The sequence below is a fragment of the Dreissena polymorpha genome, chromosome 13 (genome assembly GCF_020536995.1).
Source record: "Dreissena polymorpha isolate Duluth1 chromosome 13, UMN_Dpol_1.0, whole genome shotgun sequence".
In the NCBI taxonomy this organism is placed as follows: domain Eukaryota; kingdom Metazoa; phylum Mollusca; class Bivalvia; order Myida; family Dreissenidae; genus Dreissena; species Dreissena polymorpha.
In genome coordinates this window covers 29,704,612-29,776,700 of record NC_068367.1, presented here as the reverse complement: position 1 = coordinate 29,776,700, position 72,089 = coordinate 29,704,612, and the positions used below count along the sequence as shown (strand labels likewise).

Below are 72,089 nucleotides of genomic sequence, written 5' to 3'. Positions count from 1 at the left end.
TTTTCTGAAGAATGACAAAAATAATAATAATTAAATCAGAAAGATTTTGCCTTTAAAACAATGTTGTTAATAACGTTAACAATTCAAGTTGTTTTGTCTAGTTTGTATAGACCAATATGCATTACGCATTTGATACATTTGTAGCTTTGGAATGTGGTCAAATTTTAGTTATTTCTTGCAGCAACTCAACTAAGCATGAAGCAGGTTATTTTTAGATATGATGAAATCTCTGTATTATTCTCGTTTAAAGTGGTGTATCCATCGTTCAAAGCGTCCATGTTTGTTTTACTAGCGGTTTATTTTTGCACGATGTCATTTTGAGCGTTGATGAACATGTTTATGGTCTATTGACGTCACGATGACCAACTTTTGGGCCATCGACCATTTATATTTGGTCATCGACCATTTATTTTGTTAATGACTTCAGTCAGGTCATACCATCAAGGGCGTTAACACCGATTAAAAAAATATTAAGAAAACTTGTAAGAAATATTAAATATACTGAATTCACATAGATAGTACAACCATATAAAAGTCTTAATAACAAACTGATAACGTGATCGGCTTCGTAAAATATTTAAATATTTTATCATTCTTGAAACGTATAATATTGTGTTGAATGAGTGTGGGGCAGCTGCGAGAGAGTTTCATTGTGATAGCAGGACTTGTTCTGAGAGTTATTACGTTATTAATTAAAGCCAGACATCTTATTTGGCATAGTAAATTTAAGTATAAATAAGAGGCCAATTAGAATATATTTGGTGGACTGGTTACAAGGTAGAAATCCGTCTTTTTTTGCGCTTAATTCTAATTTCGGTTTTAAAAGTTGTACCGTTTGAAAAAAAAATACATAATTGCTAACTAGGCGATCGATTTATCTATGCAAATTAGAATATATCTGATCTTTACAATGAAGAAATCCGTCTTTTTCGCTTCAAAACTTAAAAATAATCGCGTTTGTCGAAATGGACTTATTCGTATAGAAATCCTACTTTCGGTTTTAACAGCGGTACCGTTTAAAAGATAATAAATAAATTACTTGCTAACTAGGCTATAGATAGATTTAATGACAATTTTGCACACTTTCAAATTGCATCTATATGTATTGATTAGCGTGTATTTCATTTCAAGGTGTGTGGCTTTAATTTTTTAAGACAATTGCACTGCTAATGTTGTTACATTATACCTATTACGAGTTTATGTTACAGAATAAAGCGTTAAATGACTTGTTTGAGTATTTTTGCAATCCTGACAAGAAGACAGAGTAGACTGCGCGCAACAAGTTATGGTGTCAGAAGAGGGATCCTTTCAATCAACAACTTAATGACCCAGTGATCGGACTCATGTCTGGGCGTATGTTGATATATGCAACTTAGAGTCTACTAGTTGACGCGAGAACTATCTGATATTCTAAATATAAACATTTAAATTGCTAAGACAATGGCAACAAAGAAAGTACACATTTCATTTCGTGAACAATCTCTTCAAGTGTACAACAAACTATATAAAGAATAATCATATAAAATCAAGAACAACAGTGTAGGCAACTCTTACGGTGTTTAGTATACAGTAAACACAGTGCTGTCCCTTTAACTAATACTTGACAATCTGTAACACAAATCATTTATAACAACCCAACTAGATACTTACTTTCCACGAATACTGCGGCGATTAAATTAGTTATCATGAGTGATCTTAACGACAGTGACCCGGAGGTAACTATCAGAGCGGGGTTCTCGAGGGGAACACGATTTCCGCACACATCGGGCGCTCAAAAGGACAATGCGCAACCGGAAGTCGCTCCGGAGATATCGAGCGTGCAAGGGGACGGGACGCGAATGGAAGTCGATGCAGAAGGAAGTAGCGACCACGAAGGCGGCGGTGGCATGGCCGCTACACATGGGTTAATGCGCGAGGTAGCCGGAGCGCTTAAGGAAGCCGTATCCGAGTTGCGCTTTCTCAAGGGCGAAAATCACTACAACAACAGGGAAGCAGTCAACGGCGATATACCCATCGGCGTTCAATATGTAAATGAGCGGGATATCGAGCAATGGTCGTAAAAGGGTACAGCACGTTTTTGAAGGCCAACGAGAGGGAAGGAACGTCTATAGGCAGCCACGTGATGACGGATATACCGGTAGGCGTGATTCAGTATCCCCGTTATTGAAATCGAAGTTTGACAGCATCGGCCAGCCATCGTTTGTTGATCGCAACAACTGTCATGAAGATCAGGACTGCAACGGTGAGGGCGACAACGAAATCGAAAGTGATATGGGGCATGCCTACAATTATAGGTTGCGATTGCCTGCACGTCACGCACCAAGGGATGATGGTGTCTAAAGAAGGCCCGCAGTTAGGCGTAATACTCGTTCGGTGCCAAAAATACCACCATTCACGGGTAAAATATATTGGACAGTATGGTCAGCGAAATTCGAGGCAATTGCTAGAATGTACGGTTGGGACGAGGACGATAAGCTGGACATTTTGCTGCCGATGATAGAAGGTCAGGCGAGCGAATTTGTGTTTGAACAGCTGCCTACGGAAGCGTTGTCCGACTATCATGAGCTGATCACAGAGTTGACAAGAAGGTACCGCGTAATCGAGATTAGCAGATCTTTCGTAGCTAAGCTTAGTAGGCGCAATCAGAAGCATGGAGAAAATGCAGAAGACTATGCCGCCGAACGATGATGCGCATACGCAACGGGATCGAAACACAAGAGATGAGGACCTAGGCTGGATATGTTGACTGGAGAGAAGGACGGACAGGCTGACATCTTCCTCAGCAAGAGTATCATCAATTTCAAAGGAAAAGAAATCCCATTGATAGCCGCTATCATGAGGCTGCAGAAGGTAAGTGTTGCAGAAGACATTGATGAAGGTCTTCTACTCTCAAAAGTAGTGGTTAAGGTTTATGTTGAACGCAATGAGGCGGATGATAAAGGCAAAGAAGAAAATGTTAGGATAAAACCAACATAGGAATTTGTACAGTGCTACCCATTGATAATGGCTGCAACGTAAGTGAACGTTAACAGAGCCGTCATCTGTAAGGTAAGTGTGAGTATTGAAACCTTTCGCAACGGGCATAGTGTTACGACAAGATGCAGATATACGAAAAGCAGAGAGGATAGATTCTTGAATGCGGGTTATAGCTACTGAATAGAACGAAAGCGAACGGGATAACATAACAACGGTAAGAAGAGTACATCTGAAAACAGCTGAAACCGACAGCAGTATTACGGACGTACCGGTTGCCAATGCAAAAGACGTGCCCCCACACCTGAAATCATTGTTGGAATAATCAGTCGTCGGCAAAACGGAAGAGAAACAATATTTTATAGCTGGGTTGTTGGTTTAATACGCAGATACATGTACGTTCTCTAAAGACGAGTGGGACCTAGAACTTATACATCTTTCTGAGGCGGGTTACATTAGCGAACGCTGAAGAAAAAAAGAAAGCACTCGAAGATTTGCTTAAGAAAGGATTCATTAAGAAAAGTACGTTCGCTTGGGCCAGTCCAATCGTCTTGGTAAAGAAGAAATCGGGCGCTATACGACCTTGCGTCGATTATAGAAAGGTCAACGCGTTGGTGAAGCCAGATGGTTTTCCGCTACCACGAATCCAATATTGTTTAGACGCTGTGGCCGGGGCAAGCTACTTTAGCAGTTTTGACCTTACGTCAGAGTACTTTCAAATACCGTCAAATAAAGATGACGTTCCAAAAAGCGCTTTTTGCTGTAAGTATAGTCAATACGTGATGTAAACGATGCGTTTCGGTTTACACAATGCCGCAAGTTTTTTCAAGCGTAACATGGAGCTTGCATTGCAAGGTTTAACTTGGCTTACCTGTTTGGTTAACATTGATGACATCGTGATGTTCGGATCCACTTGACGGGAAAATCTTTTTAGAGCAGATGAGGTTTTACGTCGTATTCTAACAGCAGGTTTGAAGCTTAAGCCAGATAAGTGCCGCCTTCTCCAGTCCAAAGTCTTTTTTCTGGGTCGCGTGGTCTTAAAGGAGGGTGTAAGCCCAGATCCCATGAACGTTGAAAAAAATTGTCAACTGGCCAAAACCTGGAAACGCAAATCAGGTTGAACAGTTCGTGGCATCTGTTTTATATTTATAATCGCTAAATCGCACTACATTGGCTGATTTTTTAAATATTGCGAATGTATTGAAAAACATATTAAACCTAATCACCATGTACAATTATCCGTTAAATTTTAAAACATCCGGGCCTGAGCGCCACCTCGGAAGATGCATTTGCTCATTAATAATGCATCTCAAACAAGAAACATCTTTAAAAAAGATATACGGCGTTGATTGTGGTTGTGGTTGATGAAAGATAAAGAGTTATATCAATGAGACAGCAAATGCCATTTTCTGCACAGTTCTAAGCAGCATCACATGCACATTAATAACGTTGCGCCAGATTTCGTGTCTTATTTCGGTTTATTAGATATTATTCACAATATAATCTATAGATATAGAACAGAAATACAAAAAGAATGGAAATTTAATGAAAATATACGAGTCAATGGCAACACACGAATCAACCGTACATATAACAGAAATACACAAGAAGAATGGTAATTAAATGAAAATAAACGAGTCAATGGCCACACACGAATCAACCGTACATATTTGAAATATTTATACGCGCGTTTTTCGATCAGACATGTAGTTGATTTTCGAACATAGTTATTTGATTCGATTTTTCATAGTATCGTGAATCATCGTGCGCATGCTTAATAAATAGGTCGCTATAATGGTGGAGTAATTCTAAATAATTAAAACAAGTACTTATCATGGAATTATTGAAAAGAAGAAATATCTTTAAAAAATATATACGGCGTTGACTCTGGTTGATGAAAGATAACGAGTTATATCAATGAGATAGCACATGCCTTTTTTCTGCGCAGTTCTTAGCAGCATCACATGCAAATCAATTACGTTGCGCCAGATTTCGTGGCTTATTTCGCATTATTAGATATTATTAACCAGGTATCTATTGATATAGAACAGAAATACACAAGAATAATGGAAATAAAATGATAATATACGAGTCAATCGCCACACCCGAATCAACTGTACATATTTGAAATATTAATACGCGCGTTCTTTGAACAGACATGTTGTAGTTGTTTTTCGGATATACTTATTTGATTCGATTGTTTATAGCATCGTGAATCATCGCGATCATGCTTAATAAATTGGTCGCTTAGTGTGGTGGAATAATTCTTAATAATCAAAACTAGTGGTCATTATGGAATTATTGAAAAAAATATTTTATTGACATACCATAATTATATCGCCGAATATCTGGAATAAAGATATTTCTGATAATGTTCACCGGGTTAACGCGATAGAGTTTATATAATGAGTCTTGTACTGACCGCGAACTGAACTTTATACTTTGCGAGATGGAACGCAATGCATTTGAGTGAGGTCACGATTCCACTGCTTGAACGACGGTTTTTTTTAAAGCTTTATACTTGAACTTTTTTTCCGGTGTTTCGAAAAGAATTTAGCATATTTTGGTCAAAACGAATATCAGGATAGGGAACAACAATAGTTATATGATCTAAAAAATACGTGATTAGATAATGCAATACGGTAGTAATAACTAAACATGAGAACTTAGCCTTTAAGTACATACGCTATGGCGCTGACAATTTTCCAATGTAAAGGTGCAAATACAAACTGCACTGATGTCGTGAATTGAGTGTGAAACAGTTGTATCCCTCAAGCCTTTTTATAAGAGATAAAGTAGAATCATGCTGAACATACATTTAACATCGTTACAAAGACGTGGTCGTGTTGCCGATGTTCTGGGTGAATTATGCTCAAATCAGCCAATGGAGTAAATGAAGTGTAATCATTCTTATCTAGCCGCGGGAAATGTTATATGAATTTTATTGGACACTTACAAGTTTGTTAAAAGGTCAAATGTGACGTTAAACAGCTACGCCGAAAAAGAGATGGCGCGCGTGATTAACGGCCGTGCACTTTAACCTGCTTCATTGATTCATTCAAGAAATAATGTGACCACAATCCAACGCGACAAAAATGGCTGCGACTAGATCAGAAAGAACGCCATCACTATTTTCAGAAACTGCTAACACACCATAGAATGATATGAAACGCATGTGCGATTACAAAACAGGTATACGAGCTTCCCTCCTAGCTTATCAGGCATTGATTAAATTAACATACTTAACATAACATTTCCTTTTCTGTTTTCATTGCTTCAGGGGTCTGCCTTGTACGCGGTTCGTACTATATAGTACGCCAGGCGCAAACCAAAACAATATTGGACGTGATGGCCTTCTTACAGTCAATCATTGGAACCAAAATGTTATTCTATTCACAAATCACAAGGCCATTTCAAACCAATTTATGTTAAAATGGATATGCACGATTTTGTCAAATATTTATGAATTTATATAAAATGTGTAAAAAAAACGCTTAATACATATATTTCAATATAAATTAAAATAAAAGTTAAGAAGAACATGTGTCGAAAAATGCGAAATAAGCCAGATATTGTATTCTAAAATCGAAAATGTCTGTACAGTCGAATTCGCCAGTACGTATATCATGCATGTACGATGTGAATCTAAATTTAGTTTTACGGGTCATTATAATTTCCTGCAACGATATCTATTCATACGACACACGAACACTTACTCCGATCCTAATAAAAAGACGAATGCTTCGGTTATTGTAGGAAAATTTGTACGAAATATCTTCGTCTCAATCGGCTCAGGGCGTTAATTTGTATTAGCTGCATTGTGTGAAATTCGTCTTTAATGTATAATTTTTCTTGCCTATTTTGTGTTATTGTAACATATTTTTATCAATATTTTACAATTTAACACATACCAAAATCGTGCATACCCATTTTAAATATGGTATAAAGAAGCTTTTATGAATTGAGCGAACTGATTATTCTAAGCTTGAGAACATCGCAAGTGTTTTTTATTTCGAACCATATTAAGCTAGTGGGATATCAGATAGTTAACTTTTTTCCTGTTGTCTCTGTAACGGCAGTACAGTGTGTCAAAATACCGCGTCATTAGCAACAATAAATATCTTTAAAAAAGATGTACGGCGTTGATTGTGGTTGGAGTTGGGAAAGGTAAAGAGTTCAATGAATTAGTTCAAAGATAGCGAATGTCTTTTTCTGTGCAGTTCTTAGCTGCATCACACGCAGTACGGGATGTTACGCGGAGTTTTCGCGGCTTATTTTACATTATTACATATTTCTGGTCATGAACCTATAGATACAAAACAGAAAACCAAAAGAAGAATGGAAGTGAAATTAAAACATACGAGTCAACCGGCCACACGCGAAGTATCCGTACATATTTTAAATATTTATACGCGCATTCTTCGAACAAACCCGTTTAAGTGGTTTGTCGGGCATTGCTATTTTATTCGATTATTAACAGTATCGAGAATCATCGCGCTCATGCGTAATACATAAGTCAATATGGTGGAATAGTTCTTGTTATTATTAATAAAAAAATCAAAAATAATATTTATCATGGTATTGTTGAAAACACATTAAGAATCTATTATTGACATACCATAATTATATCGCTGAATATCTTCATTTAACATATTTCTGGTCTAAAGAAAATTCCAGTCGACATAGTTCACGCGATAGCGTCTATATTATATAACGATTATTTTACTGGCCGCGTACTGACCCTGAGGCCACGCTTCCACTGCTGGAACGACGGCTTGTTTAAAACTTTATACTTTTACATGTTTAATGTTCAATTTCGAAAACAATTTAAAATGGTTTGGCCAAAACGAATATCAGGATAGGGAAAAACGATACTTGTATGAACTTAAATATACTAGTACACAGACAGGAATATGAAAGTAATTACTAAAAATGAGAACATAGCCTTTAAGTACAAACGCTCTGGCGCTGGCGATCCTCTGAAAATAAAAAGGTGCACGCACAAACTGTATTGATTTCAAGAATTGAATGTAAAACTGTTCTATCTATCAAGCCTTTTCATTAGAGATAAAATTGTTTCATGCTGATCACGCAGTAAACCAGTGTTACAAAGACGCGGCCATGTTTCCAATGTTCTTCACACAAGTCTTGTGGTATGCTCAAATCAGCCAATGGAATAAATGAAATGTATCCATTCGTGTCTAGCCGCGGGAAATTTTATTTGAATTTGATTGGACACTTACAAAGGTCAGGTAAGGTCAAAAGTGACGTTTAACAGCTATGTCGAAAAATGAAAAATTCAGTTTGTATAGAACAATGATATTTATACACGGTGAAAAAATGTGCAGGACACGTACAAAGCGCGACCCCTAAAAGTCAGGGCTGGAAGCATTTTGTCTGAGCTAAGCGATCCGCACAAAACCGCTTCGACTAGGACATTTGATTTGGTGTAGCAGACTGCATTAAAATGTCCACTCCATAATATAAAAAAAACATGAATAATTATAGTTTTTATACAAGACACAACGCCTGCAAATATGTTAGTTCGACCGAGAGACATAACATTCTGATGAAATATGCTATTTTTGCATTATCTGTAAATGCTATTTGTTTTAGTCGTTTTCTCGTAGTTTGATATTAAGTGGCCTGGAATTCAAATTTGCATACATTTTGAGATCAGAAATTACGTATTTTGATTCAGATCCTCTTATTAAATTTATTGCACATATTGCATGGTAGGCATTGATGGAATTATTCACACTATAGTGGGCATTATGCTATTTCTTGTATGTTAAAATATACATGTTCTTAATGATAAGTTATTGTGTTTTCCAGATCCAGTATAACATAATACGCTCGACATTTCGGATACGGAATGGCCTGGTTAATCGCGGGGTAAGATTGCAGAATCGATTTGGAGCTGAAATAAGTATATACAATGGATAATTTTCTACACCCATTTGGGAGTTTGTTTTATAGTTTGTGCGGTGCCAATCTTTCCATTTGATGAGATTTTATTATCTCTTCATAATTGTTTAATCTCTGAAAAAGAGCTCAAGAGAAATTAAGAATGTTGTTAGCAATGTGTGGTATGACGGTAAATGTCGATATTTACGTCAGAAAATATTTTGAATTTGGTATGAAAAATCTTAGCAAGAGACTATATTGATAGCCATATACGTCAATTGTATCGTTTTTTCCCATTATCATTCAACGCCAAATACTTTGTTTTCTTTACGCCTGTATATTTTAAATGCATGATTATTTAATAAACATAATGTGAAATTGGTCCTTGTCATTGCAAGCTATGAAAGGGCTTTGTTAAACAGGCTTTGTCATCGTAAATGGTCTTTAGACAACTATTTCAGATATTAAAAGCTATTGTGTCATATAATTCAAAGGGGTAAGCACGTGAAAGTCAAGATGGCGACGTCAATGCCGAGACTGGTATTTTTCACCTATTATTACTTTTGTTTAATTTTTATATGACGCTCACTTTCTAGCCATATAAGTAAGTAAGTGATTAGCGTTTATTTCGTATCAACATTCGCTTTATATCTCGACTGTGCTCCCCGCAAATATTCTTTTTGTAGCTGTAATTAGGTCATCCCGCAAAGAAATTTCGTATGCGAGTAAAGTCGTGATATATATCGAATATCAACACGAAATAAACGCTAGTAACTTTCTGGCTGATATGTTTGGAAAAATGAGCGGCATTAAAAAAAGAAAGCAAGTAATAAAGGATAGAAAACGGCGAACAATACCCTTCTCGACATGGGCGTCGCTATCTTGACTATCACGTGATTACCCCCACTGTAATTTTAAATAAACAATAACAATGAACATGGTGAACTTTTAAGATCGCCTTTCGTTCGCCATGTTTAGGTCGATGTGCGCCATGCGTCTTCCGCAAACGTTCATGCAAAAGATATGCAATTGACAAAGTAAAACTTCATATGCACCCTTATTATACAGTGCGGTCCTCTATTTTTGCAAGCAACCACGTGTCAAACGGTAAGACACAAAACCAATGAATCAGACCAGACACACACGTATATAACTAACGAAAACAGTAACAAGTCTGGGTTTTACCGCCTTACAACGGTCGGTTCAAAAGCACTGGTGGGGTGGGGGCTCCAAACCGCATATTAGTTCCGGTATTAAACATGTAAATATACCTTTCATTTAACCTCATATCATCACATTTTGAAATAGTGCACAGACCCATGACGTCATAATTTTTAAAACATTATGCACTTAAAAGCTACATCTTCAACATACCCAACAATCTAAACAATCATGAAGAAATTCAAAATTATAAGAATATGCTCGCCCTATGATTATTTCTGAATGTATGAAATTAGCAAACTGTATAACTTTGAACATAATAGTAGCTGTTTAATAATATTGTTAGTAATATAACTTACTTAAGGTCATGGAAACCATATAATTGTATTGTTCGAATACAACTCTCCAGACATTTTTCAAAAATTCGCCAACATGATCTACCTACGACGACAGGCATAGAGAATAGGTTACTGCCTGATCATTGTGTAAATGTCATCATGCGAAGCTTAAAATTAAATAACTAATTAAATATAATAGCTACTACGCTGCACTTTTACAGGGAATTAAAATGATTTTTTTATACTTGTGTCGTCAAGAGCACTTTCACTTAATATTTGTGTAATATATTTTGCTGTTTTCGTTGCTTTTTGTATTTGAAATATATAACACCTTGGTATACAATTGTTTAATTGGTAAAATCTGACACGTTTTAACCAAAAATATGACGTATTAGTTGATTCCGGGCAATATGACCTTCCTTCAAATATTGACTTTTACATCAACATTCTGTTAACGGATTTTTTTCCAGGCAACGTAATAAATGATGCACACATAGTATTTCACATTTTAAAGAAATATCAATGACATAACCACTAAATTTCAATGTTCAGGTTATTACAAAACAAAAATTTAGAGCTAATGAATTCGTCAAACTAGATTTTAACGTAATGTTTGTTGTTTTATAATTGCTTCTTACCCCACATTCTATGTTATTATTAAAAATGTCATTTCGACAGACACCCGCCTGTCTGTGGTAATCTCAATTAATACCTACCGGTACATAAGTGTATGCATTATAATGATATGTATGTATAATCTCTTATGTTTGTGGGGGAACATTCCGGGTTAATACATGTTATAACAGGGAGGTCATGAACCGGTATTGAGATCAACATATGGACGACCCAGGATGACGCTTAGCGCTATATTTAGCTACGTTTAAAGGCAGGGAAATGATATAAAAAAAATTGTACAAAATAATTATAGCAATTAATGTCGTTCATTTAACGGTTCTCACTGCATTTCATTTAAATTATTTCCCACAGGGTCGTGTTTATGTAATATTTCTAATTACGCACGACATGCTAGGGGTCTTCCGAATGAGTTTCAATGCATACGCTTAAATGTACTTGAAGTTTTACAGGGGCTTTTCAGGTTTTGGTAAATTGACAAAATTAAAAAAAGTTGTTTCAGACGCGCAAATTTTCGTCTTAGTTCTGATGTTTGTGAGGAAACAGTTAAACTGAATATTTACCATGCTACAGAATATCCTTCAAAAACCTGAAAATACTAAAGCGTTGCAACGCGAAATGATTGAATAATTTGGAGACTTCAGTTGTTGTCGTTATATTGTGTGATGCTACGATGATTGCTTTTATAAAGTATAAAATACATCTCTTGGTAGACTTTTACTACAGGACTCCAGGGTCAGTGCTTCGAGCCAAATTGAGGGGTTTTCCCCATTTTAAAATTGTATTATTTTTTTTTAATGCAGCTTTTTAGATCCAATGTTTACATTCATCAATAGAAAGCATTTAATTACAAACTTCAATATATGCCGAAATCTGTGAAAAGGCACTTTTAAGTTAATTGACAATATTAACGCAATCATATTTTCCTAGCAAAATATGCAAATAAAAATCTCTCCGAACCATGATTGATTACACATTCTTTACTAACTATGTCATTGGAAAACCTTTACAGTGAATGTTTGTATCGAAAAAGAATTTTACCATAGTTCAGGACGGATTTTAGCACAAGAAATGTGTGGGTCGTATTTGAAAACATAATGTACCGTGTAAAGGTAATGTGAAATTGTTGACGCGGTACAATTGCAGTATTACATTAAATACAATCGTTGTATTTACTTCTTTTTGAACATATTTACATTTGAAGTTCAAATTTGTATATAATGATTATAACATAATTTACAGGATATTATCATTCAAATGAACGTGGTAAGGTAAGCTCTTTCGCGCTGTGTATAGAAAACTGTTCTTATTAACATTGTTACAACATAATCAATGGTTATCAATTATAATATCGTTACAGTGACTTACCTTTTTAAGAGAGTTTAACAACCTTTCATGTCTATTTCAGGGCGGTCGCTTCCGCTTTAGGATTGGCAAGTATATGTAGAGACTACTTTATGCGACACGTGACATAAAAATAAGTCATCGTCTATCATTTTAGCATATATTCATGATATTTGAAATGTTGCTCGATTTAATAACGCTGATTGCATCACTGAAAAATCAACAATATTTCTAATAACTAAAACTTTTTTATGATCTATAAGCATATAACAACTCCTGCTTCGTATATATTGATACTACTAATTTAATTACTATTTAACTATATAAAGTTTAATAATAAGTTTTTTAATTTTATCATTATCATTATTATTAGTAAACCATATCATTTAAAATCCATCCGCTTAAGCAAAACTTGAAAAAAGAGCGAATTTAGAAACCAAGAGAAATGTTTGTGATCCGACGGGTTCAGTCAACTCGTGTATATTGCGTAATATTCATTTTTTTCTTGTGGCAAAAAGTTACTGACAAATCATAAAAAACACCTCACACTTCTATTATTTATGCCATATGTGAATGCTAAATATCAATTCATCACTAGTATAACCAGATACCACAGGGTGATGAATTAAAGGTTTAAACATTTATCCATGTAAATTATAAAAATCATATAAGTGTACTTTGAAGTCCACAACATGTACAATAATTCCATTTATCATAAGGAACATTTCAGTTGTTGAATTTGTATGGGCATATAGTTGTAGAGGCGTATTATTAATTTATAACGCGACATCAAAGTATTTGGCCTACATTCTTCAATGAAGATGTTTATTGATTTGTACTTAAAGAGGCTGGCAAGTGACATACATGTATATAGACGTGAGGAAGCCATTGAACAACAGGTACGATGCTTTCATCAATAGTGGCTTTTCTGATATTGATAAGAATTGTATACGTATTTGAAATAGTCTGAATATAAAGTAGGTGACCTGCATACCCGCATACTTCAATAATACTTCTATTGATTTTGATTGTAAAAAAAATGTTTAAATGGAAAATAAAATAACTAAAAGTATAACAGAAAACTTGCTTTATGATACTCTGTAATGGTATAGACAAGTAATCAAGATTATTTGTTTGATGAGGGACTTGATGATGTACCTCTTTCGACGTCTGTTGACCAATCTGCACAAATACAAGAGTTGAAAAGAGACATTTGTATGCTTAAGAAAGTCACTATTATCATGAACAAATATACGCATGTAATCTACATAAGAATAGACAAGTATTTAAATGTAGCATTAAAACACACATGTTCGGTGAGGAAGTAAAAGTACCCATTTTTTTCTAAACACAGACAAGCGCATGTTAGTTTTCTGGAATTTAATTCGGAAATGTCAATACCAGCTCTTACTTCTACACCTTCTGTAAATCGTTATCATTAATTTGACTTATTATTTTTAAATGCACTCCAGAAACAAGAACTTGACACGACGGAAAAAGATAATAAAGAAAAAGTCACGAAACAAAAGGATGATTTATCGGCAGCTCTCACACGGTATATTTAAATTCTTCACGTATACGATAATATGTATGCGTTAAATAAGGTGTGTATGTCAAACAGAATCTATACTACAGGGACCTTATTCTATCATTATTGTTTATAGATTAAGCACTATTTAGCTTGCTTTCAAAAAGTAGATGGTAATTGTATGCTTTATTTTATATTTGAATTTTATCTTGTAAAGGAGCTAATATGACGCGTATTGTAATACAATCTGGTACATATTTAATGATTTAAAAACACTATGTCAATATCACTATCAAATAATAATGATCAATCATATAAGTACACAAAGAGTCCATAAGAAACTCGATCATTCACATAAGTAATGCATAATTGAACAAATTCGAGGAAGTGTGTGGACGAAATAATAATGAGACGAAAAGACGCGATAAAAATTACAATCGCGTGCAGTCTGTAAAATTAATCTACATATCGAAATAAGAATGGAAAGTAAGAGATGGGTTATGTTAAAAAAAACACTAGTTTTTTTCTATAAAGGTTATCAAATCACTCTTGATTCAATTCTATATAGCGAGATCCAATTCGTATGGATCCATAAAACGGTAGGAAGTGCAACACGGAACTGACAATGTGCAGGAATTAAGTGGTGATAAAAGCGAAATATTGGAAAACACAATGAATATGTATTTAAAGTTGAAGACAAAAAGACTGTATGCCATGTGTATGTGTCTCTTTTTCTTTAGTGTCAGTACAAGAACAACCACACTTACGTGGTCATCATTGTGACATATCTGTAGACAGTCCAAGATAACGGATATTAATAAGATTTTTATTAGTTTGTTTATTTGTTTTGAATCGTTTAAGATATCGTCGTACCTGTAGCGCCGTACTCTTCATCTGTCATCTATGATAAATAACTATTTAGGCTCACGTTTGGCTATCAGGATCCTGCGCTCCATGAGATGTATGATCGTACTGATCTATTGCTCACCTCGCGGAATCCGAAGACTAAATACATCATAGATATAACAAAATCGAACACATTTCCGAAACTAAATAACATGAATATATAACGAAATCGTGTTTAAAGTCCTTATGACTATACCGTAAGGGAATTTTATAGATATTAAACATGTTTTTGTATTAGATGGAAATCTTGCACACACAAATGTATCAATAAATATTGTCAGGCGCAGAATTTTGGGTGTCATGTTTTTGATGTGAACTTGTTGAAATTGTACCCGTTCAATATTACATTTTAAAACATCGGCTTATATAAGTTATTTGGAACATTTTTGAAGTGAAACTTTTTATATAATAAGCATTATATAGTTGACAGGATAATGTTCTTATATAGATTGTTATAACATGATAATGGATATTACTTAAAATGTGTTACATTGATTTACTTCCACACCACATTACCGACCCTTTGCTTTTTCAAGAAAGTTTAACATCATTCCGTTTCTATTTTTAGGAATGTGTTACCTACTGAAAGATGGGTATGTATATGTGGAGACTACGTTATGCAACCCTTGACATGCAATACGTATGCACCTATCATTTTGAGCATTTGTATATGTTGTTTGAAATGAGTTACGATGTAACGACAAGCATTGCTTCACTGCAACAACAACACGGTTTTGAAGTATTACAACGTTATTATAACATATTTACATACAATAAGAACAACAACAACAACTTCTACGTCAATTAACACAAGGAACACAATTACCATAACTTCGAATAATATAAGTAATAATACTTACTAATGTATTAAAATATGATTAACAACACTAATTAATAAATAAGTATTCACTTCCAAATTCTCTCCGCCCGAGTACAAAAGACAAAAAAAGCCAAATAGAAAGCAGAAAAAGGTTTTGTAAACAAATGGGTTCAGTGAATTCGTCGTTATTGTGTACTTTTCATTAAAAGTCAAGTGGAAATAAAACACTGGTAAATCTTCAAATTAAAAATAACACTACGCTAATTTACGCCCTTTGCGAATTCGTAATTTCAAGTTCTCATTATTAATAATTTAAACAAGATATCAAGTGGTGATGCATTAAAAGAATAAAACGTTTATCCATGTTAACAAAAACAATCGAAAACATTAATGTGCAGTCCACAACATAAACAATAGTTCCATGAATTATAAGACACTTTGCATGTTTGCATGTGTATAGGCCATATGGGTGTCTAAGTGGTGTTTGCCCCGAAGACAAAGTTGGTAACCTACATACTTTAATGAAGTTGTTTGTCCATTTGTATTTGAAACAACAGTTACAATCGAATGAACTTAACCAACTATAAGTTTAAATTAGGCTTCCTTTTATGACACTTTACTGTTATAGAGACGTACACGTGATTCTTTGGCTAATGAAGAACTCGATGCACCTCCAGCGACGTCTGAAGACCAATCGACGCAAATAAACGATCTGGAAATAGACTATGCAAACTACAGGAAGCCGCAGACCAACAGGTACAATACTGTAAATAATATTAGTTCTTCAGATATCGATTGGTATTTTATGAGTATTTGGAACAGTCTGAAAATGAGAAACGGGATTTACTGTAAAGCTGAACAAATGAACACATGTAAATTCCATGATGTTTATTTCCACTTCAAAATAAACACACATTTTCGGTAAGAATTGAGAAGTTACATGAGAAAACCGCTGAACAACAGTTTCGATTCTGTTATTAATAGTCATTAATATTGGCTGTACTGCTATTGATAGGAATTTTATAAGTATTTAATATAGTATGAAAATAAAGTAGGTGACCTGCATACCTGCATGCTGTTTATTGATTTGTATTAAAAACAATTGTTTATATGGATTGAACTTAAATAACTTTAAGTATAACAGAAAGCTTTTTTTATGACACTCTAAAACCGCATGCAGTCATTTTTATTTATTAACAATTCATGTACAGATCGAAATAAGAATGGAAGGTTAGAGATGGGTTATGTTAAAAACGTAAGTTTTTTCTATAAAATTTATCAAATCACTCTTTATTCAATTCTATAACGCGAGGTCCGATTCGTATGGATCCATTAAACGATTGGAAAACACAATGAATATTTATTTAAAGTTGGAGGACAAGAAGACTGTATGCCATGTATAATTTAGAAACCTAAATGTTACGTTATAATAAGAAAAAGTCAAATTTGTCTCTTTTTCGTTAGTGTCAGTACAAGAACAACTTCACTTATGTAGGCATCATTGTGACTTAGCTGTAGACAGTCCAAGATAACGGATATTAATTAGGTTTTAATTTGCTTGTTTGTTTGTTTTGAATAGTTTACGATATTGGCGTTCCTGTAGCGGCGTCCCCTTTCATCTATGATCAATAACTTTTTATGCTCACTTTAGGCTATCAGGAGCCTGCGCTCCGTGAAATGTATGATCGTTCTGACCTATCGCTCACCTCGCGGAATTCCGAAGACCAAATACATCCTAGATATAAAAAATATCAAACACATTTCCGAAAAAAAATAACATGAATATATAACGAAATCGTGTTTAAAATCCGTATGACTATACTGTAATGGAACCTTTTCGATATGGAACATGTTTTTGTATAAGTTGCAAATCTCACACAAACAAATGTTTCAATAAATATCGTCAGGAGCAGAATTTTGGGCTTAACGCTTTTGATGTGAACTTGTTGCAATTGTACCCGTTCAATATTACATTATACAACATCGGCTTATTGAATTTATTTGGAACATTTTTGAAGTGCAAAGTTTTTATAAAATAATCATAATATAGTTGACAGGATACTGTTTTTATTTAGATTGTTATAACATGATAATGGATATTACTTAAAATGTGTTATATTAATTTACTTCCTTAACACAATACCAACCATATGCTTTTTTCAAGAAAAGTTTTACATCATTCCGTTTTTATTTTTAGGAATGTGTTACCTACTGAAAGATGGGTATGTATATGTGGAGACTTCTTTATGCAACCATTGACATGAAATACGTATGCACCTATCATTTTGAGCATTTGTATATGTTGTTTGAAATGAGTTACAATGTAAAAAAATAATTGCTTCACTACAATGAAACAACAACAAGGTTTTTAAGTATTACAACGTTATTATAACATATTTACATACAACGAGAACAACAACTACTACGTCGATTGACACAACAAACACAATAATCACTTCTTCTTTTAATATAAGTAATAATACTGACTAAGTATTAAAAAATGTTCAATAACAATAATTATTAAATAACTCTGCCCGAGTAGAAAAGACAAACAAAAAGCCAAATAATAAAGCAGAACAAGTTTTTGAACAAATGGGTGCAATGAATTCGTCGTTATTGTGTACATTTTATTACAAATCAAGTGGAAATTAAACACTAGTAAATCTTCAAATTAAAAATAACACTACGCTATTTTACGCCCTTTGCGAATTCGTAATTTCAAGTTCTCATTATTAATAATTTAAACAATAAAGCAAGAGGTGATATATTAAAAGGATAAAACGTTTACCTATGTAAACAAAAACAATCGAATAAATTAATTTGCAGTCCACAACCTTAACAATAGTTCCATGGATTATAAAACACTTTGCATATTTGCATGTGTATAGGCCGTAAGGGGCTTCTAAGTGGTGTTTGCCCAGAAAACAAAGTAGGTGACCTACACACGTAAATGAAGATGTTTATTCATTTGTATTTGAAACCACTGTTACAATCGAATGGACGTATGACACTTTACTGTTATAGAGACGTACACTTGATTCTTCGGCTAATGCAAAACTCGATGCACCTCCAGCGACGTCTGAAGACCAATCGACGCAAATAAAAGATCTGAAAAGAGACTATGCAAACTACAGGAAGCCGCAGAAAAACAGGTACAATACTGTAAATAATAGTGGTTCTTCAGATATCGATTTGTATTTTATAAGTATTTGGAAGAGTCTGACAAAATAAGAAACGGGATTTACTGTAAAGCTGACAAAATGAACACATGTAAATTCCATGATGAGTATTTCCATTTCAAAATAAAACATACATTTTCGGTCAGAATTAACGAGTTACGTGAGAAACTCGTGGAACAACAGTTTCGATGCTTTTATTAATAGTCATTAATATTGGCTGTTCTTATATTTTTAGAAATTTTATAAGTATTTAAAATTGTCTGAAAATAAAGTAGGTTACCTGCATAGTTGCATGCTGTTTAATTAATTTTTATTAAAAACAATTGTTTAAATGAAATGAACTTAAATAACTATAAGTATAACAGAAAGCTTGCTTAATGTCACTCTAAAATCGCCTGCAGTCACTATTAGTTATTATAAATTCAAATCGAAATAAGAATGGAATGTAAGAGATGGGTTATGCTAAAAAAAACTTTTTTCTTTAAAGGTTATCAAATCACTCTTGATTCAATTCAATAATGCGAGATCCGATTCGAATGGATCCATAAAATGTAAGTAAGCGGAACACGAAACAGACAATGTGAAGGAGAAAGACACGGATTAAGTGGTGATGAAAGCGATAGATTGGAAAACACAATGAATATTTATTTAAAGTTGAAGGCAAGAAGACTGTATGCCATGTATTATTTAGAAACCTTCGTTATTAAAATGATCAATTTAATGAATTGGTCAATTTAAAATGTTAGGTTATAATACTAAAAAGTCAGATTTGCCTCATTTGTCTCTTTTTCGTGTGTGTCAGTACAAGAACAACTACACTTACGTTGACATCATTGTGACATCGCTTTAGACGGTCCAAGATAACGGATATTAATTAGAATTTAATTAGTGTGTTTGTTTGTTTTAAATCGTTTACGATATCGTCGTTCCTGTAGCGGCGTCCTCTTCATATTTCATCTATGATAAATAACTATTTAGGCGCACTTTAGGCTATCAGGATCCTGCGCTCCATGATATGTATGATCGTACTGACCTGTCGCTTTCCTCTCAGAATTCCGTAGACTGTATGCATTCTTGATATAAATCAAAGTACTGAAAGTACTGGTTTGACGATGCTTTTGAAGAGGGTGGATAACTGTTTAAAACAGTGAAATACCAGTTTATTTCACTGATATTTCCGTATAAATCACCGGAAAGCATAAAATAAATAAGCATCCATTTAAGTTAATGTACATCACCAATTGTGTAATCTTTATTGCTTGTCATTTATCGGCAGGTCAATAGTTAATGGTTGTGGTGCTCTAGTTTTCGATCTTGGACACTGCACTCCCTTCAATGAGATTTATTTACCTAAATATCTCATATTTGAACTTACAATTCTTTTGGGAGTAATGGTCCAGACAACTGGATAAAACAGCAACAATATGCTAACCCATTGTTTTACGAGGAGCATAATTGAGAATTCCTGTGCTAGCCCCCAATCACAGTATGTTGGGGTATAATTATAGTTAAATTTTGTTTTTCTTCTCAAAAGATTTTCGTAGATCATAAGTTGAGGAATATATCATCCAAGACTACAACTTTTAGAAAGCCATTGTTTTCATTTATTTTTATTGATAAACAAGGTTTTGTAACAATCTATACTATACATAGATAGCTTTAACAGCACAATGTGGCTCACCTGAAACTGATTGTTTCCTAGTGGTGTTAACTAATTTTTCATGAAGATCTAGAAAAAAAGGCATTGTTAGTATGAACAAACAATTTGCGTCTATCCGATCTAGTTGAGTCTTGTTACCGAGTTCCTACTTTTATTTATTTGAACATTCTGATCAACTGCCATGAAGATCAGGTAAAAAATGTAAGTGTTAGCATAGATTTTAATGATTTTAGTTATTGATCAAATGCTTGGAGGCACATCACCCGCTTTGGAACGTGACCTGTTAATCACTAAGACTAGACCTTGTGACCTAAATGTTGAATATGCTACTTTCAAGCGTGACTTTGAAATCATTTAAAATAATGTTCTAAACAATTTACAAGTGGATCAGAGAGAGAATGTGACCACTAAAGTATTAACATACCTTTTTTATATTTGACCTAGTGCCCAAATTTTTGAAAGAATATGAAACCCAAAATGACATTGAGGTGACAAGTGTCATAAGAATCTGGCAAAGAGGTGACACCCAAATTTAAACAAAGTAAAATGATGTCTTATGTGTTCACAATAAACTTTGGATTAAATACAACAGACAAAGAGTGATAACAAAAGCTCAACTTGTCACATCATAACAAGTGAGCAAAATAACCAAAACTATGACATCATATAATTGCTCAGTTACTTCCAATAACAATAACATGTTACTTTTGAAACAAATACAATACCTTCCCTTTCTTACTACAGGCTGTTCTAAAACAAGATAGCCCTGTATCGCTAACCCAAAACTCCTTCTATAGTGCCAAAAACTTGTGTATGATTTGACTAAGTTGTAACCTAGCTTTAGCCCGCACATGACCAACTTACAAATTCAGCTTTTGATTTGATTAAGATGGACATTGAAAGCAATTTTCATAAAAATCAGGAAGATAGTGTGAACTGTAGAAAGGTAAAGGAAGTTTTCTATATTTTTACCTAATGACCTATTTTTTGACAAACTACCAACTTTCAAACTGAAACTTTATTTCATCGAGATAACATTCTATCCAATTTTCATGAAGATCTGGAAGAAAATGTGACCTCTGGAGTGTTCTCTAACCTTTTCTGTGATTTGGTATGTTGACCTAGTTTGGACCACATATGACCTACTTTCAAACTTAACCTAGAATTGACCGAGATGAACATTTACCAACATAAGACAAACAAGGGCTGTTTGTAAAACATGCATGCCCCCCCATATGGGCTGTCAGTTGTAGTGGTAGCCATTGTGTGAATACATTTTTTGTCACTGTGACCTTGACCTTTGACCTAGTGACCTGAAAATCAATAGGGATCATCTGCCAGTCATGATCAATTAACCTATGAAGTTTCATGATCCTAGGCCTTTCTATTCTTGAGTTATCATCAGGAAACTTTTTTACTGTTATGAGTCACTGTGACCTTGACCTTTGACCAAGTGACCTGAAAATCAATAAGGGTTATATACCAGTCATGATCAATGTACCTATGAAGTTTAATGGTCCTACGCGTAAGCATTTTTGAGTTATCATCCGGATACTATTTTACTGTTTTGAGTCACTTTGACCTTGACCTTTGACCTAGTGACCTAAACATCAATAGGGGTAATCTGCAAGTCATGATCAATGTACCTATGAAATTTCATGATCCTAGACGTAAGCATTCTTGAGTTATTATCCGGAAATTATTAAACTGTTTTGACTCACTGTGACCTTGACCTTAGACCTAAGAACCTGAACATCAATAGGGGTCATATGCCAGTCATTATCAATGTACCTATGTAGTTTCATGATCCAAAGCCTAAGCATTCTAGTCACTGTGACCTTACCCTTTTATCTAGTGACCTGAAAATCAATAGGGTTCATCTGCCAGTCATGATAAATGTACGTATGAAGTTTCATGATCCTAGGCCTAAGCGTTCTTGAGTTATCATCCGGAAACCATCTGGTGAATGGACCCACTGACGGACTGACCGACATGTGCTAAACAATATACCCCGAACAAGCCACATAACAAATGCAGCATAACACATTCTAAAAGTAAAAGACATCTGTGCAATGATATTTTTTTTTTCAAATGTTAAGATGAACAAACAAAAGGGCCTGAAAGGCCCAAAGTCGTTCACCTGAGATAACAAGATATTATTGGGACAAATATTGTGACCAAAATTCATGAAGATCGGAAAATAAATGTGACCTCTCGAGTGTTAACAATGTTTTACTATAGCAATATAAGGAAAATGCCCCACCCCCTGGCAGTCATGTTTTTCAACCAATTATAACCATTTTTGAACTGATCCAAGATATCATTGAGACTTATATTCTGGCCAAATTTTATGAAGCTTGGAATATAAACGTGGCATCCACAGATTTAACAAGGCAAATGTTGACCGCTCACGACGGCCATAAAGCGATCACAAAAGCTCACCATGAGCACGTTGTGTGATTACACTCAATGCGTTCAAATTTGTATCACAGGCTTTGCCATTGACCTTTATAGTATTGATGGCTATGTTATTATTTATTGCTATCATAGACCTGCAATATTGTGTGTATGTTTACAATACACAAAGCATATGACATAAATAGACTATTTGAGCTTATAATATTCTGATTAATATAGCCAGGTCAATTAAGGACTTAAAAAACATTTCTGTTGTCCTGATTTCATGAAGACTTGACATATTTATGCACATAGAGTTTCAATATATGGGATTATCCACAAATAAAAAGTATTGTTTAACTGTGTTGTGCAGGCTCTTTTTCCATGACTGTCAAAGTGAAATTTCCATGTAAAAAGGATGTCAATTTTTTCATTCAACCATTGTGTATAAAGAACGGTTCTGCATATAATTTGCCATTTTGATAGGAGATGATCAGGGTGACAGAGTAAAGGGATATGCATTTGAGATCTGGTCAGGACTCGATATAAAAGGGGTTATATTTAAAAATGTTTAATTACAACATGACCACGGACTCTTAATCTCCGTGACATGACTAAGGTTCTTAATTAATCTAGTATGAATTTGAACTATAGCTTTTTAAAACAATTAAAAATAATATTTGATGTACAAATTTAATCTACCAATGTGTACAGATACTACTTAACATATATTTGACTGTATTGAATGTAGGAACTAGTTAAAATATCCATTAGAAAAAGAAATCAGGATATGAAATATTCATTGCCTATAGAAAAAACCCTGGAGCTATGTATATATATCTTTAAACGCACTGATTTAAGAAGTAAAACAATACATTGATACAACAGAGGTAACATCATCCCCTCTGAACAATATAATTATGTTTCATATATTTTATCTGGATCTGGATAGGTACACAGCAGGATGTTAAGGTGTGCGCGCTGCGGGAGAGATATAGGAGTAACTTATTTTTTGGATTTAATTTAATTCACTGAAATTCATCACTGAAGTTACAGTATGATCTCATTTGATATAGATGTACATGATTGTATCAAGCAAAATATATTACATAATTATCAGTATTAATTCACTGTCATGATTTCAGTATCATTACAATGATTTCAGTAAAGTATATCATTAATATGCATCAATTTTGGAAATATCAATATAAGTATGCTACATGAAAACATTTTTTTGAAACAAGGGCAGTTTGTAAAACATGCATGCCACCTATATTGGCTGTCAGTTGTAGTGGCAGCCATTGTGTGAATACGTTTTTGGCACTGAGACCTTGACCTTTGACCTAGTGAACTGAAAATCAATAGGGGTCATCTGCGAGTCATGATCAATGTACCTATGAAGTTTCATGATCCTAGGCGTAAGCTTTCTTGTGTTATCATCCGGAAACCATTTTACTGTGTCAAGTCACCGTGACTTTGACCTTTGACCCAGTGACCTGAAAGTCAATAGGGGTCATCTGCGAGTCATGATCAAAGTACCTAAGAAGTTTCATGATCATAGGCGTAAGCATTCTTGAGTTATCATCCAGAAACCATTTTTTCAAAGATGAGTCACTGTGACCTTGACCTTTGACCTAGCGACCTGAAAACCATTAGGGGTCATCTGCGAGTCATGATCAATGTATCTATGAAGTTTCATGATCCTAGGTATAAACGTTGTTGAGTTATCATCCGGAAACCATTTTACTATTTCGGGTCACCGTGACCTTGACCTTTGCTTTGATCTAGTGACCTGAAATTCAATAGGAATCATCTGCGAGTCATGATCAATGTATCTATGAAGTTTCATGATCCTAAGCATAAGCGTTCTTGAGTTATCATCCGGACACCATTTAACTATTTCGAGTCACCGTGACCTTGACCTTTGACCTTGTGACCTCAAAAGGGGTCATCTGCGAGTCATGATCAATGTATCTATGAAGTTTCATGATCCTAGGCATAAGCGTTCTTGAGTTATCATCCGGAAAGCATTTTACTGTTTCGGGTCACCGTGACCATGACCTGTGACCTAGTGACCTGAAAATCAATAGGGTTCATTTGCGAGTCATAATCAATGAACCTATGAAGTTTCATGATCCCGGGCAAAAGCGTTCTTGAGTTATCATCCGGAAACCGTTTAACTTTTTCGGGTCACCGTGACCTTGACCTTTGCCCTAGTGACCTCAAAATCAATAGTGGTCATCTGAGAGTCATGATCAATGTACAAATGAAGTTGCATGATCCTAGGCATAAGCGTTCTTGAGTTATCATCAGGAGACCATTTAACTATTTCGAGTCACCGTTACCTTGCTATTTGACCTAGTGACTTCAAAATCAATATGGGTCATCTGCGAGTCATGATCAATGTACCTATGAAGTTTCATGATCCTAGGCATAAGCATTCTTGAGTAATCATCCGAAAACCATCTGGTGGACGGACATACGGACATACGGACCGACATGTGCAAAACAATATACCCTCTCTTCTTCGAAGGGGGGCATAATAATACATTATACTGTTTGATAAACTGTAAATAATGTAACTACACATCCAAGTAGTGAGTCCATCAAACTATTGCAACCGAAACACCTGATGTGCCAAGGCACCAGCCGAAGTCGAATGCCTTCTGATTTATATTTGTATGCATTTGTATCTGTTTGAAAAATGTTTAATCTTAAATGACATCTTCTGACCATACATGTCTTAGATTTCAAAATCCAGGCCCTGGTCTGACACATTGGTAACATTAAAATTAAACTGTTACCAGACTTCTGAATTTAATTAGCCAGGTCACAGGAAAGGGGCAGTCAAATCAGTATCCAATTAAACTATTTGTCATTGTCAGACAACCGCTCTTAAGCAAACAGCTTTTAAACAACTGCAGGCTGAACAGGATCTAAACTGGCCACAATCGCCTTAATGTCTCTTTTACTGGGATACAGTTCATTTAAAGTGATATTATGGGCATCTAACAGTTAATAGATGTCTATCGCAACCGTTGTTTATTTTTGGTGTTTTCACTTCATATTCACTTATATGTTAAAACAGCATCAACATACTAAAACAATATCCCGGAAAGAGAAAAATAATGCATTTGAATATCGACCGTACTTTCATTTGACAACTGATCATGCATGTACGTTTTGAACCTAAATTTAGTTTTAGTGCAGATTCGTTCATACGACACAAAGACACAATTTTGTTTATACGGATCACTTGGGCTTACAGGACTGGGTGGGTCACGTAAGAATATCGAATATAAAATATATTTTTATAAACAACTGGTAGCAAGATGAGTTTCAGAAAATTGATCAGTAACCACAATTTAACTAACTCTTTTGATCTGTTAATTCTTTTCAGCTCAATTCAACAGTGCAAAATGCCCATACTATCACTTTAACTTTAAAAGGGATCTTCTGTTCAGCCTGCAGTTGCTTGAAAGCTGTTTGCTTAAGAGCGGTTTTCTGACAATGACAAATAGTTTAATTGGATACTGATTTGACTGCCCTTTTCCTGTGACCTGGATAATTAAATTCAGAAGTCTGGTAACAGTTTTATGTTAATGTTACCAATGTGTCAGACCAGGGCCTGGATTTTGAAATCTAGGACTTTGAGTAATTTGAGTAAAGAGTTTGTAATCAATGTTGTATTTCAGGACAGCTTGGTGTTATGCAAATCCCATATGACATGTTGATATCGGGTATCATAGCCAATCAATAAGTCGCAAAATGCTCGAACAAAATTTATAAAGCAAAATGTGACTTAAATTGATAACTAAAAATACCAGTGTCATCAGTATGCCAGTTTTGCCTTGTCAAGCTGTCGAGATCCAGAAAGTGCTTCATTCACATTGAATATATCCTTCGAATTCCATTTATTGTTGCATTACTAAATAGCGAAACAAGCCGATTTAAGCTGTAAGATAGTTTTGACACAAGTGTTATCAAGTCTCTCATGGGCGAAGCAATTGTTGTAGAAAGTGATCCATTCACATCGAATATATCCTTCGAATTCCATCCATTGTTGTCATTAGCGGAGATTAAGTGAATAAATAATTCATATATCATAAATGACAGCTTCTAAATAGCGAAACAAGCCAATTTATGCAGTAAGAAAGTTTTGACTCGAGACTCTCATGGGGGCGGCCATTGTTGAATGTTGAAACACGAACGACAACTCTGCTAGGAGAATGTTATCAATGGAAATCAGCGAGGTCGAGGTATTTCGATTAGAAAAATCGAGTTATCACAATCGGACTGGCTCGGTCTTTTACATAGGTCGCCATTGTGAATAATTTTTTGATGGTTATCATACCTTAGACGATGCTGTTCCAGCTTCGTCAAAAATATCAAACACATTTCCGAAAAAATAACATGAATATATAACGAAATCGTGTTTCAAATCCGTATGACTATAATGTAATGGAACTTTATCGATATGGAACATGTTTTTGTATTAGATGCAAATCTCACACAAACAAATGTTTCAATAAATATCATCAGGAGCAGAATTTTGGGCTTCATGCTTTTGACGTGAACTTGTTGCAAGTGTACCCTTTCAATATTACAATTTAAAACATCGGCTTATCTAAGTTATTTGGAACATTAATTTTTGAAGTGCAAACCTTTTTATATAATTATCACAATAAAGTTCACATGATAATGTTTTTATATAGATTGTTATAACATGATAATGGATATTACTTAAAATGTTTTAAATTGATTTACTTCCACAACACAGTACCGACCCTATGTTATTTCAAGAAAAGTTTAACATTATTCCGTTTCTATTTTTAGGAATGTGTTACCTACTGAAAGATGGGTATGTATATGTGGAGACAAAGTTATGCAACCCTTGACATGACATACGTATGCACCTATCATTTTGAGCATTTGTTTATGTTGTTTGAAATGAGTTACGATGTAAAAACAATCATTACTTCACTGCAATGAAAAAACAACTAGGTTTTTAAGTATTTCAACGTTATTATAACATATTTACATACAACACGAACAACAACTACTACGTCGATCGACACAACAAACACAATCATCACTTCTTCTTTTAATATAAGTAATAATACTGACTAAGTATTAAAGTTTAATAACAATAATTAGTAAATAAGTATTAACTTCAATATTCTCTCCGCCCGAGTAGAAAAGACAAACAAAAATCCAAATAATAAAGCAGATCAAGTTTTAGAACAAATGGGTGCAATGAATTCGTCGTTATTGTGTACTTTTTATCAAGTGGGAATTAAACAATGGTAAATCTTCAAATTAAAAATAACACTACGCTAATTTAGGCCGTTTGCGAATTCGTAATTTCAAGTTCTCATCATTAATAATTTAAACAATAAAGCAAGAGGTGATATATTAAAAGAATAAAACGTTTACCCATGTAAACATAAACAATCGAATAAATTAATTTGCAGTCCACAACCTGAACAATAGTTCCATGAATTATAAAACACTTTGCATATTTACATGTGTATAGGCCATAGGGGCTTCTAAGTGGTGTTTGCCCCGAAAACAAAGTAGGTGACCTACACACTTAAATGAAGATGTTTATTCATTTGTATTTGAAACCACTGTTACAATCGAATGAACTTAAAAAACTATACGTTTAACAAAGCTTCATTTTATGACACTTCACTGTTATAGAGACATACACTTGATTCTTTGGCTAATGAAGAACTCGATGCACCTCCAGCGACGTCTGAAGACCAATCGACGCACATAAAAGATCTGAAAAGAGACTATGCAAACTACAGGAAGCCGCAGACCTACAGGTACAATACTGTAAATAATAGTGGTTCTTCAGATATCGATTTGTATTTTATAAGTATTTGGAACAGTCTAACAAAAAGAGAAACGGGATTAACTGTAAAGCTGACAAAATGAACACATGTAAATTCCATGATGATTATTTCCATTTCAAAATAAAACTTTTTTTTTCGGTCAGAATGAGCGAGTTACGTGAGAAAATCGTGGAACAACAGTTTCGATGCTGTTGTTAATAGTCTTTAATATTTGCTCTTTTGATATTGATAGGAATTTTATTAGTATTAAAAATTGTCTGAAAATAAAGTAGGTTACCTGCATACCTGCATGCTGTTTATTGATTTTTATTAAAAACAATTGTTTAAATGGAATGAACTTAAATAACTATAAGTATAACAGAAAGCTTGCTTTATGACACTCTAAAATCGCCTGCAGTCACTATTAGTTATTATAAATTCAAATCGAAATAAGAATGGAATGTAAGAGATGGGTTATGCTAAAAAAACTTAAGTTTTTTTTAAAGGTTATCAAATCACTCTTGATTCAATTCAATAATGCGAGATCCGATTCGTATGGATCCATAAAATGTTAGTAAGCGGAACACGGAGCAGACAATGTGGAGGAGAAAGACACGTATTAAGTGGTGATGAAAGCGATAGATTGGAAAACACAATGAATATTTATTTAACGTTGAAGGCAAGAAGACTGTATACCATGTATAATTTAGAAACCTTCGTTATTAAAATGATCAATTTAACGAATTAGTCAATTTAAAATGTAAGGTTTTTATACGAAAAAGTCAATGTCGTCTCTTTTTTGTTAGTGTCAGTACGAGAACAATTACACTTACATAGTCATCATTGTGACATAACTGTAGACGGTCCAAGATAAAGGATATTAATACGAGTTTAGTTTGTTTTTTTGTTTTTAATAGTTTACGGTATCGTCGTTCCTGTAGCGGCGTCCTCTTCATCTTTCATCTATGATAAATAACTATTTAGGCTCACTTTAGGCTATCAGGATCCTGCGCTCCATGAGGTGTATGATCGTACTGACCTATCGCTTTCCTCTCGGAATTCCGAAGACTAAATACATCCTAGATATAAAAAATATCAAACACATTTCCAAAGACTAAATACATCCTAGATATATCAAACACATTTCCGAAACAAAACATGAATACATGTATAACGAAATCGTGTTTAAAATCATGACTATACTGTAATGGAACCTTATCGATATGGAACATAATTTTGTATTAGATACAAATCTCACACAAAAAAAATGTTTCAATAAATATCGTCAGGAGCAGAATTTTGGGCTTCATGCGTTTGATGTGAACTTGTTGCAAGTGTACCCTTTCAATATTACATTTTAAAACATCGGCTTATCTAAGTTAAATGGAACATTTTTTAAGTGCAAACCTTTTTATATAATAATAATAATATAGTTGACAGTCATAATAATGTTCTTATATATATTGTCATAACATGATGTATTACATTGATTTACTTCCATAATACATTACCGACCCTATGCTTTTTCAAAAAAAGTTAAACATCATTCCGCTTCTTTTTTTAGGAATGTTTTACCTACTGAAAGATGGGTATGTATATGTGGAGACTAAGTTATGAAACCCTTGACATGAAATACTTATGCACCTATTATTTTGAGCATTTGTATGTTGTTTGAAATGAGTTACGATTTAATAAAACTTATAGTTTAAAACATACATTTTCGGTCAGAATGGATGAGTTACGTGAGAAAACCGTTGAACAACAGTTTCGATGCTGTTATTAATAGTCATTAATATGGGCTGTTTTGATACTGATACGAATTTTATAAGTATTTAAAATAGTCTGAAAATAAAGTAGGTGACCTGCATACCTGCATGCTGTGTATTGATTTTTATTAAAAAGATTTATTCAAATGGAATTAACTAGAATAATTATAAGTATCACAAAATTTACTTTATGACACTCTGTAATGGTAAAGACATGTTAGCAATATTATCTGTCTGGTGAGGGACTTGATGATGTACCTCTTTCGATGTCTGGATATTATTTGTCTGATGAGGGCATTGATGATTTACCTCTATCGACGTCTGGAGAGTATTTGTTTGATGAGGGCCTTGATGATGTACCTCTATCGACGTCTGGAGATCAATCTGCACAAATACAAGAGTTGAAAAATGAAATATGTAGGCTTAACAAAGTCGTTAAACAACAGGTACGATGCAGAAAATAATAATGGCTTTTCTGATATTTTATAAGTATTTGCGATAGTCTGAAAATGGGCAATGTGAATCAATCACTGTTATCATGAACAGATGTACACATGTATTTTACATAAGGATATGCATACGGAGTATTACGCTAGTCAATTGTTCCATGTGTTTGTATCAGTCGAGTAACTTGTGTAATGACGTATTTTACGAGAGTCGGAGCCTCGAGTGTGATGCGAAACAACGCAAGCCACGAGACTGATACAAACATTTGTAACAATTGACTTGCGTAATATTACTTTTATTATATACAATCATTTAAGTTAAAACAAAATGAGTTTAAGCGTTCATAATTAACCAAGAATGCACTTATAATGTTATGCATTTAAAGTGACGTCATTAAAAGTAGTCCGGCTAGAATGGTAATACGGAATTGTAAAACTAGCGAGTAGCATAATATGGGAATTATTTCTGTACAGTTGTATTTTATCGATTGATACAACTTGTATTTTTTGGGAACATAAAGCAGGTATATAATAAAAGTTTTTAAATAATAACTAAAACATACATATTCGGTGAGGAAGCAGGAGTATTCATTTTTTCTTAACACAGAGAAGCGCATGTTACTATTCTGGAAATTGATTCGGGAATGTCAATACCATCGTAACCTCTTACTTCTACACCTTCTGTAAATCGTTATCATTTATTTGACTTATTTTTTTCAAATGCACTCCAGAAACAAGTTCTTGACACGACGGAAAATAATTATAGAATTATGGTCAGGAAACTACAGGATGATTTGTCGGCAGCTCTCAAACGGTATTTCTACACTTATGATTCTCACTTATAAGGTAATATGTGTGCGATAAAATATGGTGTGTATGTAAAAAATAATCTATACTACAGGGACCTTATTTTATCATTCTTGTTTAAAAGATTAAACACTATTTAGCTTGCTTTAAAAAAAGTCGATGGTAATTGCATGCTGAATTTTTATTGTTGATTTTTATCTTGTAAAAGAGCTAATTTGACACATTTTGTAAAACAATCTGGCACATATTAAAGGATTTTAAAACACAATATTAATTTCTCAATATCACTATCAAATAATAATAATCAATCATATGTTCAAGTACACAAAGAGTCCATAAGCAACTCGATCATTCGCATTAGTAATGGACAATAAATGAATCCGACGGAGTGTGTTAATGTGTTGACGTCATAGTTATGACGCGAAAAGGCGCGAACACAATTACAATCGCGTGCAGTCACTACCTTTAATTATTATAAAATAACGTACACATCGAAATAAGAATGGAAGGTAAGAAATGGGTTATGTTTAAACCATGTTTAGTTTTTTCTATGCAGGTTATAAAATCACTCTTGATTCAATTCTATGACCCATTAAACGTTAGTAGCGGTTAACGGAACGGAAAATGTGGAGGAGGAAGACACGGATTAAGTGGTGGTTAAAGTGATAGATCGGAAAATATAAGGAATATTTCTTTACAATTGAAGGCAAGAAGACTGTATGCCATTTATTATTTAGAAACATTCGCTATTTAAATGATCAATTTAACGTAATGGTCAATTTTAACTGTTACATTATAATACGAAAGTCACATTTGCCTCATTTGTCTCTTTTTCGTGTGTGTCAGTACAAGAACATCTACACTTACGTTGACATCATTGTGACATCGCTTTAGACGGTCCAAGATAACTGATATTAATTAGATTTTAATTAGTGTGTTTGTTTGTTTTGAATCGTTTACGATATCGTCGTTCCTGATGCGCCGTCCTCTTCATCTTTCATCTTTGATAAATAACTACTTAGGCTCACTTTAGGCTGCGCTCCGTGAGATGTATGATTGTACTGACCTATCACTCACCTCGCGGAATTCCGAAGACTTAATACATCCTAGTTATAAAAATATCAAACACATTTTCTAAAAAAAACATGAATTTATAACGAAATCGTGTTTAAAATCATTGTGACTATACTGTAATGGCACCTTATCGATATGGAACATGTTTTTGTATAAGATGCAAGTCTCACACACACAAATGTTTCAATAAATATCGTCAGGCGCAGAATTTTGGGCTTTATGCTTTTAATGTGAACTTGTTGCACTTGTACACTTTCAATATTACATTTTAAAAAATCGGCTTATCTAAGTCATTTTGGAACATTTTTGAAGTGCAAACTTTTTATATAATAATCATAATATAGTTGACAGGATAATGTTTTTATATATATATTTATAACATGATAATGGATAGTATTTAAAATGTATTACATTGATTTACTTCCACAACACATTACCGACCCTATGTTTTTTTCAAAAAAAAGTTAAACATCTTTCTGTTTCTAATTTTAGGATTGAGTTACCTACTGAAAGGCGGGTATGTATATGTAGAGACAACGTTATGCAACCCGTGACATGAACTATGTATAAACCTATCATTTTGAGCATTCATATATGTTATTTGAAATGAGTTTCGATGTAATAACAATCATTGCTTCACTGCAAAAAACAACAACAAGTTTTGAAGTATTACAACTTTATTATAACATATTTACATACAACAAGAACAACAACTACTACGTCGATTGACACAACAAACATAATCACCACTTCTTCTCATAATATAAGTAATAATACTGACTAATGTATTAAAATAGTATTAATAACAATAATTAATGAATAAGTATTTACTTCAAAATTCTCTTCGCCTGAGTACAAAAGACAAACAAAAGTCAAATAAGAAAGCAGAAATTGTTTTTGTAAACAAATGGGTTTAGTGAATTCGTCGTTATTGAGTAATTTTCATTAATAATCAAGTGGAAATAAAACACTTAATCTCCAAATTAAAAATAACAATACGCTTATTGACGCCATGTGCGAATTCGTAATTTCAAGTTCTTATTATTAATGTTTTAAACAATATATCAAGAGGTGATGTATTGAAGTAATAATTATCCATGTAAACAAAAACAATCGAATATATTAATGTGCAGTCCACAACATGAACAATAGTTTTATGAATTATAAGACACTTTGCATATTGCATATATATAGGCCATAGGGTTGTCTAAGAGGTGTTTGCCCCGAAAACAAAGTAGGTTACCTACATACAGTCCAACCTGTCCCAGCGACCACCTTTTAATAGAGACCACCTGTCCATAAAGACCACAAGAATAGAGGACCTTGATGACCTGTTGACTTGCTTATATACTTTACTAAAGCTCTAACGGGACAAATAACTTGAGGTTGTTGCCTGCACAGGGGAATTGTTGCCGCACGTCCTGCGGAATGTGTAAAGGCCCTTTTTTTGATTGTTACAGAAGATACTTTACCCCCATCATGGTTTAACTGTGAACCCTCTTTATGTAAGACGTTGTTCAAACCAGTGTTAGACAGCGAAAATGCTCCTGCGCGAAACAAACCAAAAAATGAAACTAAAATCATAGCAGAGTAAAAGACTATATAGTAGCGGCTTTCGCAGATTTCGGGTAAAGAGGAAATCACCAGCTGAAGTTCATTTAGATTAAACGGACAGCGTTTATTTTCACAAGGCCATATAGTAGCTTTTTAATTAGGAAAGAGTCAGCTGGGTTAGGGAGGTTGCGTATTTTGTGGACATAGGCTATACCCGACACAATAGATGTGATAGATGAAGCTTTAAGATTCCTAAGAATCAAGGATGAAATAAATTGGGCCAGCCTTTCGGTTGGGACTGGCAGCAGGACATGTCTGTTATAATGAAGCTGGTGGAATGACTGATAGTGCCTCCACGCATCCTTATAGGAAGTAAAAGTTGATGGTGCTAAGGACTTATTTAGTAATGAGATCACACTACAATTTAGTGGATTGAAATCAGATCTTCCGGTATGAGTGTTGACTCTCTGTCCATTTCGGGTGCTAACTGGAGAAACTTGGCTACCTGTAGACGAGAAAGCAAGTCCGGTAAAACATTATTTACCCCTGGGGCGTGTTCAGATTTAAACAAAATATAATTCTTCATACAAGAAAGTACTTATCTTCTAACAAGAGACATCACTGTTGGGACACGCGATGTTTGTTTATTGATTATATGTTTGACAGCTGAATTGTTTGTATGAAGTATGATGCACTTGTTTCGAAGGATGGGACCCCATATTTCTAAGGCCAGGACAATTGGAAATAACTCTTTAAAAGTAATTCCCTCTGATTGCAAGTTAAATGGCCATGAGCCGTTAAACCAATGCTGTGCATAAATTGCTCCAAAACCCAAAGAAGCTGCTGCATCAGTATGGACATGTAACGCAGGTGAATCGATCTAGCGTTTTTCCGAAAGTAACGTTTTACTATTGAAGTAATCAGCAAATAATTTCCATGCTGCAATATCACGCCTATTTTCCTTCGATAGAGTGATAAAGTGGTTTGGGTTAGTAGTTTTCTTTGTCAGATCAGTGAGTCTGCGCAGGAAACTACGACCTGGAAGTACGACTTGACAACAGAAGTTAAAATAACCAAGCAAAGATTGCAGTTTTTTCAAAGTTATAGTACGTTTGACCGAATGAAGGAGGATTCTAAGTTTATCTAATTTTTCTTGGGGAAGTCTAGCTTCCATTAAGTTACTATCCAATTCCAAACCCATGAATGTAATCACAGTTCGAGCAGACTCGGTTTTCTCTAATTTAATAGGCATGCCTATTTCAGCACAAAAAGACAAGAATTTAGATAAGTTTTGTTGGCAAATGTGTGAAACTGGGGGGCCTAGAATTAGGAAATCATCTAATATGTGTACCATATGGTCAATGCCCAAATATGTGTTACACGCAAAGTGAATGGCTGAACTAAAACGCTCAAAGATGGCTGGCGCAGATGAACTACCCATAGTTAAACAAGTGTCGTAATATTTACCCTGAACTTTAAATACTTACAAATTAAAATCGTCAGGATTCACTGGTATTATTCGAAAGGCTGAGTCAATGTCAGTCTTCGCCATTAATGACCCACGACCTAAATGTAAAACCTTTTGTACGGCATCATCGAAAGTTGCATATTTAACAGATGCCAAATTTCTGTCAATAAATGTGTTGACTGAATTTCCGTCAGGATAACTGAGGTTCTGAATAAGTCTGTACTGACCAGGTTCTTTTTTAGGGACCAAACCGATTGGACTCAAACGAAGATTTTGTAAGGATCGGTCTATGAAAGGACCTTTAATTCTATTGCTATCTATTTCCTTTTGTAATTTTGAAGAAACTGGTGATGGGTTGTCTTTGCGTGATTTTAGGTTCGGACATATTGAGGTTATTTGAGGACCTGTGTAACCCAATTTGAAACCAGTTGTAAACCCTTGAATTATGTATTAAGCCAGTGGGTAACCTTAAAGATACGGGGCTAACTTATCAATTTTAATTGGTGTTACCAGATTTTGTTTGACTGTTGGGTTTAGGGGTGTGGTTAGGGGGGTTCTTGAAGGAGGAGTCTTTGACTGACGGGCCACAGTTAAAGGCTGTGTGTGGTCCACGACAGTACCCATAGACATGTGGCAAGGAGCATTTGTGAGATCTACATCCCGAAAGCTTGTTGAAACGCCAACAGGTGTTCTCAAGGAACCTCTTTGTTTCGGTTGCTTTTCTATCATTTCCTGTGCGTGAGGAACGAAAGGGCTGGGTAGATACATGGTTTGATGGAAATGTAACTGCCATCAACCAGAACTCAGTATGTAGTCTATCCCAGGGCAAGGGGGATGTTTCACGAGCCTTACGAAATTGATTATCGTAAAAAGCAAAAGAGAGGCCTGGCTTGCAATGAGCGATGTCCCGTACAATCTCCATGTATTTCATCAGCTGAGGGGCTTGCAGAGGGGATTTATAAGTGTACACCGCTGTGAACCGAATGAAAGCCGATGACCACATTTCAAGTGAAAGGATTTTCTTAGTTTTAACCGAAGGTTGGATAAAGATGTGTGAGTCCTTTGATACTTGCAGAGAGAAGGACTCCGAATCAGAAGCAAATGGGGAAGGAAGTAGTAAGGACATGTCAACAAACTTATTTGCCCATATTAATTTTTTCAAAGGGGCCTTAATTTGATCTAAAATGGAAGTGCTTATCGGTTCGACATAAGGTGTGCCAATACCTGTAATCAAGTTAGTATGGGTAATGTCTGGATCCATCGACTCGGGCTCAGTGTCAAAATCGGAATCGTCGACCAAACGTGGCCTCGGTGCCTGAGTAGAGGGAATGTTGACCGCTGTCACCTTGGAACGCACTAACAATGAGCTCCTTTCTGAAACGGTTGTGGCATCGTCAGATTCGTCACCCGAATTCTCGTGAACAAAGGACACAACATTCCCTGTTGACACTGTGTGTCTATGCAGTCTGTTGATTCCAGAGGAACTAGCTCTCACTCCAGGATTAACTGCGGACGACGCCGGGACAGCTGTCTCTGTAGACTGGATGTCTTGGTGCGCCAACTGTAAGGCGGGAGAAACCAGGCATTGGTGATGGTTTCGCTTGTTTAGCTGGAGAAGGGGATACCTCGCAGCAAGAGCAGCTTGAAGCTGTTGCCGGCTTTCGTTTGTTCCGAGGCATCTGGAAATTAATTGAAATTGCATTAATAAACTGACGTGATACCAAGTAAGGCATGCCTGTAATGTGCACCGCAAGACACTGAAGGCCTTACTGTTTATGATAGGGAGTTACTGCATGGCAGCTCCCCTAACTAAGATAATGACATACAAAAAGGGGAAATCTGCACCATAGCTCCCCTAAATACCATTGCAAACAAATTGGGATAACTGCACCGCAGGTCCCATAAATAATAGCCATTGGCTAACAAATTGGGATTCTGCACCGCAGGATCCATAAATAATAGCCACTGGCAAACAAATGGGGATATCTGCACCGCAGTTCCCCTAAATGATAACCGCAAGCAAACACATTTGGGTAACTGCACCGCATGATCCATAAATAATAGCCACCGGCAAACAAATGGGGATAACTGCACCGTAGGTCCCCTAACTGATAGCCGCAAGCAAACAATAGGGGTAACTGCATCGCAGGTCCCATAAATAATAGCCACCGGCAAACAAATGGGGTAACTGCACCGCAGGTCCCCTAAATGATAGTCATAGGCAAACAAATTGGGTATCTGCACCGCAGCTCCCATAAATAATAGCCACTGGCAAACACATCGGAATATCTGCACCGCAGGTCCCGTAAATGATAGCCATAAGCAAACAAATTGGGGTAACTGCACCGCAGGTCCCATAAATAATAGCCATTGGCAAACAAATCGGAAAATCTGCACCGCAGGTCCCGACAATGATAGCCATAAGCAAACAAATTGGGATTACTAAACCATACTTCCCAGAAATAAAAGCCACTTGCAAACAAAAGGGAATATCTGCCCCTACGCCCTTAAATCAATTTAATAGACAAGGACGCCCAAATTAATAAGCAGTGGCAAACAACGATGGTAAAAAAGGGTTAATCCGTCACCTTAAAACGACAGGCAAAAAATACTAAGCTTCTATTTGAGAGATTGACGGTGAGCATCTATAATAGCTGCCCGGATATTCGACAGTAGCTTGAATTGCCCGTCATCAGAAAGGTGGCAGCCATCTGACGCAAAATTCTTGTTCTTCGATTTCGGAGACCAGAATCCCTTCATTCTCCATAGAAAATATTGTTGGGAAAGCGGGACTTAAGTGTTGTGTTCAATGATGAATTTAACTTGTCCACTCTGGCATTGAACCAGTGCAAATCCACTGGGAACCTTGTCCTGATTGTAGGTTCGCAACGATGAAGTACTTGGCAAACAATGACCTTTGCTACTTTAATGTTTGATATTGCTTCATACACAATGTCACAAATTTGTTCTTCGATCGATTCCACCGAAACGTCCTCGTACAAATCGTTAGTACCCACGAGCAGGACCAAAATCTCTGGAGAATAATCCGCAACGAATTCCATTTTCCCGATTAATGACCTGCTCGAGCTCCTGGAAAACCGTTGAACTGCACCATTGTCCCGAGTTGTAGGCCCAGACGGTAATTAAGTTCATCTTCAGACTGAATGAAATCTTTCAAACGTGAAACAAACGAATGTCCAAACAATTGCGCCTTTATGGGCGCCGCCATCTTGAGATTCCGAACAAAGGAATTCGCACGAAACACTAAAATGCACCCAAAGTCAGGTTGCCACCGATCATAAACCAACGCAAGCAAGTGAAGCGTTGTTATTAAACAAACGATAACAAAAACGATATACCTCGAGTATTTCCACACACACTCACAATTTTATTTTTATTTTAAATTTAATATTTTAAATTTTTATATATATATAAATGTATTTAGCGGAGGCGGAATGGAGGTACGATAATTTTTCTTGCAACTTTCTGCTAACAGCGTTCTCTAAGACTGAGAGAAGGGCGCTTTGCTTTGTCTGCGAAAGGACGCTTAGCGCGTGGTCACGTGACTCGGACCCCGGCGCCCGATTGGCTGAGCGTTGTGCAACATTAGGCAACCTATCGGCACAATTCCAATCCGCCCCGCGTCTTTACATAACTTAGAACCAAGTTCGATTCATGAAACCTTGTATGTGTGCATAAAGTTTCATATAATGTACCTGCGAATAAAGCCCACCTGCGAACAAAGACCAAGGGTCGCCATTTTAAATTCCCAAATGTCCATTTTCATACCAAGCAAAGACCACTTCATTCATAACAATCAACGATTTCGCAACTTTCAATAACAAAAATGGCCACCATGACGCTGTGATAGTCACGTGATTAACATCTAACCAGTAGACACGTCGGTCGCTATAGAGATATTAGCAAGTGAAAGTTTACTCACTCGATAGCAGTTGTTTGTTTACTTAACACACATTGCTAATTGGTAGCCAGCTGCTTCTTTATGCATTTATCAGTTTGTCGAAAGTGTAAGAAGTTGCCTTTGTATTTTAGTGACTCGTGATTTATGTACTAATTGCCGAAAATATCAAACAAAAGTTTGGGGTTTTCATCAACTCATTTAGGAAATTTACGGTTTCGTTACAATTACAATGCCAATTACAAACATACGTTTTGATGTTCATTCCTTTCTTAAATTTCTCCATTAATTTGCCAGTTCAAGTACATATTCATGTATGTCAATAGTTATTTATACATGATATGAAATACATAATAAAAACATAAAGAAATTGAAATAATAAATATAAAATCAAAACTGTGTTTTCAATCCTTTATGACATTATACATGCATTAGTATTCAACCATTTAAGCAATAGCGCACATACATAGATAATGTACCTGTTAAAATCCTACTAGCATATTTTTCAAATTTTCAATCGACCCTGCGAATAAAGACCACCTGTGAACAAAGACAACAACGACCAAATCGCTAAAGTGGTCTTTATTGACAGGTTAGACTCTACTTTAATGCAGATGTTTATTCATTTGTATCTGAAACAACATTTACAATCGAATAAACTAAAACAACTATACGTTTAAAAAAGCTTCCATTTATGACACTTTACTGTTATAGAAACGTACACGTGATTCATTGGCTAATGAAGAACTCGATACACCTCCAGCGACGTCTGAAGACCAATCGACGCAAATACAAGATCTGATAAGATACATATGCACACTTGAGGAAGCCGCTGAAAAACAGGTACTGTACTGTAAATAGTGGCTCGTCTGATATCGATGAGTGTGTTGTAAGTATTTCAAACAGTCTGAAAATGAGGAACGTGATTCACTCTTAACCTGACCAAATTAACACATGTTAATTCATTCCATGATGAGTATTTCAATTACGAAATTTCGGTCAGAACGGAGGAGTTACAATTCGTAATTTTTTTACAAGCGCATGTAAGTATTCTGACTTTTATTCGGAAATACATGTATCAATACCATCGTGTGTGCTTACTTTTTCACCGTCTGTAACTCGTTTCCATTTATTTGACTGATAATTTCTAATTGTACTCCAGAAACTAGCGTTTGACACGACAAAGAAAGATTATGAAGGCATCGTAAAAAAACTTACGGATGAATTAACGGCAGCTCTCACAAGGTATATATTTATTGATGATTTCTCACATACCACCATTTTACATGTGTTCGCTAAAATGGTACGTATGTAAAATATACCATATTCTGCAGGGACCTTGTTTGACATTATTCAATCAATATAATCAACATATTTGAGATTGAGCCTGATGAGTAGAAAATCAGTACAAATGGGCCATGACGGCCCTCTATCGGTTACCTCATTCCACGTGTAATCACTACTTGTTTGTTAATACAATGTGCTCTTATAGATGCATAGGTTTTGCTTTTATCCGCCCTCTTTGGTAATGTATGAGATCTATAATGAGTGCTCTTTATTTCTTTGCTTAATGTCTTTTAACTGCCAGTTTGCTTGCAAAAAGCAGATGATATTTGTATTCTTCAATTTTATCTTACAATTTTATCTTGAAAAAGGAGCTTATGTGATGCTTTTTGCATAACAATTTAGTGCATATGCAACGATTTTAAAACAATAAATTCATTTCTCAATGCCAGCATCCGGTCCATAACATGTTCAAATGCATAAAGGGTGCATAAGCAACTCGATCATTTGCATCAGTAATGCACAATAAACCATTTTTTTAACTGATTCCATGGTACTTCGTAGTAATATGTATTTCGAGGAGAAAAAACGCGATAAAGATCATAATCGCGTGCACTCAATACATTTTATTAATAATATAAATTCACGCACAAATCGAAATGCTGATGGCGGGTAAGCGAAGACTTATTAAAAAAAGGGTAATCCGTTCCAATGCATGTTATCACATTATTCTTGATTTACTTATGTAATGCGAGATCCGATTCATGCGGATATATCAAAATGTTACATCATTAAATGAACAAAAGTCAAGTCTCTTCTCCGTTTATGTTAGAACTAGTAAAACTATACTTACGGGGTAATCATTTTAACAGTCATATCTGTTGTAAGCGAACCTAGAAAATGGATGATTTCCAATTTCAAAGAATTTAATTTGCTTTTTACGTTTTGAATATGTAATGATTTGGGCATTATGGTAGCGACTTCCTATTCATTTTTTCCGCGCTACCATACTAAAAGATTATTTTCGGGTCTTTTTAGCCTGTTAAGATCACGCGCTCCATATGACGTTTGATTAAACAGACCTTTTACATTCAAGATACACACAAAAATTACTATCACATTTTCAAAAGAACATTACGCCTTTATGTTTAAATCCCAATCTCATAGAAACAAGCATGTCAATTGAAATCCGCATACCCCAAACTGATGGTTTCATGCTCTGATATAAACATGAATGGATTTCATACATGTACAGTATGTTTATTCAATTTCTTCTAACAATAAGCACTTGTTCAATGTGTTTTTTTCCGTTTTGACTTGCATTAGTTATCTTGCTCCTATTTCTATGAATAATACAAGCGACAACGGTTCAGTGTCACATTGTTTCGAGACCTCTCAAATGCTTTCGTTATGCTTTCATGTTAAAAATACAAATAGACGAAACGCACTAAGGTTTATTTTCACTATTGAAATTTGTCTTCATAGCTTGTAATTTTAATTTAAATATGTAGGCTTTGTTTTTAAAGCAGTGTATTGGTTTTACCAACGCTTATTTAGCAACACTTTATACCAGTAAACGTTATAATTCTCTTGAAAAAATGAAAAGTATTTTGCGAAAAGGTAGTTTATCACATTCAAACTGTTTACAGGTACTATAAAATATATACTTGCAATTCAGGGAACAATTACATAAAACACCAGGAGAAATGAAACAAAAATGCGAACAAGCTGAACACATAATTTCTACAGAGTTTGATGAGCTCGTAGAGAAATTGGAAAAAACGCAAATTAAAGTACAACAACTGGAGAATTATATGAAGTAAGTTTGCTATCGTATGTGTTGTTTGTTGCTGTTTGAAGGTAACGATCACATTTCCAAAAGATCATTACGCCTTTATGTTTAAATCCAAATCTCATAGAAACAAGCATGTCAATGGAAATCCGCATAACCCAAACTGTTGGTTTCATGCTCTGATATAAACATGAATGGATTTCATACATGTACAGTATGTATATTCAATTTCTTCTAACAACTAGAACTTGTTCAATGTTTTTTTCCGTTTTGACTTTCATAAGTTATCTTGCTCCTATTTCTATGAATAATACAAGCGACAACGGTTTAGTTTCACATTGTTTCGAGACCACACAAATGCTTTCGTAATGCTCTCATGTTTAAAATACAAATATTAAAGGTTTATTTTCACTATTGAAATTTGTCTTCATAGCTTGTAATTTTCATTTAAATATGTAGGCTTTGTTCTTAAAACAGTGTATAGGTTTTACCAACGCTTATTTAGCAACACTTTATACCAGTAAACGTTATAATTCTCTTGAAAAAATGAAAAGTATTTTGCGAAAAGGTAGTTTATCACATTCAAACTGTTAACAGGTACTATAAAATATATACTTGCAATTCAGGGAACAATTACATAAAACACCAGTAAAAATGAAACAAAAGTGCGAACAAGCAGAACACATAATTTCTACAGAGTTTGATGAGCTCGTAGAGAAATTAGAAAAGGCGGAAACTAAAGTACAACAACTGGATAATGATATGAAGTAAGTTTGCTTTCGTATGTGTTGTTTGTTGCTGTTTGAAGGTAACACAATTATTCATATTGGAACATTAATATTATAGATATCTAGTTATCATATGTTTTGTTTGATTTCAGAGTCTGCAACATACACAGTCAGAAAGAGAAGGAACTATTGCAAGAAGAGTAAGACCTATCACAAACCACATATAATTTGCTTTCTTAAATTAAAACCACAAGTAATAATAATCCAAACCTGTATAGCTTGTGGTGTGTTTACTAAACTTCAATTGAAGTATGATCATTTTCTAGGTTAACACGTAAAAAGGAAGAAGTTCGGCAGCTACATCAATACACAGAAGTGATGGAAAACATACATGGGTACATCGAAATCTAATTTATTTTACATTATATTCAACTAAAGCGTAACTATGGTCGCAACATATTTGGATAAGTACACAAGGTGTATTATACACAATAATCTAATCCCATCTAAGCATATCAATAAATAATAAAAAATTATTAAACAGTGAAGTACGTGAACAAAGTACATTAACTATACTCCGTAAGTTCAATTATTCTTCAAACATACAACTTGATATCTCTAGTAGGACATTAATACATATAACTTTTCTTGATTGTTTATAGGATACTTACGGCCACAATTCAGATGCTCAAGCAAGATTCTCCTAAAACCGACGATGACAAGTATGCTGGTTGTTTTATTTTAATATATTTTTTTTTATCTAAGGTAAGTGTGGAATGGAAATTTTATTGAGCAAAAGCAGGAGCGCGTGAAGAACGAGCAATATTAGCGAATATGTTCATCGTCATCCCGAGCATGATAAACGTCATGTTATCTAACACCACATATTCTATATAGCAAAGTGTGGTTGCTATTTTATAACTTTATTTTATTGCCCAAAATAAGGTATATAGGTGAGTACTGAATTACGAACTTCCGTCCGACTGACTGAAATTACGATACATATTTAATTGCACAGGTGCAATAACAGGGTGCAGCATCAACGGGGGTTTTCAGGGTGTTACACACGGGCTTGACAGAATGTAACCACACCGTTCAGTTTTTTTCTTGCAATCTGTGCCTATATCTTAAGGTATAAGAATAACTCCTTGAATACGTCTGAAATCGTTGACACGTTCCGCAAAGCATAACCGTGTAGTACAAATCGAATTTTGAACATGAATACAGGCTTATTAAATGAAGTTAGTCTGATGTATTTCATATTGCCATAAGCAGGATAAAAACCTGTCTTTTATGCACTAGTTAAAATTCTTAACAACAATTGTTTAAAAAAAGTCATTTGAAATAAAGCACCACTAACCGTCGTGTTTAAAGCACTTATGGTTGAAAGGGTAAACCCCACAAAGTCACGTGATCCTGCATCCTGATTAGACTTTGTTAAAAACTTTCTACAACTATTTCTTATTTAAACTCAAAATTTATCAACATGATTTAAACATATTTTTGTGTAACATCGCACTGAGAGCCTTCACAAAGGTGTTTGAAAATGCATGTACCTCTGGTCAAAACTAGCCACTCACGGAGGCAAATGGTTACTTGAGACATATGGACTAAAACAAAATTTAAACAACATATTCTTTGAAACAACAAGGCTCATGGCTTTGATATTTGTTTTTTAACAGATCATGTCAACTTTACAGTCGTAACTTTTCACTCAACGACACTGAAAACTATTCCAACTGCACTTGTTAAATTTGTTCTACGCCACAGGTGGTTAGCGTGTGGCTATGATATTAATTAGTGAAAACAGCATTTGGAATGATAAATAATCATTTTATAACGAAAAATTAAATTTTATGGAAAAAAAAAATCACCACCAAATATATATATAACAAGGTATGCAACTCAAAATCATCCAAAAACGGGATGCGTCCCTTTGAACAGCCATATCATCATCAATTGTGCAGCGATTTTCACGATCTCGGTCTTATTCAACGCAGAAATGAATTTCCTTTCTGGAAATGTATATGTCTTGCAATATTTTTACAAATGCTGGATCAACTTTTAAGAAATAACACGATACACAACTCGTATGACCCAGTTGACAATGATCATGCAGTCTTTATGAATGAAATCTCCAGTTGTAAAAACACACCTCCGCATTTGACCAATGAAATCACTCGTTTGTTTAAAATGTCAGTTAGTAGAAATGTATGTAAATAAAGGTTTCAAACGGCGCTGGACAGTTAGTCTTGATGCATAATGTAACGACAAGAACGGTAATAATGTTTTTTCATACGTTTTATTTAATTATGGTATCGAGGTTCATGAACTTTGTAGGGAAGATGCCCTTTACTCCGTGAAGATTTCAGTCTTAAAGACTGCATGATCATTGTCAACTGGGTCATGCGAGTTGTGTATCGTGTTATTTCTTAAAAGTTGACCCAGCATTTGTGAAAATATTGCAAGACATATACATTTCCAGAAAGGAAATTCATTTCTGCGTTTAATAAGACCGAGATCGTGAAAATCGCTGCATAATTGATGAAGATATGGCTGTTCAAAGCGATGCACCCCGTTCTGGGGTGATTTTGAGTTGCATACCTTGTTATATATATATATTTGATAGTGATTTTTTTTCATAAAATTTAATTTTTCGTTATAATATGATTATCTATAATTTAAAATGATGTTTTCACTAATTAATATCATAGCAACACGCTAACCACATGTGTTCTACGCAAGATGTCATTGTATTTGACACTGTTTACTTCAACGTGTGTTTACAGGGTCTCTCTTAAGAAACTTATTGAAGAAGAAACCAAATTGAAGATTGAATCTGACATAATGAATGATCAGCTTCAGAAGTCAGCCACTGTAACTGATCCACTGAGTGAAACGGTAAATATGATTTTTAAAGCGAGATTATACGATTTTGTCAAATATTTATTAATTTATATAAAACTTTAAAAAAACTTATTAAACACATATTTCAATATAAATTAAAAAACACGTTTAGAAGAACATGTGTCGAAAAATGCGAAATAAGCCAGATTTAATTCTGAAAGCGAAAATGTCTGTACAGTCGCATTCGCCAGCATGTAAATCATGCATGTATGATGTGAATCTAAATTTAATTTAACGGTTCATTTTAAATTCATGCAACGATATTTATTCATACGACACACGAACACTTACTAAAAAGACGAATGCTTCGGTTATTGTAGGAAAATATGTACGAAATATCTTGGCCACAATCGGCTCGGGGCGCTAATTTGTCTTTGCTGCATTTTATGAAGTTCGTCTTCAATGTATAATTTGTCTTGCTTATTTTGTGTTATTGTAACATATGTTATCAATATATTACAATTTAACACATATAAAAAAAATCGTATACTCTCGCTTTAAGCATAATCTGTGGTAGTCTATATCTTTGAGATTATAATGTTTTAAGTAAATATATAGTTGGCTTTAAACGTTTTGGACAAACACAGGATTATTAATTACACAACAAAGCTCAAAACGAAAATATGTTCCAATTATATACATATCAAAGTCCATAGTATCCCAAATAAACACAGAACACTATCACGGATTTCACTGTACCAATGATATTTATATCCGAAAGATAAAATGTTATAAAGGTCGGACATGAAAATACCCGAGTTCCAACCCACGTCTCATCATTAACAATATAAAAACATTTTTAAAAATTTATTTTTTGCGACGATAAATAATTTCTCAAACTCGTGCATCGTTTTGATTCAGAAGTCGATTTAAGCACATATCATTTTACAATTTGATAACGAACAGTTTCACACTCAACTTTTGACATCAATACAGTTTGTGTGTGCCCCTTTATATTTAGAAGATTGTCAGCGCCAAAGCGTGTGTACTAAGGAAATTATGTGCACTAGTATGTTTAAGATTACGTAAGAATTGTTGTTCCATATCATGATTGCGTTATGACGGGAAAAAAAATCGACATTGTCCGTTAAACATATTAAGTGCGACGCTTTGAAGCCTCGTTAATACTCAAAATCAACGAAAATTTCGTACCATTATTCGTACAATAAAGTTAAACAATTAAAAATGAGTGTTCCTTAAGGCAATTGCCGAAATTTCAACGCCAGATCTTGTCTGGTAAAATAGATGTTTGTAGATACAAAATGCTCGTTTTTCGGCGTAAGCTGTATTAAGCCAGCTTTTCACCTTACCTGACCTTTGTAAGTGTCCAATAAAATTCAAATAAAATTTCCCGCGGCTAGGTACGAATGAATACACTTCATTTATTCCATTGGCTGATTTGAGTATACCACCAGAACATTGGAAACATATACGCGTCTTTGTAACACTGTTTTACTGCATGAAACAATTTTATCTCTAATGAAAAGGCTTAATAGATAGAACAGTTTTACACTCAATTCTCGACATCAATACAGTTTGTGCGTACACCTTTTATTTTCAGAGGATTGCCATGGCAAAAGCTTTTATACTTAAAGGCTGTGTTCTCATATTTAGTACTTACTTCCATATTCCTGTCAACATGTTTACATGTAAAAGTATAAAGAGCAGTGGAAGCGAGGCCTCACTTTAATGCATTGCATTTCAACCCGTGAGATATCGGGTCAATTAGCGGTTAGTGTGTGTGGATGCCAGAGTTTATATACAGGTCATCATCGGAGTTCGCGGCCAGTAAAATAATCGTTATATAAAAAGACGCTATCCGTGAACTAGGTGACCAGGAAGTTTCTTTAGACAAGAAATATGTTAAATGAAGATATTCAGCAATATAATTATGGTATGTCAATAATAGATTCTTAATGTGTTTTCAACAATACAATGATAAATATTATGTTTGATTAATTTAACAATAATTATTCCACCATATTCTAATGTATTAAGCATGAGCGCGATGATTCTCGATACTGTTAATAATCGAATCAAATAGCAACGCCGGACAAACCACTAAAACAGGTTTGTTCGAAGAACGCGCCTATAAATACGGATACTTCTCGTGTGGTCGGTTGACTCATATGTTTTAATAACACTTCCATTCTTCTTTTGGTTTTCTGTTTTGTATCTATAGATTTATGACCAGCAATATGTAATAATGTAAAATAAGCCGCGAAAACCCCGCGTAACATCCCGTACTGCGTGTAATGCAGCTAAGAACTGCACAGAAAAAAGACATTCGCTATCATTGATCTCATTCATTTTTCTATCAACGCCGTATATCTTTTTAAAAGATATTTCTTGTTATTATTGGCTTTTATTTTTATTTCCATTTTAATTTCCCGCGACGATATCTATTCATGGTTCCATGCTCGTGTTCGTGTGTCGTATGAATAGATATATTTGCGGAATATTAAAATGGAAGTTATTGTTTCACAAATAAATAAAAACGAGCATTTTGTATCTACAATAATCTATGTAATCATACCACATCTAGCGTTGAAATTGTGGCTATTGCTATAAGGAACACTGATTGTTTAGGTGTTTATTTTACGAAATACTTAAACGAAATTTTCGTTGCTTTTGAGCGTTATAGAGGCTTTAAACAAGCCGATGCTCAAGCAGCGGAATTGTTATCTCACTCAAATGCGTTGCTTTACATCCCGCACGGCACCAAGGTCAGTTCGGGGTCAGTAAGAGAATCGTTATATAAACGCTATCGCGTTAAGTAGGTGAACTTGAGTTTAGATTTACCAATCAAAGTACTGACAGTTCTGGTGTGACGATGCTTTTGAAGAGGATTGATATAAAAGCATCTATTTAAGTTTATCTACATCACCACAAGTGTGTATGTGGGTACGAAAATTTTGGGTAGGAAAAAAATGGGTACAAACATTTTGGATACAAAAATTATGCGAAAAAAAAATGGGTACGAACAAATATTTGGTTACAAAAAATATTTGGGTAGGAAAAAATATTAGGGTACGAAAAAAAATTTGGGTACGAGCAAAAATTTGGGTACGAAAAACAAATTGGGTACGAAAAAAGTAGAATACGAAACAAAAAATGGGGGTACGGGGAAGTAGTACCCGTGGGGAACTTGATCCATTCAGCGAAACTGGGAGGCGGGTTACATTCTCGATCAAATATAACTTAAATATCTTTTAAAAGATATTGGCCGTGTATTTTCTGTACCACTTATCTTAAAAAACGTTCTGTTACAGTAAAACGTTTGTGGGTTATAACATAACGTTTAAGCATATAAAATCAAAACTTGACATGCACTTTAATTACACCATGCTCTGTAATTTCACGTGTATATTATACCAAACTTTATATTTCGTTGATTCCTTTCCTAAGTTAATGATGCTATGTGTACGGACGTGATTTCACATGCCCATGTGCATTAACATATACTTTTTATCTTGTGATTATTGTTTTTTCTCTAATTCAATAAGCTTATGCATGTTTGCTCGTTAAGTACGGCAATACTTTCATGATGATTCCCGAAAGTAGCTATGATCACATAGTCGTAAGAGCACTTGAATACGTGAGTTCGCCATTGAACACATGGTAAGGTTAACTAAATCTCCGCGATATGACCTAATATGTGTTTAAAACAGAAAACAATATCCAACAAACGAATGAATTATCAAACATAGTATGTGCACTGATGTGGCTGTGTAATTTCTGTTTGAAAAGTTTATTAAATATGCAAAATGAGAAAGCACGCATAAGAGCGAGTTTCCCAGGTACTACACGGCTATTATGCTGTTTATATACCATAGTCGCTACAACGTTTACAAATGGCAGGTTCGAAATAATTCGTTTTCTTTACACTCATGATCGCGTTGAAAGTTAATTATACACGTTCTAATTCGCAATTTATTTACTGAATCACGACAAATGTCAAATAAAATACAGAAAATGCATAGTTGTTTCATTGATCTATAAACATATAATGGATTGAATATAGCTGATTTAAAATTAACGTTATCAAACTATTATTAAATCTTTTACCCAGAATATGCTGTCCTATTTATAGCTGAGCTTCATATACCTTTATCAATGATAATCAGCGAGGTATGCCGATTAGAAAAATCGAGCTATCTCAATCGGACTGGCTCGGTCTTTACATAGGTCGCCATTGTGAAGAATTTTTTCGTGGTATGATAACTTAGACGAGCTGCTTCGCAGCATCGTCAAAAATATATGAAAGATATTCGGAGATTTTAACAATCAATAATAGATTTGTATATGTGTTTTCAACAAAAATCCATTAACAGTTTTATTATTGAATAATGTAATAAGAATAATTCCACCATATTGACCAATTTATGAAAGTGATATTATGCGCATTTTTCATTATATTCGATATTTTACATGACTGTACAGTCCTCTAAGCCGAGCGGAACTGTCTTTATATTAGGATCGGAGTCAGTGTTCGTATGAATAGATATGAATGAATCTGCAATAAAACTAAATTTATATTCACATCGTACATGCATGATCAGTTGTCAAACGAAAGTACGTTTGATATTCAAATGCATTATTTTTCTCTTTCCGGGATATTGTTTTAGTATGTTGATGCAGTATTAACAAATATAAGCGTATATCAAGTGAAAACACCAAAAAATAAACAACGGTTGCGATAGACACCTATAAACATAGCATACAGTGTTAGATGCGTCTAATGTCACTTTAACACTTCATGGTTGAAATGATATGTTAGTGCTGTTTAAAATTCATCAAAAATATATAGATATTACTTTTATGAACACTTATGTATAGAACCAATCGAGACACTTTTATGAAAGAATGTCCCGCGGAGACTTCGACGAAGGAATGTCCAGCGGAAACGTTAACTTTGACGAAGGAATTTCCAGAGGAAATTTGATGCATACAAATATCAGGAGTGGTGAGTTGATAATATTACTAAAGGATTAAATCGAAAGGTGGCAGAACCGTAGTCCGCACTTTAAGTTATTCCGATTTGTATTACTTTATCTATTTAATGGTTAAACGACAATTTATATTTATGTCCCCAAGTCTATATTAGGGGACATATTGTTTTGCCCTGTCTGTTTGTTGGTTTGCTTGTGTCAAACTTTAACATTTGCCATAACTTTTGCAATATTAAAGATAGCAACTTGATATTTGGCATACATGTGTATCTCAAGGAGCTGCACATTTTGATTGGTGAGAGGTCAAGGTCAGCCTTCAAAGTCAAAGGTCAAATATATGGGGGGACATAGTGTCTCACAAACACATCTTGTTTGTATTGTTTTATTAAGTACTCGCTTTGTTTTAACATCAATATCATTACATTTTTAGTACATAATTCGGACGAACATTATTTAAAAGTCTCTATAACGCTCAAAATCAACGAAAATTTCGTAAAGTATTTCGTAAAATAAAGTTTACACTTAAAAATTCAGTGTTCCTTATAGCATTAGCTTAATTTTCAACGCTAGATGTGGTATGACAACATAGATTTTTGTAGATACAAAATGCTCGTTTTTATTTATTTGTGGCCACAATAAATTCCATGTTAATTTCCTGCGAATATATATTCATACGACACACGAACACTAAAATGGTACCATATTAAAACCATAATGAAAACGAGCATTTTGTATCCACAAACATCTATTTTACCACACCACATCTGGCATTGAAATTTCGGCATTGCCATCAGGAACAATGATTTTTAGTTGTTTAGCTTTTTTACGTAACATTACTACTCAAAATCAACGAAAATTAAAGTAACATTACTACTCAAAATCAACGACAATTTTGTACAATATTTCGTAAAATAAAGCTAAACAATTAAATAATAACAGCGCCAAATAATACTAAGCGGTCTTAAATGTTTTCCAGCCACCAGTCATTACCGAGCTGACGCTTTTGAATCGGACAATGATCCTACTTTAAAGAAGATTTCAACGGAATTTCCAAGAGTTGCAGAGGCGTTTTCCAAGAAAGACAGGTTGGATAATGTTGTTGTTTTTCCAATCACAATTGCATAAGCGATTTTCCAACATTCGTGTGTATATTCGGCATTCGGCAAATATCGGTTCATTTTTGTTGTACTCATATATTGTCGTTTATTATTTTCAATTTTATAGGTATACTAAGTGTTCTGTTGATCGCAGGTTGTTTACAAAGTGGAAAAAATATATTGGCATATGAAATATGAAAAAGAGCCAAACGTTTTAGTAAATAATATTTTATTCCTTAACATTAAACTATATACCGGTCTCATAATAGTAGTATTAGTTCTTCTTGAACATGCATTATCACATTACATTTATTGTTTGCGGAAGGATGTCTATATCGGGAAAACATATTTACTTTTTTATTTTATCAATATACGTCTATAGGATCAGCTTCAAGCAATAAAACGAGTAAACAAGAAATAAAAATATGCCATATATTTCGCTGTTTCCTTTATAATGTGCGAACATTATTTTTACATAATGCAAAACATAGATCTATATAGTATAGATTATAATAATCATTTTTCTCATAAACAACATATATTTACACATTTGTGAATTGGGCATACAATTTTAACAATTAATACAATCATAAAAGATTATTTTTTAGCTGCTTTGTCTTATTTTCATGTAAAATTCAAAACGCAATGTATTCACTGCGGGGAATCACGTGATCACAAAAGTACATCGTACGCACAAAATGGCAGAAAAAGCTCTCGCTTAATGAAGAAAATCAAGGTATTCTCATATGTTATAATATCTAAAATAATGATAACTAGGCGCAAAGTAACCGCTCAGTCTCCTTATGTACTCTGGTAATTGTATTTTTTTTTAGATTTCTGTAGTTTTCTCAAACATTCAGACACAATAAACAATGACAATTGTACATCGTCTGAACATACTTTATTTTGACGCGTTTGCTATTCAAGATGACAAACAAACACATAAATACAACAGTTTTTGCTTTCTAACATGCTTAGAATATTTCGTACAAGGTTTTCCACGTTGTTTAAGCTTTTTTAGATCTGTGGCGAGGGATTTGGAAAATAGTACATCGTCTGAACGTTTTATGTTTGAGTACATCGTCTGAACAGTTTTGAGTACATCATCTGAACTGCTTCTGTTTTTACTTTTAATGCGATGTTTATAATAATAAAATTGTAATAACATCTGTGATCAGCCAATAACTTTATTTATAACGCTAGTAGTCTTTTAATTTTACTACAAAAATCAATAGGCAATGAAATCCTTCATGCCCATCTGTGAATGTGTGTTTATTCAATGTGTTAAAAATGTATTTGCTGTTATATTGTCAACTGTATGCTTTTATATTTAAATTTTAGAACTGAGATCAGATTGTACTACACAAGGTCCAAGAAGACTTTACCATGTATGCCAACGGCAAATCGATTCCGGTAATGTTCCCTCCACATATCGATGGGCAAATAAATTAAGCCCTCATTATGAAGTGGACAAATTACACTGGATTGCTTTTGATTGTTTCATATTGAGAAATAGACAACAGTGAACGGAATGAAACAAGCTTCAGTAATGGCAATTTTATAACTGCACTTCCATGACCACGAATATTTGTGCTTAGGTACAGCTGGCTTGGTTTAGAAACGTCACCGGGCATGAATCTCTGTGCAAGACTGTTATCCAGTGCACGTTATAGGGAGGTCGATGCCGAGGCCGTCAGAAGAAAAGCTGGATGGATAATGTAAGAGTGGACATCCCTTTCTATGGATGAATTACTCTAAGCAGCACACAACAACCTGACTGGAGAAGGATTTCTGTATTGTTGCCCCTCATTCTCCCAAACAGCCGAACCGGTCAAGGGATTGATGAGAAAATTATCACCGTGATATGACTTAAATAAATCTTGAGAATGACTGTGATAAAGAATTTATTTAATCTAACAGTCATATATTTGAATTTGTGAACATGCCAATCTATGAACTGTATATGAGCATACTCTTTACCTCTCTGACTATGACATAACCAATACAAAGCACTGGAAATTTAGTTAGGTGCAAATAAATATTACATTTGTTACATAAAACGTATAACGTTTAGTTTCTTACTTTAAGTTCACCTGAGCACAAGGTGCTCATGATGTGCTTTTAGCATCACCATTTGTCCTTAATGCATCGTCAACATTTTTCCTTGGTAGCACTCTATAGGTAACATTTATTGCTTGATTGTCATGAAACTTGATAAGAAAAGTTGTCCCAGTGATATCTTTGTCGTGTTCGAAACTTGGTCACACCAGTTCAAAACCTAGGTCACTTGGTCAAAATAAAGAAAAATATTGGTAACACTAGAATTCACATTTATCGTTCAATCTTCTTGAAACATGGTCACAACGTATGTCTTAATGATGTATCAGCTTTCTTTGAAAATGGTTCAGGTACGTTGAAATAGATGGCCGCCAGGGGGGCATATTTGCTCACATGGCTATAGTAAAACCTTTTTTACACTCTAGAAGTCACATTTATACTTCAATCTTCATGAAACTTGGTCCAAACATTTGTAATTATGATACATCGGCTTAATTCGAAAATTGTTACGGTCCGTTGAAAAATATGGCCACTAGGAAGCGGGGCAGTTTACCGTGTATGGCTATAGCAAAACCTTGTTAACACTATCGTTTATTAAAAAAAATATTGCTGCACTGATGTTGTCTATTGGAACTTATATCTGACAATGAAGAAAATACACAAAACACTAGTTGTAATGCACCACATGCTGAAGTTTACAAATGCATAATTTCAACATTGCGCTAGGCGATCAACAGCAGTATATTCTGATAGGAAGACATTCATGTACCGGGTATAATAGATATAAAATATATAATAAATATAAAAGTCCTCAAAATGCTTTAATCCAGTAGATTTCTCTTGAAGCATCATAACTTTTGTAAAGTGTATTTGCTGTTTTTTGCAAATGTCTTATATCTGCCCCCCCCCCCCCATCAAAATGGGCACATGTCCGGTAGGAAGTTATTTTATCAGTTATTTAGCTGCAATAAAATATTTTACTTCCTGCGTGTGGCAACTTCTGACCCCAGTCAAGATTAAATAACACATACATGTATTTGAGGACCTCTTTATGATGATGCATATAAAATATAACACTATGTCATAATGGCTTCTTTATTAACATTAAACTTTATTTCATGACGTAACATTAACATAATTTGTATTTGGCATAAAATAGCACAAAGCATTCTTAAAGCATTCGGAGAGTCTATAACAATTCATAAAATTGGTATTAAAAGGAGGTGGTAGAATCTGATAAGAGTTAATATTTGTGATGTAGACATACAACTATTTCATATCTTAGATACATTAGTACAAACTATTTTACGAATATGTATCTCGTTCAATTGGCTGCTTGTGTTGTAGTATTCTCATAGCTTTGAGATTCATACGATATCGATTCCACTTAACTGTTCGCTTTTCGTTTTGACTGATCCATTGTTAATGTTTAGAAGAAAATCTTATTCAGTAGCGTCATGAATGCCACGGCATAGTTTTCAGAGATGGCTGCTGCTCAAAAAGAGCCCTTGCAGAAATGCTTTTCTTTGCTCGCTTTTTGGGTGGAGATACTTTATACATTGGTGAACGAAATTAATGGGCGTTAGCACAGGTGTAATTTGTTGCAGACAAACTTCAGTGTGACATGCAGTTGACGAAATGCATTTTGGTGTAACTAATCGTATTGTTTGCGATGTTTTCAAGCGCTTTCTCTTCAAGCGATGAAGCGATAGACTTGATTTTTGGCGCATTCTGAAATAACAAAACATCTATATATAACATACATCTAATTATACCAATTTATTTTATGACATCAATATTTTATCTTCACAAATACAATTAAATATCGATTACCACGTATATGTAATTCAGACTAACATTTACATTTAATATTTTATACTACATATATTATTGAAGCTTGGCAAAATCACCGCAAGCGCAGAGCTGCCACTGTTTCGAGCCGAGAATTAAATTTTTAATAAGTTCCCACACGCGCCAAGTATGTAAAAAGAAATGTCATATGCGCCAAGTATGTAAATAGAAATGTTAAGTTCAGTTTAGTTTTACTGCAAACTACATTTGGTCTTTTTAAATAAAAATATGTGAAAAGCCAAGGATCTTTCGTCCAAATGACATACCGCCTATAACATTATTTTCATGCTTTTATATATATCACTAACAACCTTTTTCGAGCGTAACTTGTATTTAATTTAATAAATTTTATTTAATAAAATTAAACACTATGTAAACATGTAAAAATAACACAGGATTTTGTGTTTTCTGATCATAGAACGGAACGTCATTTGGACGTAAAATCGGGCTGATCACAGATGTTATTTTAATTTTATTATGATAAACATCTCATTAAAAGTAAAAACAGACGCAGTTCAGATGATGTACTCAAAACCGTTCAGATGATCTACTCAAATAAAAAACGTTTAGACGATGTTCTATTTTCAAAATTACTCGCCACAGATCTAAAAAAGCTTAAATAACGTGGAAAACCTTGTACGAAATATTCTAAGCAAGTTAGAAAGCAAAAACTGTTGCATTTATTTGTTTGTTTGTCATCTTGAATAGCAAACGCGTCAAAATAAAGTATGTTCAGACAATGTACAATTTTCATTGTTTATTGTATCTGAATGTTTGAGAAAACTACAGAAATCTAAGAAAAACGACAATTACCAGAGTACATAAGGAGACTAAGCGGGTACTTTGCGCATAGTTATCATTAATTTATATATTATAAAATATGAGAATACCTTGATTTTTGTCATTAAGCGAGAGCTTTTTCCGCCATTTTGAGCGTACGATGTACTTTTGTGATCACGTGATTCCCCGCAGTGGAATTGACCACCACTGTAAAACAATTGTAAGACAAATATACTTCTAATATTTTACATCTTTAATGTATTGTATACATGCATTTGCTAATTGCACGAGTCAATACCTTGGTCAACCCTTTAAACATATATAAATATACTTCGTGTAAGAAATAAGTCAACGTTTTAAACTGCACGTTTATGATTTATTCTCAGGCTTTATTTCTAATACATTTTTAAAATAATGATCATTTATATTAAAATGCATGCATATTTGTTAAATCATAATTTAAAATAAACAACGATGTTCGTCTTTATGTGTAACTGTGCGGCTCCTGGTCACCCAACATTCATACAAGTGCCTCCATTTTACAAGCAAATTGATAAAACTGACGTTTAGTGTCTCCGGCCTAGCTACGCCCCTCAGGCGTCTCGGGTGGAAGGACAAATAACTAGAGGTTCTGGTCTTAAATGTGTATTGGTCAGATCCTGTAGTAGTAATAATAATAATAATAATAATAATAATAATAATAATAATAATAATAATAATAATGAGAATAAGAATGATAATAATAATAATCATACAAAAGGCAATCACAGTGCATTATAAAATAGGCGGTATGATGAGCGAGAAACTCAAACATCATTCACATGATAAAATACAAAATACAAATACACACTTTGAGCAATTATATAGTAATGTATTAATACTATTTACCTGTAGGTTTATTATAAAACCCTACAAAAATGGATTTGAATGTGCAGATAAAGATGATCTGTACTTTCTGTACGGCCACGATCAGTACGTGTTCGTTGTCTTTGTGTGTCTGACAAAGTGCGGGAAAGTAGCGAAGTAGTGCGGTGAATAGTATTAGTACTCGTGCAAAACGATAGGTTACAAACTACTATTCTTACTACTACATAGGAGTGCTATCTTTCTTCTTACACTAGAAGCAAAGTAAGTTGAACTAAAATCTAAAACATAATTAATACTGAATACACAAATGAATACTGAAAGGTAACTAATAGAAGAGGTGTTTTACTATATATTTTATATAGTAAAAGGACATCTTAGTTTTTACCCTATGACATTTAGAATTGCTAGAATTTCCAATTTTTTATTTAAGAGCATAGTGCTGTTAATAACTTATCAATTGGATGAAAACCTTAATATAAATACCCTAAATACAAATTCCAGCCCGGTTAAATACGCGGACTTGCACTTGCCTTTTACATCTTACCGACGACATCAAGTTCCATATAGAAAACGGTCAAATAGTTGAAATAATCCTAATTGATCTTCTGAAAGAATTCGACACGGTTTACGATTCCATTCGTTCAATTACATTAACAGCCATAAGTCTGATTAAGTTCTACTTGAGGCGGTTTCGTATTATTCTTTGTAATAATCCGATTTGTAACTACCAGTTAAGGCGACACCAAATAAACCTATTTTGGATTTTAATTGAACTTAAAACCTAGCTCACATTCAGATTAACAATAGTTTTTGAAATTGAAGTGGTTTACAGAGTAAAACAAGTAACTCACTGGTTTGTTTTATAACTTATGGTTAAGGCTGGTGCTTCCTTGGATGATACAGTATACTTTATGTTCAAAATGTTTAAGGATCACTCCTTAAACTCTATGAAAATGTGTGTTATACCTACATCCTGATATATGTAACTAGTTAAATAAGTCATACGTGTTTGTGTTGCACTGCCTCACGTATCATAGTGGGCTAGACGAATGGACAAACATGGTAGAAGCTATCTTCAAAGTTGCAGTTTATTTAATTTGCCCGCAACGAATCCTGTGCATGATGTTGAGATAATTATAGCTCCGCACCCTCCACACACGAAATCGGTCGGTTTGATTTTCAGGCTTCACATGTGTACTTTTGCTGCAAACTAGTCTATCATTTTTCTGCATATCAACATAAAACTCTATGTGTCTGTTTTAATGTTATACCTAGTAAGTGAGCAGAACGTTATTTTCGTGATATTCTGCGCAGAGTGTGGTGCAAGTGACCGTAGGAAAATCCGGGTTTCTTCCATAATTGCTATTGCGAACTCTGTAAAATAGTCTTTCTATTTGTATAGAAGAGCAAAACGCTCGTATCGTGCATTTAGCGACATTCTTAAAGCGAGATTATACGATTTTGTTAAATATTTGATCATTTATAAAACATGTGTAAAAACTTATTAAACATATATTTAAATATAAATTAAAATAACAGTTAAGAAGAACATGTGTCGAAAAATGCAAAATAATCCAGATATTGAATTCTGAAATCGAAAAAGGCTTTACAATCGAATTCGCCAGCATGTATATCATGTTAATTAAAAAATCCTGCAACGATATCTATTCAGACGACACACGAACACTAACTCTGATCCTAATAAAAAGACTAATGCTTCGGTTATTGTAGGAAAATATGTACGAAATATCTTCGTCACAATCGGCTCGGGGCGCTAATTTGACTCTGCTGCATTTTATGAAATTCGTCATCAATGTATAATTTGTCTTGCTAATTTTGTGTTAATGTTACATATTTTATCAATATATTACAAGTTAACAAATGTAAAAAATCGTATTATCTCGCTTTAAACTTAGGCAAATTTTGGTTATTTATATCAATTAGTAACAAACAGTTGTCTATGCATCAAAATGAAAATGTATAAGAGTGTTCTTACATGTCGAAGTGTTAGCCCTTTTTTTAATGCCATACGGTTAGTTGAAAAAGTTGTATGCACTTATTTATAAAATAAACGTGTACCTGATTGAAGGGTTTACATGTAATCTTTTAGTTATTTCTATAAGGTTGCATAATCCCTTTATTTTTATTTTATCATAATGATGTAAAATGTTATACGTTTCAATATCATGCACTATTATATCATAACCAAAATGGACGTAAGGATTTAATTTCAATTATTATCTGTGTGTGGTATCCTTAACGTATAATGTTATATATGCTAGCTATGTTTGATACATTTTGTTTGGAAGTAAAGTTCTAGCTATCTTTCCATGTTTTCAGAAAATCGGAATATAACAAAACTGAACAAACTGTAGAGAGGGCTACCGGAGGTAGGTATTGAGACCCACGCGTACATTTGTAACAAACAGTTTCCGAATCTAAAGAAAGAATATGCAACACAAAATCATACTATCTTTACAAATGTGTCATGGGACTGTATGGCATTGTGAGTCCCGGTGGAAAGCGCTCAAGAAATACAACAATACTATTGATAATGACACTTGAACAAATGTACACATTATATTGGAATGACGCGTGTCCTTACACAAATGTTGTGAAATAAATATAGTAAAACACATAAATCACATTGCTGTGCGTTGCTTAAGCATACATAATACTCTCTAAGAGTAAGCATACGCAAATCACAGTTGCATTATATTATCAAGTCTAAATTCGCAGATGAGTACCATGCCGTATTTCGATGTCTAGTGTATGTTTTTCAGAGGAGAACCTTGGACACAGACCATCAGATGATATAGAAATGATAGCCCAGGAATGTGAAATAAGCTAATTTCCAATTTTCAATGAAAGCTTGTCGACAACGTCAGGCATAATGAGGATTTCTAAACAGGACCTGAAAGACTATGAAGATTTGCTGGATTTATCATTTACCCAAAATGATCTCATTCTATTCAGAACAAGGAGTTTGAATTTGCCGTTCGATTTTGGTCGTTATAAAAAATCATATACCACCACGTCAATGTATGATGTAGCACAAGAACTTAAGCAGACAAACAAAATTGGTTTGATTGTTGTAGATAGTTCACAAAAGAACATTGTTGTTGAAGCTTTGAAAACAACTGGCGCCCGCAACGTTGGTGTCCTATTACTCGGCGAAAGTGACGAAACTCCAGTTCTTCCATACGTTTATTTTAGCTGCACGCAGTCCAATTCGATCATTAATGATGCTGACCGCTTGTTGGAACGTTGTGCCTTTGGTGTACTAAAACAAGTTTATTTGGAAATGAAGTTGCACTTTTCAAGCTCTATCAGTGCATTGAAGACAGGTAAACATTCCGTATGGGGTTGTATGCACACTTTGTTATTCATAATCTAGATTCACAACTTCTTTTTAAAAATAGTTTTATTTCCCTAGTTTAAGAGGTTGCATTTGTCAGTCAGTTACCGATGATCGGCATGGTTGGATTATCGTGTAGCATTTACACGACTTTCAGCTGAGTTAAACACAAGTTTAAATATGTAACATATTTATCATAAATATGGTATTCTGGTGAATATTTTATGCATTAAATATTTAATAGTTAATTTCTTTTGTAGTGTACTCGTCTTTTGGATTGTTTAGTAACATAGGAATTTATGAGAGCCGGAAGAGTAATATTGGTATCCTAAGGCACAACTGAATGTGGTTTTGACATAATGCAGACGTTGTGAAAATATATTTTATTTCAGAAAAAGAGAAACAGTGCCTGCAAATCATTTATGATATGATAAGCGCATCGTTTAAGCGAAGCGGGGTCACAATAGAAGAATTGCCGAGCATTCCAGATGAAATATTTGACTATTCGACGAATTTCGACACGGTATTGACCAAGATTGCTAACAAACAGTATTTATTTAATTAATATTTGGTCAAAGTTTTGTATTATACATACCCTCAAGAAGGCGTAGAAACGTTTGGCCTTTACAATATATTTTTGTATAACATAGCCTTTTTTGGTGTTGTCAATATTGTCTTCGTAATGCCCAAACATAACATAGTCTGTGAATGCTTTGCGATATGAACGGCCGCTACTGTAACAGTTTTATTTTCATTTAGTAAACTTATTCTTGATATAAATGGAAAAAAAAATTAGCGCCATTGTACCTCACATTGGTGTTATACATTCCTTAAGATTTATACTATATTCATATGATACTATATTTGTTGAAGGCTCTAGAAGTTATTCTCAAGATCCCTAGCGTTATTGGATGCAAGAAATGTCGCGGAATACTTCAGATTTACATCCACTCATATGCCGATTCGTCTGCCGAAGATCATATAACAAGCATGCTTGCGAAATATGAGATCGACAAGATTCATTTTAATCGAAGAATAACGAAACAACTGTGTTGTTCTGGCTCTTCGTTATTTGGAGGTCAAGGAACTCTTGGGGGGGTTGTTTTAAAACACAAATCACCAACCGTCTCAGTGAGAGATCAAGCACTGGTACCCGTCGTAGTACCGGCTGTCTCAAACGATACTTTAGCAGCTCTTGTTTCAAGACATGTAGTCCACACAAATCAAACTCTACTTGTTGACGGTATGCAGCAACCAATTGGCCATATTGCTCAGATTAGGTCTGATGAAGACATAGACATTTTGCCAGTAGATGTTGATGATGCTTGTAGAGCTATGTGCGACACAGCGTTCAGGACAAAGCATTGTGTGCGAATGAGTGTTACCAAATTATGGAAAAAAGAAAATATAGAGGAGTTAAGTGGAGCACCAGTGCACATTTGGGGCTCAAAATCATAACCTGGCCTAGGCATTCTTTGTGGTCCTAACTTTAGAGATCGTAATGGTCTGAATGTCATTGTTCGAGACATCCCTTACGAGGCACCTTTCGCACAAGAGGGGGACAGCGGCGCTATGGTTTGCTACTATGATGCACGTAACGGCGGGATGCTATACGCTATTGCAATGGTTGTTAAAATAATGCGTGATATCGACGGTTCAAACCAAGAATACGTAGCTCAGATTGTGGACGATGCTCTTCAAAAACTTTCCATATGGAATGAATGCGAGTATGAGTTCGTTGGATAGAGTAGAGGGTGCCGATACTACCAATGCCGGAATATGTCAAACACATTTTTTTACCGTTGCAAGGTGAAACATTTGTGAAATCAAAGCTCGAAATAACAATTTAAATGCAATATTGATCAGGATGGTTCGAGCAAGTACGAATGTTTGATAGTATCTTGTTCTGTAATAGCATGTGTACTACTTATGAAACTGTACCAGGAAGTTAGTTATTTTTAAATGTCTTTTGAATAATTAAATTTAAATGAAATTTTATCAAATGACATTACAATTTGAATTTCGATTCTAAGCGTGTATAGATGTGTATTAGTGTATTTTATTGTGTTGTTTTGTTTTAAACGATGATTCAGGTTGTTGATTTTTCTTTCTGCTAATCTCACATTAATGATATTCGAAATAGTGTACCTGTCATATATGCATATTTCGCGTTCATGCTGTATTTGTGTATCTTGATAAAGTTGACATGAAAGCAGTGCTTAACGTCTCAACGGATTGGATTTATTTAAACTTACCCAAACTGTTTTTACTTTCTTTGTTGTTTAAAGTTATAACTTGAATCGTTCGTCTACAATAACATTCAAATGTGTGCAACTGCGAACTTGTATAATTATAACATCAAATTATAATATTTTTTTTCCTGAAACAGTGTCAATTTTATTATGACTATGTTTTATCAGATGTTTGTTATATGTGCGTAAACTTACCACATTAGTTAATGACGATGTATGGAGTTGTAAGCGGGGCATTTCCTTTTATTTGAGTGGGTAATAGACTTTTAAACCTCTCGAATTTAATTTTGTTTTTCATTCTTGACTTTATTTTATTTATATTTTCTCTCTGATAGGCGTTTCTTGTTTGATTTAATTATTTTTATTTTTTTAGCAGTCACATAAACAACCAAGCTATGTAATATGGAATTTTTACACCCATTTTTGCTGCTTCTTCCTGTATTTGCGCGATGATTATCTGAGATATTAACTCCATGACGCTATATTCTCAAATCTTTTTCTATAAAGAAGGAATGTAGTTGACAATTGTTAATAGTTTTATTTGATCGTTCGTCAAAAAGTTGTAACTCTGTTACTCTTGTATCTTCAATGCAATTGAGTAATTAAATAGTAATTAAATTGAATGCGTTTTAATTCCCTTTTATTATTGTTTAATTTGAGTTACAATGCTATGACGTTAAATTTTATTTACACTTAAATGTATTATGAATATTGGTGGGCCAAGTGTGAGGTTGAGCGCTCTATAACCAGGTTTAAACCCCCAATGCTTTGCATTGACCGTTCCAAGGCGGTGACCCCAACTGTATTCATATTTTGTGTTTATGTTGGTTTGTATTGTGCTAAGAACTAAATCAACAAAATACGCGAGCCCCGTTTTACTTTGCACAAATACAAAAAACCAATATCTGACCGATTGTAATTTTTTTAACTACTTCTAAAATTAATTTAACGAATGGTTAAGTGATATATCGAAACGAAATAATTCTTTAAACTCTCTGTTTAGTGTTTTAATTGTTTTGTTTGATTTTAATTTGACATATAACCTATATATTTGAATACACACATTTTCTATGCTCGTTTTTTCACACGTATTAATTGTTTGTTGTTTTGTGTAAATTTTGCTTTATTTATCAATATGTTTATTTCCTGTATCATGCGTTATATCATAGTTATCATTTATATTCTAGTTTATGCTGTTATTATGTCTATGCGCACGTTTTTAACAATACAGTTCTAAAGGATCTGTAGAATTGTAGAAGTTCAACTCGCATCACCAGTGCGCAATATTCCAAATGAAACTGACAATACATGGCATATTAACAAAACGAACTAGCTTAACAAAAACGTAATTTTATTACATCGGAGTAAGTTAAAATGTGTGTACAGACTAATTGTCCACATTATCAGTTTTAATATCTCAATTGAAAGTGAGATATGTTTAATGCATTAAGTGTTAACTTTATTTTTACTTTTATAACATTTGTATTAATAACGTACTCCAAACAGGATTATAAGCCTTCGATTAAGGTATCTTCATGTCATCTCTTGACAATTCATTACAATGTGTGTGTTAATATCATCAGATTACTCACGCTCTTGTCGTATTTTCTTCTTTTTGAATATCTTGGTGGTAGATGTTAAAACGTTAATGCTAAGTCCTGTTTGTAATAGACTACCGATTAAAAAGGTGTAGTTATGTTCATTGTTTCTTTTCACTTTGCGCTTCATGGATAATTTGTCTGTTCGATGATAACGTTTAAATAATCAATAACGCATGAACGCAACCGGCATAGAGTTAAGTCCCTATATTTTCATTATTTTTAGATTATTTCACACCATAAATATATGTTTGTTTGGTCAACTATGCATTGTATTAATCATTTAAAACAATAATTATACAAAGCAATTTTCTTATTGAAAACTGCAATGTACCGCCCCATTCAACCGAATTTCTCAAAATATAATGCATAGAGAATACTAGGTTAGCGTTGTATACAGAGAAGTTTATGTTGCGAGGCTTAGAACGCCGGGAGCGCGAGCCTTGGCGAGCGCTTTCGGTGTTCGAGCCGAGCAACATAAACTTCTCTGTATTCAACGCTAATCCTAGTATTCTATTCACAGCCAGCAGTATCATAAATTTGCCCCCCCCCCCCGGGACCCTACCCCCCCCCCCGAGCTTACCCCAGGGGTTCTAGATTGCTAAATGTACACCTATTGTGTATGGTTTGACTTTTCAACAACACATATTGACAAAAATACACAGTCTGAAAAAATAACCCATGTATAGGTATTATATATACACAAGGTATGAAACGTACACAAGGTATGAAACGTACTAGATGTCTATTGCTGAAAGATTGTGGAACACTGAACGTGACCTTTTTCACCGAAAACACACATGTTCCCATGCAGTTGCCGACAAAATGCAACTGGATTCGTTAAAAGACAGTAAAAGCAACGTGATTACACAACTAACCGATCTCCTGCTCGGCTAATAACTTTAATATTCAATTAAATTTGACTTTTTCGCTATATGTCACTCGGTGTTTCATCTACACATGTACACCATTTTAATTTTATTACGCGTCATCTGGTTGGTTGTTCTGATTGTGTTGGCCAATGATGTGGCGTTTAAGAACCGAGCATTCGATCGACAAAATATAACAGCAAAACACAGACATGTAGCGAGAAAGTCGCATTTCATTGAATATTAAAGTTATTAGCCGAGCAGGAGATCGATTAGTAGTGTAAACTCGTTGCTTTTACTGTCTTTTAACGAATCCAGTTGCATTTTGTCGGCAACTGCATGGGAACATGTGTGTTTTCGATGAAAAAGGTCACGTCCAGTGTTCCACAATCTTTCAGCAATAGGCATATAGTGCGTTTCATACCTTGTGTATATATAATACCTATACGAGGGTTATTTTTTTCAAACTAAGTTTTTTTGTCAATATTCGGTGTTGAAAAGTCAAACCATACACAAAAGGTGTACATTTAACAATCTGGAACCCCTGGGGTAAACTCGGGGGGGGGGGCAAATTTATGATACTGCTTCCTGTGATTCTATTTATCCCATTTGATTTTTTTTTCAACGTGACATTTAACTAACCTTAGCCTAACAATTAGTTTAATTCATTTTTAATAATCGCTTAAAATCTAACAAATGTAATCATGCGTAGTGATATAAACTTATTTCTTCTGGTACGCAAAATAGTCTTAAAAAAATTCACACACAAACTGTAAAACTAGTAAAAATATCACCATATGCCTCGATTCAATTTTACGCAGCATGCGAATTGTAACACATTACGACCGCGAAAAGAAAATTTTACTTTACTATAATTCATTTTATTTTTGAAAGAAAATGATCAAAATCCAATCTTGCGGCGATTGCTCCTGACAAAATGATGTCGATGTCAACATAGATTCTACATGTACACTATCGACAAGTAAACAGACAATTGCAGCGACTGACACTTAATTTGACTTAACATGCAGGGCAATACGTTTTCCGACTTCGGACGACGAATTTAAGGACGCGCAGAACGTGTTTTTTTTATATGGGTATGCCGTTTGTGATCCAATGCATCAATGGCCCCCATGTTAAAATCATTACCCCGAGAACAGGGAACGACAAAAGTACAAACAAAAAACAAAACACGTCCGAAATAGTATCTTACCTTTAATTATCCTTTAAAATCCATCTAATAATCCATTTAACTCAATAATTGGCGATTTTGCATCTAGGGTCTTTAATAATTATTTTAGCATAGTTACATAAAGACCCTTATGCCATCCTATCACTATTTTCAAATGAATTCGTTAAACTTTCTTATTCGTCACACGCTATGTCATGTACACTATGAACATTACTGCTGTTAAAATGAACCGGAGCAGTTTATCATATAATAACCGTTGGAAAACTCGGATGCATTTGCAGATTTCTGCATACAAACATAATTATGTTTAAACTTGCACAATGTTATTTGTCTATGATAAATGCCCTTATTGTGTACAAGAAAATAATTTAATATATAAATACACAAAGAATGGAAAACATTCCATTACGCAACAGGTAAATCAGTAGATAATACCCGTGTACAAAATGGGACGTTCCGAATTCCAGTGTGGTGCTATTTTTACCATCTGATACTTTACACAGCTCTATGCTTAACGTGAATTAAATCGGAAAGCAAATATAACAGATTATATATGAATTGTGCGATATTTTTATGGCTTGTTGTGCATTCTTAAATGTCAAAAGTATATGCATGGATTATAAACAATGCACATTACACGAAATAAGGAAAATGTGATTAATTGACAATTCAAATACCGTATGTCGATATACAGTACAGCTCACGCAAAACAAACATATTCCGCGATCCGCGGAGTCAGACGCCATCTTGTGTTCGCGGAGTCGACTCGGAATCGACTATCTGGTCGCCGAGTAGCCGCGTCTGTCCGCCGAGGCACTCCGCATTTTGTCTCCGCGACTCGCCTCGGCATGATGCCGAGTAATTTGTTGATGATGTCGAGTCATTCGGCGGACAATCGTATTAATTATAATTTACAATGTACATGTACCTCGGATAGAAATGGACTCCGAGTTTCGCATCATAAAATTTATTACATGGAGCGTTACAACGTTGCGAAACAATTCACTACATAATACATTGACAATAAGGTTTTGCATCATCTGTCCAAATTATCTTTATTAACTGTTTCTTAACCCTTTCCCTGATAGATGCGTATAATCCCGAGTCTGTCGTTTCCCCGATACATGCGTTTATGACTATCATTATCGATTACCACATACATATGAATTTTCCCGTCTCTATCCATTACCCGCTAATCCCGTATATTCCATTTTCAAATGCAAATTCTGATTAATACTGACGAGAAAAGTGCTCAAGAAAACTCATTAACACAGACATCCAACATTTAAAAAAAATATCAAATGAATTTCGGCATATGTTTCTAATAAAGATTTGATGAAATAGGTGTCCAATCGGGACATGGGTAACACAAATAAATACATGTATATGCCCATGATATTTTCATGTCCAGCGTTTGTCTTTAACGAAAAGCGTGCGAAAATAGGCGTGGGCGAATTTATTGATACACAAAACTACGTAGCGCAGACAACATTGTAAAACTTCGTAGTGAATTTCCATTTGAGTACCGGGGTATATCGCAAATGATTTTGACATTTTCCTGAATAAAATAAAGGTCAAAAACGCTGTAACATTTTAATATTTTAGTTTGTTCAATATTGCAACAATTACTGTATTGTATCTGATTGCACACAAAGTGCCGTGTAAAGTTTATATTCTTTTACAACGACCAATAAACAGCGTCATCTATATTTAGATTTTATGCAACATGTATAAGTCATTTTCTGAAAATTGGGAGAAAGGAAAAGCGATTTTTCGAAAATAAACCAACGTTTTTTTTTTCCATTAAATTTGTCATAATTATTTATATTTTGTTTTGTCCGTGTATGTTTGATTGGTTCTCATTTGTTTTAAGCAAATCGTATGAAAAAAATATCGTAATGGTAAATGTCCCGTTTCCGAGATGATATACGAGAATTACTTCGATATGTTTACTGATAAATTATGGTTTTGACAGACGACACGTGCTTATCTAAAGCGTGTGTTTTTGTAATACACGGGATATTGGATTATCGGTGCTTGATTGAGCAATAAAACAAAGACGCAGTCGGCGGTTTTCAGAAGGCCTTTTGTACTGACCAACATAATAATTAATAGTGCACGTGCTTATCTAACATTTAGGGATAAAACACACGGGAGACTAGACACTTTGTGCTTGTTTGGGCCATAACCGGTGGTTATTTTCAGTAGCACACGTGTCCAGAAACTAACGAGTTCGGGTAAACAAGCACTGAGATTATGATCTGAAAACTGCATGGAGTCTGAAATGAAACAAAATGCCGACAAATCAAAAGATTAACCGCCTAATGTTTCAGTATAAAAAAATGCCGATATATCAAAAGATTAACCGCCTAATGTTTCAGTATAAAATTCGATATTTTAAGGCGGGGGTCTCACTGCATTTCCTTTTGCATTCGCATACGCATATATAACTTGTTATATCCTCGTATTATTTGCACAGATTTATTAAAATTACAATGAAAATGCTCACGCTTTCCAGGCAGATAACGTGATATTACACAAGTCATCTTTATTTTCGCGCAATTTCTAAGAGAACAGCAGATTTACAAGTGTATTTTATTGTCACAATCATGATACTGTTTTGCGTCGCAATATTATTTTGGTAGTCACATTTATGCGGAGTTTAATGTTTCAATATATTGCCCGATAATTTCGTTAATTAAATTTATATTTAGATGCAACATGTACATGGCCATTACTGAAAATCGGGACGAAGTGAAAGTAATCATTTTTAAATATAAACGAATATAAGTTTTTATTAAAATTGCCAACATTATTTATATTTGTTTCTATGTGTATAGTTGTTTGGTTCTCACATGTATTTTCGCAAATCTTATGATACTCAATATGTTATTTTCGATGTTAAAAGCAAATCTTGTTTCCGAGATCATGTTCGAGATTAAACTGTGTAAGGTTCATTGATATGGTTATAATGACCTACAAAATCATTATGTATGAAGTTACGTATGCAGAGAAGCTGACCAAAGGTTTACACAATCACGCAGAAGTAAACATATCAACGTATTATTTGTATCTGTTTCTAATAATCGTTTATGTAAGAAAATATTTAACATGTGTTATAGTATATAATAAATATTTGTATTTTTTCGGCGAACCGCCGCGTGTAAAGACGCGGCGTGATGCCGCGGATCGATGCCGAGGCAGGAACAGACGCGGCGTAACTCCGCGAATTATCGCGGAGTGCCTCGGCATGATGCCGAGGGAATACTCGTTGTAGATGCGGAGTAATTTCGAAAACGAAAGAGTGTGTCCGCGGCGTAGCCGCGGATTTTGTTGGTTTTGCGTGAGCTGTACTGTACAGTACATGTACATGTGAAATAAGTCGCGTTTATAATCAATCGTCAATTTTTTGGGGAAAATGATGCAATAAGTGTCATTTTATGACGCCATCAATCAGCTATTTATACGAATGGCAAAAAATTATGTCATATGACTAGATTTAAACGTTGAAGGTCGTATAATTTTGAAGCTAAAGTTTCCTCGACTTTATTAATTATAAAAAATCATTCAGTGGTAAAGTAAAAAGTAGTCCGTGCACGTGCCGTATGCACGTGCCCTGTGCACGTGACAGGGCACGTGACAGGTATATCCCACAGTGTTGAATACAGGAGGCCGTTTCATCAACGATTTACGACTAGTTGTAAATTACGATTTACATTAATTACGATGTTTCAGTGAAATAGCGTTTCATCAAGCAAATCGTAAATTCAGCTTACATAAATTTCATACATAAATATACGACCGGGTAAGGGCAACCGTAAATAAACGTAAACAAACGTAATGGCGGTTGTTTTCCTCGTCGACGATGACAGAAGTCGCAAAATACCGATTCCAATGCTGTTTAAAGAGAGAATTTTTCTCGAAAACCTATGAGATGAGGACATTGTTTCGAGATATCGTTTACGTAGGGGCGGGATAGAGCGTTTGGTGGTTTTGATTGTGGAAGAAATAGCACAAAAATAAAAAATAATTTAAAAAAAACGAGCGTGGCACCCGTTATTCAGTGCTCTTGTTTAAACTCTTTAATATGAGCCTCACTCTGTGAAAAGGGAGTTTAATGCATGTGCGTAAAGTGTCGTCCCAGTTAAGCATGTGCGGTCCGCTCAGGCTAATTAAGGGCGACACTTTTTGCTTTTATTGTACGTTTAAAGGAAGGCTCTTTGTGACAAAAATCCAGTTGAGGAGGAAAGTGTCGTCGCTGATTAGCCTGTACGGAATGCACAGGATAATCTGGGATGACACTTGACGCACATGCATTAAACCACCTTTTCACAGAGCGTGGCCCATAAACATTATGTGTATCCTCTTTTTTGAAAGCTATTGTTTCCGATCAATAACTCGTCAAAGAATTGACCGATTGGCTTGATACTGAACATTTGCATTGGCCTTGGTATGATGCTCTGTTTAAGTTTTTAGCTACTGTTAAAACTGTTATGTACCGTTAAAACTATAATGTACCAGTGGATTTTTTTTTTGTATTTTTATAGACATGTTTAGCTTAATAATGTGTATGTTTTTTGATAACAGTTGCAATAACACTTGTATTCAATAAATAAAACAGAAGAACATTCACATTTATTTAGAGTTATTTCTAATGTTTTTATTGTTATTTATTATAAATTGTCAGATAATAATAACACCATGCCCAGTTGGTATATTGTACTTCTTTAATTATTTAGGAAGTACAATATATCAACTGGACATGGTGTTATAATTCATATCAC

The 72,089-nt window shown here is 34.4% G+C and overlaps 1 protein-coding gene across 1 annotated transcript; it reads left to right on the top strand.

Moving 5' to 3' along the window:
• Positions 1 to 28,551: 28,551 nt before the first annotated feature.
• On the top strand, positions 28,552 to 65,342 carry LOC127856465 (CAP-Gly domain-containing linker protein 1-like). Its single transcript, XM_052392678.1, has 18 exons — positions 28,552 to 28,677; positions 30,251 to 30,898; positions 31,630 to 31,712; positions 33,272 to 33,296; positions 40,435 to 40,563; positions 40,883 to 40,965; positions 42,683 to 42,823; positions 43,423 to 43,563; positions 43,677 to 43,724; positions 43,851 to 43,919; positions 44,187 to 44,246; positions 46,314 to 46,425; positions 51,271 to 51,397; positions 52,360 to 52,468; positions 60,377 to 60,426; positions 60,820 to 61,383; positions 61,787 to 61,917; positions 62,268 to 65,342. Exons 2-16 carry the CDS (start codon positions 30,719 to 30,721, stop codon positions 60,885 to 60,887), a joined length of 1,425 nt encoding a protein of 474 aa, XP_052248638.1. The 5' UTR covers positions 28,552 to 28,677; positions 30,251 to 30,718; the 3' UTR covers positions 60,888 to 61,383; positions 61,787 to 61,917; positions 62,268 to 65,342.
• The last annotated feature ends 6,747 nt before the right edge of the window (positions 65,343 to 72,089 follow it).

What these genes read in the sequence shown, in the direction of transcription:
- LOC127856465 (XM_052392678.1), top strand. Translation starts at nt 30,719, where the DNA reads ATGTCTGGATATTATTTGTCTGATGAGGGCATTGATGATTTACCTCTA. An exon ending in ACAAAGTCGTTAAACAACAG is followed by an intron (nt 30,899 to 31,629) that starts GTACGATGCAGA and finishes AATGCACTCCAG; the next exon opens with AAACAAGTTCTTGACACGAC. An exon ending in AAGGAACTATTGCAAGAAGA is followed by an intron (nt 43,725 to 43,850) that starts GTAAGACCTATC and finishes ATCATTTTCTAG; the next exon opens with GTTAACACGTAAAAAGGAAG.